The sequence below is a fragment of the Natator depressus genome, chromosome 1 (assembly GCF_965152275.1).
Source record: "Natator depressus isolate rNatDep1 chromosome 1, rNatDep2.hap1, whole genome shotgun sequence".
In the NCBI taxonomy this organism is placed as follows: Eukaryota; Metazoa; Chordata; order Testudines; family Cheloniidae; genus Natator; species Natator depressus.
The window spans coordinates 255,466,673-255,521,095 of NC_134234.1; the positions used below are offsets into that span (position 1 = coordinate 255,466,673).

The 54,423-nt window shown below is 48.7% G+C and overlaps 2 protein-coding genes across 3 annotated transcripts; one reads left to right on the forward strand and one right to left on the reverse strand.

Moving 5' to 3' along the window:
* Positions 1–364: 364 nt before the first annotated feature.
* On the forward strand, positions 365–23,234 carry GTPBP1 (GTP binding protein 1). 2 transcript variants are annotated; one of them, XM_074941579.1, is made up of 13 exons: positions 365–623; positions 1,359–1,470; positions 3,428–3,608; positions 4,401–4,749; positions 5,647–5,770; positions 16,338–16,452; positions 16,913–17,057; positions 17,201–17,383; positions 18,305–18,440; positions 19,320–19,498; positions 20,006–20,206; positions 20,808–20,849; positions 21,264–23,234. In XM_074941579.1, exons 1-13 carry the CDS (start codon positions 384–386, stop codon positions 21,354–21,356), a joined length of 2,100 nt encoding a protein of 699 aa, XP_074797680.1. In that variant the 5' UTR covers positions 365–383; the 3' UTR covers positions 21,357–23,234. The 2 variants fall into 2 exon arrangements, with proteins under 2 accessions (XP_074797680.1, XP_074797681.1); XM_074941580.1 differs by lacking the exon at positions 20,808–20,849.
* Positions 23,235–27,479: 4,245 nt separating this feature from the next.
* SUN2 (Sad1 and UNC84 domain containing 2) lies at positions 27,480–51,456 on the reverse strand. Its single transcript, XM_074941581.1, has 18 exons — positions 51,310–51,456; positions 49,311–49,470; positions 48,084–48,274; positions 47,310–47,444; positions 46,824–46,919; positions 45,770–45,863; positions 45,312–45,382; positions 43,282–43,418; positions 42,462–42,671; positions 41,931–42,008; positions 40,691–40,734; positions 39,278–39,443; positions 38,672–38,899; positions 36,434–36,518; positions 35,837–35,952; positions 34,445–34,612; positions 33,407–33,499; positions 27,480–31,053 (listed from the first exon to the last, which is right to left on the reverse strand). Exons 2-18 carry the CDS (start codon positions 49,433–49,435, stop codon positions 30,940–30,942), a joined length of 2,151 nt encoding a protein of 716 aa, XP_074797682.1. The 5' UTR covers positions 49,436–49,470; positions 51,310–51,456; the 3' UTR covers positions 27,480–30,939.
* Positions 51,457–54,423: the final 2,967 nt, after the last annotated feature.

A 54,423-nucleotide genomic window follows, 5' to 3' on the forward strand; every position in this document is an offset into this window, starting at 1 on the left:
GCAGAGATTCAGGGCCCACCCCTCTTTCTAAATCTCTTGTTTGATTGGCGCAGGGTTTTGCTCGTAATGCTGTTCTCCTCTTCCATTGGTCACAGGGCAGTTACCACGTAGCGCGGACTCTCAGCTTGTGAGGATATAAGGAGTCGACCTGGCAACACCGCTTCTACTTTCCAGTCTGCAGTAGGAAGCGTTGGCTTGGGGGCGTGGCTTATGAATAATTATGAGCACGGCCGTAGTTGTTATGGTTATGCTTAATTATTCATAAAGCTGCCTGGTGATTGGCTGGAGGGGTCTGCTTAATTATTAACAAGCCTATTGGCGGGCTTTCGAGGGAGTACTACGCATAGGCCAGGCTGAAGGAAGGGGGGGTAGAGGGCGGGGCTATGCTGATGAGGCGGGTGCAGGAGGCTGGGGCAGCAGGGAAGATGGCGACGGAGCGGAGCCGCTCGCCCATTGAGGGCTTCCCGGTACCGGCCTGTATATTCGCGCCGGAGCCCAGCTCCCCTGGCGGGGCGGCCGAGCCGACCGCCTCCTCCCGGCCCCACCGCGCCGCCTTCGGCTCCGACTGCAGCGAGGACGGGGAGGTGCTCAACGGGGAGCCCGAGCTCGACCTCACCAGCAAGGTAGGCCCGGGCGGGGGAGACGTGTGGCTGCTGGGGAGCGAGAGCCGGTTCTCCCAGCGGCGGGGGTTGGGGCGTGTCCCTGGCGGGGGCAGCGCCACACCTGTGGGGGCGTCCCGCTGAGAAAACGGCCGGTGTTGTCGAGCGCGGGGAGCTGGGCCGGTGCCCGCCCCCTGTCCGAGGCGGTGGGGCTGAGGAGCCGCGGGGGGCCGGGGTCAGATGCTGCCGGGAGCAGCAGGTCGCCGGCAGGGCGGGAAGCGTCGCGCGGCAGGTGTCTCTGGAGCTCGCTGCTCCTAATGCCCGGAGAGCGCCTGGCCCGGCTCCTGGATGTGGCCCGGCGGGGATTGTGAGCTGGCAGCTTCTTTATTTTATTTTTATTTTTAAATGTACCGCACGTTGCTGTCCTTCCCCCTAAATTGGCGCCTTCTGGGATCTTTCACTGGGCAACTCCAGAGGCTGATCTCCCCCCGCTCCCCCTCCCCGCTACTTCGTAGTGTTTAAAAGCCGCTCAAGGCTCAAACCGGTGAGTGTCTCTCTCCAATACCTCTGTGCAGTGTGGGGAGGAGACCTGCGCTGTAACTGACCAGCGTGTCCAAACTGACTGAAAGGGGGCTTTGAAAGAGCCCCCTTCCCACGTAGAGCACGTTGGGCTGGACTATTATGTCGCGCTGTTTTGGGAATTGTCCCCCCCCCCCCCCGGGTAGTGCGTTTAAACTGGGTGTCTGATCTTCCCTCTAGTTGGTGATGGTGAGTCCGACATCGGAACAGTATGACAGCCTGCTCCAGCAGATGTGGGAGAGAATGGATGAGGGCTGTGGGGAGACCATCTATGTAATTGGACAAGGATCAGGTGAGTACAGCTTTCTTGTAAAGTTAGTGTTTGCTCTTGCTTCAAAAGGAAGTGTTGGTTCATCTAATTTGATGCTTCAGAGGAAAGTAGAATTCCCTCCACCCCATTCCCCAATATAATACCACATGCAGGGCATGCTCTGCTGGTGACTATGCTTGGAAACATAATTTGGTTACCCTGTTACTATTATATCTGGCATAACTATAAGTATTATTGATAAAATGTGTTTGGAAATAAGAGCGGTTAAGGTATCTGAATACAGCACTGGGTGATAGGAGCTCTGGAGTTATAATCTCAGTCTTGAGACTTCCTTCATGTTCCGAGGTGTCTGCTTTACCTCTGTCATTGCTTTTTTTCCCATTTGTAAATTGGGAATACTTCACAGGAGTGTATTAGAAGCACTTTATATTTAACTATCAACTTTAACCAAAATAGCTGCTTCTTACTCCCCTGTAGGCTGTCTGTAGTACATAAAGCAGTTCCTTATTGTTGTTTCTAAATGTAATGCCTTTAATGTCATATATATTCTAGGTGTGGCAGCAGCCACCTGCCTTTGCATATTTGTGGTTTGCTGTTTTCGCACCTGATCCTCTAACATGGCTTTCATATATCTGCCCCTTGTTCGTTCTCTTTTGCAAATCACATTTTTGAATGTTGTTGTGCTAAAGAAAAATACTGAATTTGACACCCCTAGAGCATGAAATTCTTCCTTTCATATAAAGTACAATTAGCTCATGGATGTCACTAAGGTCAGGAGCATGGTGGGTTTCAAAATAGTTGGACGTGTACATGGATATTAAGACTATCCAGAGTAATAAGTGGTTTTTTTAATATTTACTATGTTTTGGAAGGGATATAAATCTCCTATTTCAGTGCCTAAGCCAACCCTCAAGCTATGGAACAGTTAACCTGCCCCCTTGCAAGGTTACCCCATAACTGCTTACTGCAGATTTTCTTACACCTCCTCTGAAGCATCTGGAAGTGGCCACTGTCTGTCAGGACAATGGATTAGGTAGACCACTAGTCTGATTTATTACAATTGCTATGCCTGCAGTACAGGGATAACATTGACAATGTTCAGTCAAGCTTCCCATGTATATCAGTCCTATCTATTTTCTGTATCCCTGTTGCAGGGAATAATGACGGCTAGGGAGGGAAGTTCAGTTAGTCAATTCAGTCCTTGTGCTTTCTGCTGATATTGCCCATAAGGAGGATAGGCACTCGCTTGCTAAGACCTTGATTATGACTCCCGAAGGGGGAAATATGCATTTTTGTATACAAACCTGGGGTTGTATTGGAACCAGTAACCTAGAGGAGAAAGACTTCATATCACAGCCACAATCCCCCAAACCCACGTAGACTCCTTTGAATTTCTTTAGTTTTAATAATGTAAAGAAAAACTAGACTTGAGATCTAGTCAGTCTTACAAAACATGTTAATAGTGCTTTTCAAAAGCTACCCTCTCCACTGCATCCCCTTGGTAGCTTTTTTTTTTAAAACACTTTCTCTCCCCTGTTGTAGTGTGAAAGACAAATAGAGGAAATACAATATCTGGCTGTAGATGGGGAAACTGACTAAATACCCAGAGTGCTGTTAAATGCACAAAGTAAGCAGAATGAGAAATATTTGAATTTTTTATGCTAATCCTTCAGTGATTTTAGGTGTTGCTTGTAACTCGAGTAGGTAAAGCACTTTCAGATAGTAGGATTTATTTATTATTTTGCTTTTTTGCTGTTAGTGACGCTTTAATTCCTTTGAGTCTTAAAATTAAGCCTAAAGTTTCCTTCAGGAATAGGCCATTCTTCCTGTGTTTCTGTAGGCTGACTGGTGTCTTTCCCATGTGTATAATCAGTGCTACAGGCAGCTCATGTGAAGAGAGAATAAAATTACCCTTTACTCCAGGCTGTTGGGAAGTGTTGCTAATCTTATTTCCTTCCCCCTCACAACTTCTCATTAGATGGGACTGAATATGGTCTGAGTGAGGCAGATATGGAAGCATCCTATGCCACAGTGAAGAGCATGGCAGAGCAGCTTGAGGCAGATGTGATACTTCTGCGGGAGCACCAGGAGGCAGGGGGCAAGGTGCGCGACTACCTTGTTCGGAAACGTGTGGGTGACAACGACTTCCTGGAGGTCAGGTGAGGAGACGGGTGGAGGCAGGATTAGGCAGCAACACAGCCACATCTCTTTGATCTGAGCAAGTGGTGGTTTGAATTTGGGTGTTGTATGAACCCAGAAAAGACAGCTGTCTGAACACTCCTTGCTAATTACATCTTTTTCCTCCTCCTTTTTTATACAAGCTGTCTGTCATGATCTTTAGTTTGCACTCCTGTTCTTGGCTCAAAAGTTTCAGTGTCTGAGTGACAGCCTCTGTTTTGAGCTCTCCCTGGGCTGGGAGCACTTCAGGGATTCTCTGCTGATCCATCAAGGAGTTATCTGGGGACTCAGTCATTCTGTGATTGCAGGGGATTCTGGGGACCTTGCAAGGAGTGGACTCTTTAAAATAAGTCAGATATTGAAATATGGAACCTTTCACTTATCAGTCACCATTTCAATTCCAGCCTAATACTTAAGTGATCTCTTGATGGGTGTCTGATACCTTGTATAAAAATGACTTGGGAGTCTCAGACAAGTTCCAGGTGGATTGGGTTTTCGCATCACTCATGCTGCCACAATGGCCACCCTCACCAGCATCAATAAAGATATTAATATTAATACATGAATGAGCCTTGGACAGTGAATTTCCCCAAAAGTGTTCCTCTAAGTTGGATTATGTTGCTTATATTGTGCAAACTCTAAAAACAGATTTCAGGTTCTGGTGACAGCACTCATCGCTAGCTTATATTAACATGAAAAACTTTTCTAAGGGACGACCAAGCGGACATTAACTCTTCTCCAGGTGTTTGATTACTTTATTCTTTCCCCGGTAGGGTAGCAGTGGTTGGCAATGTGGATGCAGGAAAGAGCACGTTGCTGGGTGTCCTGACGCATGGTGAGCTAGACAATGGTCGGGGCTTTGCCCGGCAAAAGCTCTTCCGCCACAAGCATGAGATCGAGTCAGGTCGTACCAGCAGTGTGGGCAATGACATCTTGGGCTTTGACAGTGAGGGCAATGTGGTGAACAAGCCTGACAGCCATGGTGGCAGCCTGGAGTGGACCAAAATCTGTGAGAAATCTACCAAGGTCATCACTTTCATTGACTTGGCTGGGCATGAGAAGTACCTGAAGACCACAGTCTTTGGCATGACTGGTCACCTACCAGATTTCTGCATGCTTATGGTAAGTGGCAGTAAAGCAGTGCAATATGCCACTGTTCAAACCTGTAAAATACCAATACAGAGGAGAAGTGGATGACTTTATTTGGGGCAGAAACTTTGTTCTGTGTTTTGTTACAGCACCTAGCACAGTGAATACCTGGTCCATGATGGGGTGGGGTGTCCTAGGTACTGTGCTAATATATTCTGCCTACTGAAGCTATTATATATAATTCCCAATATGATGGCATGGCCAGGACTCCATGGCTGTGTCCCTGCTCTTGAGAAGTGCCATGGGATCTTCAATACCCATAAGTGGTCAGGATATCTGTTTTCTTTGTCATCAGAAAGATTTCTGAACTTGGGAATACAATACTGTACTCACTAGTTATGAGTTGAATTCTTTTCCTCACTGCTCTCTCTCCTACTGATGTGTTTTAAAATTCTTGGGGTGGGGTGGAATGTTGAGGGGATGGGACCTGGAATTGCCTCCTTCCTCCCCACACACAACAGGTCTACAATCTGATCATACTCTACTGCAGAAGTTCTCAAACTTCATTGCACTGTTACCCCCTTCTGACAACAAAAATTACTACATGACCCCAGGAGCGGGGACCGAAGCCTGAGCCTGCCCAGGCCCTGCCATCCTGGGCTGGGGGCCAAAGCCTGAGCTCCACCACCCTAGGCAGGTGGGGGGAAAAGCTGAAGCTCAAGGGCTTCAGCCCCAGGCAGGGGAGCTTGTAACCTGAGCCCCGCTGCTGAGGGCTGAAGCCCTTGGGCTTCGGCCTCAGGCCCCAGCAAGTGTAAGCCAGCCCTGGAGACCCCATTAAAACTAGGTCCTGAACTGCTGGTCTACTGCATGCTCTGGCCAAACTATCCTATGTGATCCAGCTACCTGCAGTTGTATGACTTTCTGATGCAGGTTGGCAGCAATGCTGGGATTGTTGGGATGACCAAGGAGCACCTGGGCCTAGCGCTGGCACTCAATGTTCCAGTCTTTGTCGTGGTGACAAAAATCGACATGTGTCCTGCCAACATCCTGCAAGGTAAATGTGGATCTTTGCCAGCAACTGCTGCTCTGTCCTCAGAACGCTCGGTATCCACAGGCTTGCTAGTGTCCCCTCAACTGGGATGGTGAATCAGGGCTAATGGAAGTCGCCTCATACTTAATATGGCTTAGGCTATAGCCCAAATACATTCTAGAAATAGTCCTCTTTTTTTCCCAAGACACTCCCCTCACTTGTGTTACAGCTCTCACTTCTATTGTTTGGATTGCTTAGTTGTGCAGCAGTAAAGTGTTTGCTGTGGGGTTTTGCCTAATTAGGCTGTCGGTGTCAGGGTTAACTAAACCTTTGGCCCTTATCCTGGTCTTCCTCGATGGCACCCACTTAGGTGATGGCCAGGATTCTGAACACTTTTCTTGGGCAGACACTTGTCTCACCCCCACCCCCAATTGGGGATTTATGCTTGCTTTCACTTTGTGCCTTACTGTGATTTCCCCAGCAGATCTGACTGGGGTCCAGCACCTGTGGTTAACTCTTTCTCCAGGGACTACAACAGTGTACACCAGTTCCAAGCAGACTTCATAAAGCAAAATAAATTTATTCTCAGGGTAAAAGCATTACAGAGGAAACCATATTAACACCAGTTAATACAAACTTTTTTAAAAGCTTGGTAGAGGTCACCCATCACACTTATGGGATCCTAGTAAGCCAAAGTCCTTCCAGCCCTTCCATAAGGGTTAGGGGATCCCTTGGCCAGAGGGTCCTGTCCACTTGCTGAGTCAAAAGAAGGCCCCATGTCCGTTTAAACTTGGGGCTTTTGGCATAAAAAAATTCTTTGATCCTTGGAAAACCCAGTTGGAACCAGTATATATAAGCCTCCCCAGGGAGGCGTTGTATGATTCATCTTAATCACCCACCCAGTTTTTAGTTCCTGGAAGAGCTGTGGTAACCCTTGCTCTTGGAGTTCTATGCAATCCCTTGTGCACAGTGATACATAAATCATTCATAAACTTAATATAATGGTCCCCAAAGAGATTGTAACTGCAGGCAGTCTCATAGACTTTCTGGGGAGAGGCAGCCAAGTGCTTCAGCTGGAGTTGGGGGTTTATCTTTCTCTCCCTGGTATCTAAATTTGAAGGGGGGGGGGGGAAGCCTGCAGTTGGGATGTAGGGGATGGATATTAATTTAAAAGGTCTTGCTCTGCTTCCTACCTGAAGGTCAAGTGACCTGCTTAGGCACTTCCCTTTGTTCTGATGCACACCACTGGATGTGGGCCAGCTCTTTTCCTGAATTTATACTCCTACTTTGATTTCATTCCTAGCCCATAAGGATTTGGCTCTAGTTACTTGGAACAGTGACATGTTTTTGGTCAGAAGTTTTGAGAACCAGGAAGACTAGCAATCTGCCTGTTGTATAAATTCTGTCAGAAGATGCTTTCAGTAAACGGGACGCTGAGCAGTACCTTTTAGAAATCCTAGGAAATGGAGGTGTAAAAGATGTTTGGCAAACTAATGGAAGCCCAGTCATTAAGCGAGTAACTGGGGAGGGAGGAGCATATTTGGTTTAGGGTAAAAGAGCAGACCTTTTGAGGAGAATTTTTTTTATCTCTGAGCCCACTACAGTGCCAAAAGAAGGATGTAGATGTTTAATTTGAATAGAAGATGGAAGATGTGGCCCCTTTACCTTGAGCTCTGTATGAGGAACAGATGACATGGTCAGATGTCAGCATCTCCTTAGCCAAAACACTAGTCTCCTACAGTTGCCTTTTCTTAATAACCATAACCAGGCTGTAATCTGATCAGCTGACAATTGTGGGATATAAACTAATTGCCACTTAAGTCCTTAACATCATCCCCCTTGTTTTCCCCCACGCATAGCATTGTACAGTTACATTGTAGGAGATCACCTTTCATTAATGCACTGGGTCTTGGCCACTGCTGGAAGCAAGAAACTGGACTAAAAGAACTGGCTCCATCATGGCAGGAGAAGAGGGAGGGCAGGAATCGGATCTGAAAGCCAAATCCTCTGCCCTGGAACACTGATTCCTGCGTGTCCCCTATCTGGACTTCATTTTGCTCTTAGCTCTTATGCTCATCTCTGCTCCCCTCTTGCTTCTGTGGAACTGTGGTAATACTCAGGAGTAAGACTGTCCTGTCCTATCATGGCAAAAGCAAGTAGTAATTCAAACACTTTCTAGTCCTGACCACTAATTAGCATTCAGCTCATCATGGAAAACTAAGGAAGGTCAAATCCTTTATGATAAGAGAATATCAGGTTTGGAAGGGACCTGAGGAGGTAGCCTAGTCCAATCCCCTGCTCAAAGCAGGACCAACCCCCAACTAAATCATCCCAGCCAGGGCTTTGTCAAGCCTGACCTTAAAAACCTTCTAAGGAAGGAGATTCCACCTCCTTCCTAGGTAACGCATTCCAGTGCTTCACCACCCTCCTAGTGAAAATTTTTCCTAATATCCAACCTAAACTGTCCCCACTGCAACTTGAGACCATTATTCCTTGTTCTGTCATCTGCTACCACTGAGAATAGTTTAGATCCTTCCTCTTTGGAACCCCCTTTCAGGTAGTTGAAAGCAGCTATCAAATTCCCCCCTCGTTCTTCTAAGTCATGTGCTCCAGCCCCCTAATCATTTTTGCTGCCCTCTGCTGGACTCTTTCCAATTTTTCCATGTCCTTCTTGTAGTGTGGGGCCTAAAACTGGATACAGTACTCCAGATGAGGCCTCACCAATGCTGAATAGAGGGGAATGATCACATCCCTCAATCTGCTGGCAATGCCCCTACTTATACAGCCCAAAACACCATTAGCCTTCCTGGCAACAAGGGCACACTGACTCATATCCAGCTTCTCGTCCACTATAACCCCTAGGTCCTTTTCTGCAGAATTGCTGCCTAGCCACTTGGTCCCTAGTCTGTAGCAGTGCATGGGATTCTTCCATTCTAAGTGCAGGACTCTGCACTTGTTCTTGTTGAACCTCATCAGATTTCTTTTGGCCTAATCCTCTAATTTGTCTAGGTCCCTCTGTATCCTATCCCTACCTTCCAGCTTATCTACCACTCCTCCCTGTTTAGTGTCATGTGCAAACTTGCTGAGGGTGCAATCCAGGCCATCCTCCAGATCATTAATGAAGACATTGAACAAAACCAGCCCCAGGACCAAGCCTTGGGGCACTCCACTTGATACCAGCTGCCAACTAGACATGGAGCCATTGATCACTATCCAATGATCTATCCAGCTTTCTATCCACCTTATAGTCCATTCATCCAGCCCATACTTCTTTAACTTGCGGGCAAGGATACTGTGGGAGACCGTATCAAAAGCTTTGCTAAAGTCAAGGAATAACACGTCCGCTGCTTTCCCCTCATCCATAGAGCCAGTTATCTCGTCATAAAAAGCAATTAGGTTAGTCAGGCATGACTTGCCCTTGGTGAATCCATTCTGACTGTTCCTGATCACTTTCCTGTCCTCTGAATGCTTCAAAATTGATTCCGTGAGGACCTGCTCCATGATTTTTCCAGGGACTGAGGTGAGCCTGACTGGCCTGTAGTTCCCTAGATTCTCCTCCTTCCCTTTTTTAAAGATGGGCACTATATTAGCCTTTCTCCAGTCATCCGGGACCTCCCCCGCTCGCCATGAGTTTTCAAAGATAATGGCCAATGGCTCTGCAATCACATTATGATTGTTAAAACTAGAGTGCATAAAGATCACTGACTTGTTTGAAAAAATAAATTCATATTTAAATTTTCTTTTAAAAATAAACCTGTTTAAAATGAAATCTGAATTTAATACAGATATGTGAAGGCCTAAACTTACTTCTTAAATCATTTTAAATAAAACAGTATGCTGAATCTGTGAGCCTCTCTCAAAAACTTTAAGTTGAAGGTTGGAGATTAGTTTTATAAAGATGCCACAAGAGATCATGCTCCCTGTTAAGGGCTTGATCCTGTGGGGGATGCGGGGGCTGTGCAAGACACTGGCAAAATAGGGTTACCAACTTCCTAATTGCACAAAACCGAACACCCTTGCCCTGCCCCCTTCCCTGACGCTCTGCTTCCCACTCACTTTCACTGGGCTGGGGCAAGGGATGTGAGAGGGGGTGTGGGCTCTGGGGTGGAGCTGGGCATGAGGGGTTTGGGGTGCAGGAGGGGGCTCTGAGCTGGCCCTGAGGGGTTCAGAGTGCAGGAGGGGGCTTGGGGTTGGGGTGCAGGCTCTGGGAAGGGAATTGGGGGTGTGTGTGGGGGGGGGGGGGGGTTGGGGTGCAGGCTCTGGCAGGGTGGCGCTTACTTCCAGCACTCCAAGTCAGCAGGCTCCCTGGTTCCATGCAGCTCCTGGAAGCAGTGGCATGTCCCTGCAGCTCCTAGGCAGAGGGGTCAGGGGCCTCTGCGCACTGCTCATGCCTGCAGGCACTGACTCCGCAGTTCCCATTGGCCGGGACTGTGGCCAAGTCGGCACTCTGGCAGCGCGTGGAGCCTCCCTGGCTGCCCCTGCACCTAAGAGCCGGATATGTTGGCCGCTTCTGGGAGCCATGAGAGAGCCTTCCTTAGTCCTGCTGTGCTGCAGACCGGACTTTTGACAGCCTGGTCAGCTGTGCTGACTGGAGCTGCCAAAGTCCCTTTTTGACTGGGTGTTCCAGTCGAAAACCTGACACCTAGCAACCCTATGGCAGTCATCCCACCCGTTGGACCTGGCCTCTGACTTCAGGAGACAGTAACATGTATCTCATCAGCAGGGATTCTAGTTTTCTGTGATTTTAAAAAATAAATAAAATCCATGTTTTTCCACAATTAAAATGAGATGCTGAACTTTAGTTTCCCTAGCCGTAATATAGGTATCAGTTGAACAATGTATTATTGATATATTTACAATTTTTAAGCAAGTTTGAAGCCTACCTGTACCAATCATTATAATAAAATTAATAGAATGGTCCCGTCACAGTGCATTGTTTCTTTAGTGTTGTGGATGGCCCTGCTGTTTCAGCCTCTTGTTTTTAGCTTCTTTTTATTCAGTTTGGCGCTTTCCATGTGTTCTGCCATTGTCTGCCTTCGAACGTAATCTGCACCCTTGCTGCATACAGTACAGAACAGCACATTGCTATCAACGTGAAATTTGTCCTTTCCAAACTCAGTGATGGGGTCATTGGGGTGATTTTTAAAGTTTTCAGCATCTTTTCATAACTTTAATTACTTGTGGAGGCCGAAATGAGATGCACTGAAACACAAACCTCTATATGCTGTTGAGTAACCTCTATGCACCAGAAGCAGTTTACTGGAATATGTAAATTTAAAGCGCATTCAAAAATCAACCACAAGTGAGGGAGGTTGCAAGCAGTAAAATGTAGTTAATGTTTTTATTTTTTCACAAAATGTAAAAACTAAAGATTCTCTGTAAAAATACAAATTCTGCATTTTTTTCCCATGGCAAACTGATTTCTAGGATCCCTGGGGTACAACCTGGAACTAGAGTACCACTGTGTCCCCTTAACTCTCCAACCTGGGCTGTCTCTCCTAACACTTTGCTAGTGACAAGCAGCAAACCCCTCTAGGCACTGTTATCACTCAGTATAACAGCATGTGGAGCCCTACACCCTGCTAGATTGCATGAATTCTACCTGAGCCACTCACAAATCAGACAGAGAAAGGCACCAGCAAATATCCCAACCCCCCAGCGTTGTACCCAGAACTGTACCATCTTGTCCTAGTCAGAAGCCTGACCCATGTAAGTTTATTATCCAGTCTACCACTCCTTGATGTGGAGAGCAGACACACTAGCCTTTGTAAACTGAGCTGCGGTTTCCCAAGCACTTCAACCAAAACACACTGTTTTAGGTAAAATATAAAACAGATTTATTAACTTTAGAAAGGTAGATTTTTAGTGATTATAAGTGGTAGGCACAAAAAGTTAGAGATAGTTACCAAAGAAAAATAAGTACATAGTCTAAACCTTAACCTTTATTAGACTAGGCAGTATTTGGATCAAGCCGTTTTCTCACCCCACTAGATGTTACAGTTCTTAATACACAGGCTTCCCCTTTAAGCCTGGGACCAGTCTCCTCAGTTCAAGACTTTGTTTTCCCACCATTCTTGTTGTTTCTGGTGTAGGTGCGGGAGGAAAAAAGTCAAAGAATGATGCCACTATCCCCTATTTTAGATCAGTAACAACCATACAGCAAAATCTCATAACTTCATATACATGATATACATATTTTGACAGACCAACGGGTTTCAGCAGACTATGATCTTTCATATGGTATCTTACGTGGCATGCTTTGTATGAAATATATCATCATTGTATGATGGGTGAATATGGGAGTTCTAGGGTGCTGCTTTGAGGTACAGAGTGCCACACCCTGCTCATCAGGATCTTCTGCTGAGCCTACCTCTGTGGCCTCATACTTTGGGCCCTACCAAATTCATGGACCATTTTGGTCAATTTTGCCATCGTAGGATTTTAAAAATCATAAATTTCATGGTTTCAGATATTTAAATCTGAAATTTCATGGTGTTGTAACTGTAAGGGTCCTGACCCAACTCTGAAGGCAGGAGTGCAGAAGTAAGGGTGGCTTGCTATGGTATTGCCACCTTTACTTCTGTGCTGCTGCTGGCAGGCCGCTGCCTTCGGAGCTGGGTGCCTGGCCAACAATGCAGTTCTCCGTCCACCCTGCTCTGAAGGCAGTGCCAAAATAAGGGTGGCAATACTGCGACCCTCATAAAATAACCTTGCAACTCCCCTTCCCCATGATCCTCTTTTGGGTCAGGACCCCCAGTTTGAGAAATGCTGGTCTCCTCCATGAAATCTCTATAGTATAGTGTAAAAGTACGTACACACAAGACCAGATTTCACAGTCCGTGACGCATTTTTCATGACCATGAATTTGGTAGGGCCCTACTCATACTCCTGTTTTATAACTTTTCTCTCTACCTGAGCTCTAATTGGCTTAGGTCTCAAATTGTGAATATTTGACAACACTCATCATGCAAACTTACTTTCCAGCTCATGGGAATACACTGATATGCCCAGTATCTGCCCACCCTTGCTTCTGAGTGGTTCTGGACGCTTAAAGTAAATGGCCTCGCTCTGTCTCCTTGCATGTGTTCATAGACAGATACAAACAGAAATCCATTAACTTCTCAACTGCCTCCCTCCCTCTCTCTCTCTCTCTAAACAAGTAAAATAGTGCAGTGCAAAAGGCATGTGGGTTACATGAACAGAAGTCTTGGACTGTTGTTAGTTCTTTCATTTTTCTTGGGGTAGGAGAGGGCGGGTGAGTTATGTAACACGGCAGAAGGAAGAGTGTACGCAACCAGAAAGGAGCAACAATGGTGTCAAAGTAGGATACTGTGAAGAAGAGACAATGTTCTTCAGAGTGCAACTTCTAGTGTTGACTTCAACACCTGGGAACTGGAAAATAATCGGCCATGGCTGCAGGTCATAAAACCGTATTTGGGAATATTTTCAAGAAACTCCTGTACCCCTGGGTACAAAAGGAATGTGCCAAATACAGTAATGCAACAAAGAGATGCAAGGCCTGGCTGTAAGAATGAAACAGCATTATGAAAAATGCTCCTCAGAAGGTAATGGCTTTGAAGATGATGATGTGGACACATCTGAACAATCTGGATCAATTGGTTAGTAAACATAAGTTTGCATCTTTCTTATGCATTGCCTGCCATGCCTTAAATAACTTATATTGTCATAAATTTGTGTTTTGGGTGGATTACTTATGAATTTCAAAATGTGTTCAAAATATAATCGGTATGTTAGTTTGTGGGAGTATTTATCAATTACACTTTTACTGTCACTGCTGGACTTCTGAAATTCTTTATTCCTTAGTATAATCAAACATCCTAAGTGATGACTTTCTGTTTAAAGTTTGATTGGGCATTTATGAATTTTAGCACTTAACCTTTTTTTAAAATTTGTTTGGTATGTTGTTAAAGATAAGGGTTTAAATAGATTTAGATAATCCTTTGATTTATTTTCTCTATAAAACTGGGTTTAAAATAAACTCATTTAAACAGTGGTACAAATACTAGTAGGCAGAATCGTTCATTTACAATTTTTTTTTTAAAGCAGTGCACTCAGCAGTAATCCGTGAGCGAGTGACCCCCCCTTTTTTTAACCATTTTGTTTCAGGATCCAGTTTAGGTATAAGGGATTATGAATATCCACCTGCAATGTCTACAACTTCAGAGTCACCTGCTGATACCACCAGGAGTGCTGCAACTAAACATGTCAGATAGTAAATTAACTGTGTTAAGAAATGCATGGATGAGTTCATAAGCAGGACCAGCAAATTCCAGCAAGATAAAACGACTCCATAGATTAAAGATTGCTTGGTTCATTTATGCAACAAATTCTTCATTTCAGCTTGTTCAAAACAAACACTTCATTGGACGTAGTTCAGTCATTACGACCAGGCTGCACTGCATCTGGCCGAGCAGACATTGTTGAAAGGTTGTTGAATACAGTATAAGAAAAGGAAATCTGAAGAGTGTGCAAAAAAACATTGACCAGGAAACTTGGTAATGTGTGTCTTGATCAGTGGAGCACTGTATACAATGATCCAGTAATTTGTTCTTGTGTGACACACAACAACCCCAGCTTATGTTATTTTACAGAAATTGACACATCAGGAAATGCCTTTTCAGCAGAATACTTAAAGCTGTAACAAACAGAACAAAAATTAAACAATTGAGCACATAGCTTTGGTGCAGACAATGCTGCAAATGTAGCAAAGATGAGAAGTCTAGAAGAAGATAATAAAGGGAACCTCAAACTTATAACATATGGGTGTGCAGTGCTCCTTGATTGCGTCTTTTAGCAAAGACTTAAGTACAACTTTTGGAATAAAGGAAAACATTTTTGACATTGCGGAATACTTCATAACAACCACTGTGCTTCAGCTTCACTGAACAAAGCATGAGGATCCAAACTAATTCTCCCCCAAAATGTGTGATGGAATTCAGTGGTTGACTGTTTTGAGCTATTAATTAAAAATTGGCCTCTTCTGATGACAATTTTGTGAAGAAAATCATAACACAATAGATGGAACTCTCACAGCCAGTGTAGTTAACATTTGGACTAAAGAGAACTGTAGAAGATATGCTGAATATGGAAATAGGTTTCAGTATAGCCTTGAGCAAACTGCAGAAAGATTGCCGCTGTATTGCTGATGCTGTTGAAATTTGGAAAGAACCTCAAGAGACATTGAAGAAAGAAATACCCAGCAACAAAGTTAAATTTTCAGCAGTAAAGAAGTGGATGGATCAAGCACCTACTCCACCTCTTTCTTTCCAGTATTTTCAATTCAGAGTTCCAGGTCAGATGCCCAACTGCTGAAGAAGATGCTGCTATGACTTGGGCATCCAGTAATCACCCTTCAATCATGCCAACCATAATAAATTTCAGGGCTGGAAGTGAACCATTCAAGCAGTACATGCTGGCTGATCTTTAAGAGTCCCACCTCTGAATTGGTAGAAGTCACTAGCTCAGCACCAGGAACCAGAGTGTATTGAAGTGCTAAACCAGCTTTTGACACTAGTAGCTTCTTCTGCAATCAGGAAATAATATTTTCTTCATTTGACTAATTCATTCAAAGTGGAGAAGTCAATTGGAAGTTGAAAGAGTATGAAAACTTGTCTTCCTCTTCCAGTCTATGAATAAAAATGAGGAGGGAGGGGATGAGATCTAGCTTTAAAAGTTTGAAGGACAGAGTAAGTAATTTAGGAGACTGTCTTATTTTCAAAAGACTTAAGTGAGTAGAAACTTAAGCTCCAGTCACTTTCACTTGTGCATATTTGAAAATTTCACAGGCTGACTTGAAATCAGTTTAATTCACAGGCTACAGTTGAGCCCTCTGTTCCTTTAATAAATCATTTGGTTGTAAATAGGAAACACCTTTTAAGTTCATGTATCCAAAACATTTACCTTTTTTTGTTTTAATGCGAATAAATTTTATATGCTGTTTTGTGTTTTAATTAATTCCAGTTGCCATCCTGATGCAGCTTGACACAAATCATGAGCTAAAGTTAATTTTGTAGTAAATAAGCAATATATTACTGACCTTTTTTCTAACATACTGAAAATGTACAATTAAGAATATGAAAATACTGAGCTATATAATTGCTTGAATAAGTGTATATAGTTATAGTGTACCTTCCTGCATCACAAAAACATGTACCCAATCTAGTATAAAGGGTCTATTTAGTTGTAAATCAACATTGGTTGATTATAAAACAATGAGAAGTCATCTTTCGTTAGAAGATAACTGCTTGAAATCTAATTTAAATTGACGTTTTCCATTTAGTGATTTAAATCGCTAATTTAAATGGTCTCAGATTAAATTAATCCACTCCCATTTAAAACAGACCTCTAATAAGCAACCTTAAAACTTAAACTCAACTCTAATAGATGTATATAGAGGCAAATTCATACTTTTTTGGAACAGTTCTGGCTTGGCAGCAGGCTATCTGATATGGAAGATGTGACCCGCAAGTCAATTTTTTGGAAATGTGCCTGTCTTCCTTAGGAAATCTGACCAAGGCAATTTTTAAAGAGGGGGGATACTGCCCTAACTATGTTCATTTCACCCTTTAAGAAACTCTGAAGCTGTTACAGCGACTTCTGAAGTCCCCAGGGTGCAGGAAGATCCCGGTGCTGGTTCAGAGCAAAGATGATGTCATTGTAACAGCCTCCAACTTCAGCTCAGAGAGGTAATGGGAGTGGAGAGAGTGGTCTGTATTAGTCCTGTTTGGGGGTGGAGCGTGTCTGCGTGAGACGATAGGGAGCAGAATCCCCACAGCTTAGATGTACTAACGTTTCATCTACTGCATAATACATCGGTTCCATAAAGGGAAAACTCAGACTGATCATCCATGTTTTCCTCTCCCAGATGGAAGTGAGGGGCTTCTGATGAGCTATCCACATAAGATGGAAGCACAGTGCCCAGACCTCAGTGGAGGAATCTAAAGCCCCTTTTCTGAATCTCACAAGGAAGTTTAGATGCAGTGTTCCAGAATTTTAATTACGAGGTGTTCTGCAACTAACTGCCTGCCAAGCTTTCCCCTGCCAGTGCTGAGTATTTATCTCAATCCAAGATGTTGATGTCTCCTTGAACTTTAATCAAGGTGAGGGGACTAATTTCCCGCTGTCTGTTGTCTGTCCCCCTTATAGGATGTGCCCAATATTCCAGATTTCCAATGTCACTGGTGAGAATCTGGAGTTGCTTAAGATGTTTCTCAATCTCCTGTCTCCCCGAACAAGTTACAGGGAGGAAGAGCCAGCAGAATTTCAGATAGACGACACTTACTCTGTACCGGTAAGGGGACTGGTGCTGGGAAGGGCTCTCTGCCACATTTGAGACTGGACCGGAGGTGGGCCTGCTGGAAGGGGGAATTCCATTACTGCTCTAACAGCATGGTTGAGTGACTCCAGTTACCGGTGGTTCTCTCTCTTGTGCAGGGTGTGGGAACAGTTGTGTCTGGAACAACCTTGAGAGGCCTGATCAAGCTAAATGACACTTTGCTTCTGGGTCCAGACCCCTTGGGCAACTTCCTAGCCATTGCTGTCAAGTCCATCCACCGCAAACGCATGCCTGTGAAGGAGGTGCGTGGTGGCCAGACTGCCTCCTTTGCTTTGAAAAAGGTGAGTGTGTGTATGGGGAGGGGGACTGCCCTAGTTCCTGATATCAAGAGCCTTGCTTCTTCAGGATACTTTCTAATCCTGGTTAAAATGAGACTGCTTCCACCAACGCTGAAGGGCAGGGGGAGAGTTCATCTACCAGCACCATAAAGTCCCATACTAATTTAGTGGATCATATTCCACATACCACTCCCTTTTCAAGTGTTGTCACCAGTCTAATAATTCTGTGCCTTTATCCTGAGCTGTGTTCTCACTAGATAGTCTAATGTAGTAGGTGTGGCTTGTAGGAGATCGCTCATTAAATACAAGTGTTGCAAGGAATCACTCTTGTCAGAACTAAGCTAATGTCCTAGGCCTGGTCTATATGTAGTGTTTGCACCAATTTAACTTTCCCTTAGGAGTCTGACTTTAGGTTTTTTTACCAAAAGAGTTATGTTGGTACAAGCCCTAGTACCTAGGGATAATGGTGCTTCATACCAGTATAACTGCATCCATGCTAGTGGTGTTGCACGGGTTTCAAATCCATATCGTAAAAGCTGTACAAAAACTGTGTAAACAAGCCTTTAGCATAGTGCTAGTGGGCATTGTGTTGTTGGATGGAGTGTCTGTCTGAATGACAGGTAAAAAGGACTCTTAGCTATATTAACCCTAGCGTCCTGCCCAAAATTCAATTTTGGGTAATCACATTCTTCTATTTACAACTTCTTCAAAAGTTTCAGCTGCAGTCATTCTTTGGAACCCCTGCATAACATTGTTGTATGTTGCTGAACAGCGATCACATTGCATCCCAGAGGTGGCTGGAGTAATCATTGATCTGTAAAATGCCTTGAGATCCCTCTGGATGAAAGGAGCAAAAGAAATTAACTTATTCTTGTAGTAAGCATGATTCTTAACTCTTTGTCTTTTTTCCTGTTTCCTCCCTAGATCAAGCGTTCCTCCATCCGGAAAGGCATGGTGATGGTGTCCCCCCGGCTGAATCCACAAGCATCCTGGGAATTTGAAGCAGAGATTCTGGTGCTGCATCATCCCACCACCATCAGCCCACGCTATCAGGCCATGGGTAGGTGTAGCAGCTTTCTCTGACCCTTAGATCCCAGTTGCACAGCTCACAGTTGTAGACTTTTGCTTTAGCCTTAGGCTGCTTAATCCACCTGTGATTTCTGCTTTATCCAGGATGTAGGGCATAGTTCCTTGTATTAACTTCCCCAATTCCATTATGGGTGAGAGAACAGATCTAGAAGAGCAAGGATTGCTGCCGGTAAGAACCAGTGTGCTTGGGAAGAGGAAAGCCTACACAGTGGCTACCAAGAGTCAGCATTGGCTGTAGCCCAGTGGTTCTCTAGCTTCATCATTTGCACAACAAACTGCCTGAGACACTGAGGGGAAAGAAAAAGGCCCAGCTGGCCTGTGCCAATCAACTCTGGCTCGTGGGGCTCAGGCTGAGGAGCTGTTCCCTTGCTGTGTAGACTTCTGGGCTTGGGCTGGCTCTGGGATTCTCTCACCCCACAGGGTCCCAAATCTTGGGCTCCAGCTGGAGCCTGGAAGTCTACACAGTGATGGAACAGCCCTGCAAGTCCGAGTCGACTGGCACGGGCCTGCTGCGGGTTTTTCTTGTCTGTGTAGACATACCCTGTTCTTCTCAATACCACGGTCCCCCACTGCTTGGTTCTTAATGCTTCAGGGCGTGGTCACTAGGAAAGTCAGTGCAGAACAGTTTGAGACCCACTGCTGTATCCAGTACTTAGCTTCTTTTCTGAGCAACAAACAAATGCATCTGTAGTGTCAACTTTGCACTGATTAGAATACAATAGGTTTCTTTCCTTCTGAACTCAAATGTGCTGTGGATAGATTAGCAGTAATGACCTTGGACTCTAATCTGAGGCTTGTTCCACTAGTGGCCTTTACTACTTGAGAGCCTCTGGTACATTATCATTTGCAGTGCATTGTGGCAGTATCCGCCAGACAGCCACTATCCTCAGCATGGACAAGGACTGCCTACGGACAGGGGACAAGGCTACAGTGCACTTCCGCTTCATCAAGACCCCCGAATACTTGCATATAGACCAGCGGCTGGTCTTTCGTGAGGGCCGTACGAAAGCAGTGGGTACTATCACCAAGGTAAAGGCCGAGGAGCCAGACCCTTGCCATTTTGCTTTCCCAGTAAACCTTTACTCCTACAATGAGGAGACAAGTAGGGGAATCAGGGAATGGGAGGATATAATTTCACTATCTTGGTTGCCAATTTCAAGCAAAACTCAGGCTAGTGGCGACCAGCATGTATTGCAGTCTGATGGCCATCTGGCCTGTGTGAAACTGACTGCGTGGGGAGGCTGCGGGTGTCTTTGTCTTCCAGAGACAGGTGTCCCCCTGACATGAAGGACTGGCTGTGCTATAGAGACTGAACACCCCTCTCAGCCCTACATAGCTTCTTCGGGGCAGCTCTGAGGCATGGTGATGGGCCAGTGTGGGCAACTGTGCGCTGATGCTAGCTATATAGTTCACTTTATGGCTAGTGGAAGTAATTCTCTAAGCACTCCTCACTTTCAAGAAACCCTGAAGTTTTGAACCTTGCCTGGCTGGCCCTGCCATTTTAATGCTGCGTATTCTTCCATCTGTACCCGGCAGTTACTCCAGACCACCAACAACTCTCCAATGAACTCCAAGCCCCAGCAGATCAAGATGCAGTCAACAAAAAAAGGACCCCTTACGAAACGAGAGGATGGTGTGCCCCAGGGTGGGACAGCAGCCGGGGGGGCCCTGGTGGGGGATGATGCCACCTCATCAGGACCAACACCATCAGTACCTTCTAGTACCCTGCAACCACAGGTTAGCAAAAGACATTGAAGTATCTTCTGGCTAGTCACATCCTCCTTCCTGCCAGCTGTTTGTCTCAGCCCCATAAAACGTCAGCATTGCTCCCCCTTCTTGGGACTGTTGCCTTGGCAATAACAAATTATATGGGTATAGCAGCAGTGCCCCAGCAAGGAACTAGACCCCCTGATAACCGAGAAAATCCTGACAGCTCATTGATGTCAGCTTGTCCTCTCAATGGAAGATTTGTATTCAGACAGTGCCGAGGAGCCCTTGTTGTGGGCCAGAGCCCCATTGTGCTAGGTGCTGTGCAAACACATAGCACCTGCCACAATGAACTCACAGTCCAAGTAAGGGCACTAGGCCAGCTGTCTCACTTCCCTTTGGTCAAATCACACTTAGACCACAGAGCCTGGCTTGGAAGGAGACAGCATTCTTTCCTTCAGTTCATGTCTCTGTATGCCTTTCTGTCTCCTCTTTGCTGCGGTGTCATTGGATAAAGGGCTGCACTCCCAGCCTGTTACGCTTGCTCTGTATTTTTGCCCTGTCCCTTGGGTGTGTTTGTGGCTGTGCTCTTGCTCATCTCTGCTTCTCTCTTCCTGCTGCTTTCCTTCAGACTGCACTGGATGAAGAGCCCCACAACCGAGAGGGCAATAAGGTATTTTTGCACCCTGACAGCTGATTTGAGATAAGTGGGCTTGCTGGCCTGAGTCTGGGAACAGAGTCGTGTTAGCAAAACAATCCTGGAGGCTTTCTGCTTCCATCACCCACAATATGGAAACCCAGGTCCTGGATTTCTGAGATCCTGAGCACCTTCAGCTTCCATTGACTTCATAGGAGTTAAGTGTTCAGAGCTTCTGTAAATTGGGTCCCCAAAAGACTAGAACTAAAGTTTACTAGCTTCTGCTTGTCTCCTTGCTACCTGCGATAGTAGGAAACTGATCCTGTGAGAGGTGCTCCCCCAATGCCCTAGCAGTGAGAGTGGAGGTAGAACACTTGCCTCAGTTCTGTGTTTGTCACTTTTGATTTTTTGGGGTCATCACAAACTAACATTCCCTTTCTTGTTTTCCAGTCGAAGGTTGGAGGAGGGGGCCGGCGACGTGGGGGCCAGCGCCATAAAGTGAAGTCTCAGGGGGCTTGTGTGACTCCCGCCAGTGGCTGCTGAATATCCCTTTTTCCCCACCCTCTGAGGAATTCTCCCCCTCCCTCCATTTCTTAGCCAAGAGATCCAGAGCAGCTTAAACCAAACCCCATCCAGCTGATCTGCTGCAGAAGAACCTTCCCTCCCAAGGAATGACAGAGGGGTTGTAACTTATAATAAGCTAACGAAGGTGACAAGACACGCGGAACTGATCGACTGACACCTTCCTTCTCCTCCTACCCCAACACACTTTTGTACAACCTGGGCTCTTAGTCTTTATTATATTATGTGTGCATGAAGATGAGGAAAATCCAGATATATTGGAGAAGAGCCATTTGGCTGCTTCCCTTTCCCCCATCTGGTCCTGTCTGTTTAACCTTCTACACTGTCCCCAGTCCCTTGGCAGTAGAAGACCTGAAATTCCAGGGTTAAAATGTGCTGAATGGTGGGTGGTTGTGGGGGGCAGCAATTCCTCACTCTCCGGTAAGGTGCCAAATGAGTTCTGGACTCTCCCTGTCTTAAACTGTTTTTTAAATGGGTTAATTTTAATATGGCAGTGACTGCAATTTGGAGGGGGATGCAGAAAACTGAACAGATGGACCTTAAAGAGGAAGGTGGATTCAAGAGAGATCCTTGACCTTAAGTAGGTATGTTTAAATTTTTTTTCTTAACACTTCTTCCTCTCCTCCCCAAATATAAGGCCAATAGCGGTTACAACTTTAATCAGAGGTAGGATTAAGTATAGAGGTTACTTGCCCATCTCATCCTCCTTCCTCTTCTAACCTGTGTTCAATGCATGCTGGAACAACTCTTACCTACCCCTCAAGGTCCTGGCAGCAGTGACATAGGGAGAATGTTTCCAGACTGCTCTGTGGTGCAGGAACACTGTGCGGCCTGCGACCAGCATAAGTCTCCCCTATGACTAGACAATGATCACAAGTGGACTAGTCCTTTTGGGCCTGGAGACTGAAAACAAATGCCACCCTCATTTGACTTTGCCTGCTCCAAGTGCTCCCTTCTCTCCTGGAACTTGCAGGCCAAGCTTTGCCATGGCAGTGGTAAGAGTGGTCAGTCCCACTCTTTGCAGAAGGGGGAAGTGATTAGTTGGTACCAACCTGAGGGAAGCACTTTCAGCCTGGGGAGCCCATGGAGATTTTATTTTATTTTATTTTTAAATGAAGTTCTAGCTTCTTGGACAGGCCCTCCAGGACACTCCTTCTGAAGTGACTTATTTTATCAGTATCATGTCCTTTTACCTCAGGCTTTGTAGCTGGTCACCTCCCAACTTGTTCTTCTCTCCTCTCCCATCCCTGCCTCTTCAAAAGAAGAGCTTCCTCGAGGATAATGCTTATCCTCCACTGACTAATGGGAAGCTTAATATCTTGAGGCAGAGCTATCACTTTCTACTCAGAATGAAGTGAGTCACTGTTCGTTGTTTCAGGGAGCCTCCACCTTGGGAAGCTGTTAACTAGAGAGACCTAAAGCCATCTTTGAGGGCAAACCAAATGGAAGTGAGGAGGTAGAGCATGGTCCTTCCTGAGCCAGGTGCCTAACTGCCAGAGCTCTCTGAGGAGAAACCATAAGTAGCTAGACTATTAATGGCACCCCAATTGTGAAGGAGTGTGAAGTGTTGCTAGCAAAATATGGGGGCCGGCTTCATTCATGCCCAGGCCCTGTAGTAGCATTAAAACTGCTCTTCAGGGAGGCAGAGAACTCTGGGCGTTCTTCATTCCTGAGCCCATTTTCCTCTTTCTTCATTCCTTGTGCCCCAACTGAAAGAGGGAAGCCTAGGGCCTGAAGAGGATTTACATCAATTCATGCTAAGGAGGTGGTGTGATCTCCTTTTTGTTGTGACCAGCATACAAAGATCACTGAGACTGGTGTGATGTATAAAATAAAAAGTTTGTTCTAAGTTAAGTAGTGTCTTGTTGCTTTAAGTGCTCTTAAAGGTTAATCATGGGAACGGCCATCCCTTACCCCTGAATCCCTGTGCCTTCACAAAGTCCTGCCCCTTACTCTACTCTAATCTAGATGTGAGAGCAGCCTCTGTATATGTAGGGGGATAGGTTCCAGAAGAGTACTGGTGAAGTTAGGCTGCTTTCCCATACAAGGGGAAGCTGTAGGGATGGTATAAAGGGGACAGGGTTGAGAACCATGGCACACCATGAGCTGTAGGTGAAAGACATGCTTTCAGTTTGAAGGGGTGGAGATGTTGGAGCAGCTCAATCTGAGCCCCACTTCTCTTCTACAGGTTGACTAAACCAGGAGCTCTCAACCTTTCCAGACTACTCTACCAGGAGTCTGATTTGTCTGGTATATCCCCAAATTTCACCTCATTTAAAAACTACAAAATCAGACATAAAAATACAAAAGCGTCACAGCCACACTATTACTGACAAATTGCTGACTCTCTCATTTTTACCATGTAATTATAAATCAATTGGAATATAAATACTGTACTTACATTTCAGTGTGATACTGGAGTCCGTTTTTCACTTGTGAGCCTTCTCATTCTGGGAAGCAGTGAAGTGACAGTAACAGTTAAGTTTCTCTCTACATTGAGTCTTCCTACTCTCAGGGCTGGCTTGAGGGAATGGCAACCATAGCAGTTGCCTGGGGCCCCAAGCCACAGGGAGTCCCTGCAAAGCTAAGTTGTTCAGGCTTGGGCCTTCTGCCCTGTGCCCCAGTGCGTCTAATGCCAGCCCTGGCAACCCCATTAAAACAAACTCGTGACCTACTTTGTGGTCATGACCCAGTTTGAGAACTGCTGATATAGTACGTAGAGCAGTATAAACAAGTCTTTGTCAGTATGAATTTTAGTTTGTACTGACTTTGCTAGTGCTCTTTATGTAGCTTCTTGTAAAACCAGGCAAATATCTAGATGAGTTGACATGCCCCCTGGAAGACCTCTGCGTACCCCTGGTTGAGAACCACTGGACTAAACCCTGTATCTCTGGCCCTTTTGCAATGGAGGATAGAACCTAATCAAATCTTTAGTGCCTATTCAAACTTCAAAAAGTGCCATTCTCTACACCTAGCTTCTTGTATGAACACTTGGATCTGCTGCCCGGGGCAGCTGAACTGTGTCCTTTTATCTGCTGCCCAAGCAGTTCAGAGCTGTTTAGGGTTTTACTTTTTCCTGCTATGAAGGCACTGCCTCTCTATTGCTGAAGTTAAGTGTGGACTGGGACCTGCTGTAGCGTAATATGGTATCTCTACATCTGGCCTCAATTTTTCTTTGCCAAAGAGCCATGCAGCTGTGATCACATGCAGCATCCTTGTCTTCATCCCTCACACTAGCTGGGAAATAAACGAGTACCCAAGCCCCAGTATGCCAGAGTCCAAACTCATCCACTTAATATCTTCAGTTGCTCCCCAGCCAGCCAGAAAAGTGGGAACGCCTCAGAATCTCAGAATCCTGCTTCCAATGCAAATAGCGGGCAGGGGCAGCTTTGCAGAGCAAGGAATCCACCCACTGGGGGGAGCTGAGCAGCCTTCCTAAGCATAGGCTCCATTTACTATATAAAATGTTTATAGCCTGTGTTGCCAAACTTCATTTGAGGCAGCTGTTCAGTTACACAGCAGTTGTTCCAGACCTGTGAGTGGATCCTCCTGCAAATTGCCTCTATGCTGACAGGCTACTTCCAGCTCAGCTAGGTTATTTGAGGCCCTGTGGTGCGAAGCAGAGCTAGGCTGTTCTTTGGAGTGGGGGAAAACAAGATAACTCAAGGGGGTTAGCCAGGGGGAAAAAACTACTTGAATCAGTTTTCTAAAATGCTTAGGGAGGGGATTTTGCAAGCTGGGTATTAGAGAAAGTAGGGAGTATGCATAAGGCAGGAGATAAAATAGTGCCAAAGTCAGATGGTGGCTGGATATGAGGAATTGTAAAACACTTAAATTAGGCTGGACTAATGCATTTGTAAGAACAATTCTGCAGTGCTCTGAGGATGGAAGGGGTTTGGGTAAGACATGGGCTAGATTCACAAGGGAGACTGCCACCTCACTGCCACTTTAGGAGACAAAGTCCAACATTTAGGCAACGCTAAGATTTTTAAAACCACCTAACCCTCTAGGTACCTAAAGGCCCCCTGCCACTTACATTTTTGTCACCACCAACCAGTTGAGAGCCTAAACTAGGTGTTTCCCTACCTAAATTGCCTGTAGAGCCCAATCTGGTCGACATGCACAAAGGCTGCCTAAGAGTGTGCCCACTGGATCTGTCCTCCCCACCACCAATAAAAAAAAAAAACCAGGAATGAAGGTGTTGCACTCTCCCCCCCTCCCTTCCCTTTATGCCCTGCAGCCCAGGAGTTAGAGCACTCAGCTGGTATGTGAAGCAGGGACTGGAACCTAGAGCACTCCAGGGGAACAAGTTAACTGCTAAGCTAGAATCACACTCTGGCCCGGTGACTATTTAGACTTTGTAAGAGTTCTAAGGGACCACAAGGGTCATCTAATTTAACCCTGGCCACGATGCAGGATTTGTTGCTTTTAACCATCCAGATGACTGATGGTGATCCAGCCTCCTTTTGAAAGCCTCCACAACCTCCCTAGGCAGTCTGTTCCATTGTCCTACTGTTCTTACAGTTAGGAAGTGTTACCTGAGATTTAATCTAAATCTGCTATGCTGTAGTTTGAACCGATTGCCTCTTGTCCCACTCTATGTGGCAAGAGAACTACTTTTCTCTGTCTTTTTTATGGCAGCCTTTCAAGTATTTGAAGACCACTATCATGTCTCCCCTTCATCGCCTCTTTTCCAAACTAACCATACCCAGTTCCTCCAGCCTTTGCTCAGATGGCTTGCCTTCCATCCCTTTGATCATATTTGCAGCTCACCTCTGGGTCCTTTCTAACGTCTCTATATCCTTTCTATACATTGGTGACCAAAATTGGACACAATACTCCAGCCAAGGCCTAACCAGACCAAATAGAACAGTACTGTCACCTGTGACTTGATTGCCATGCCACTATTAATGCAACCTAAAATTGCATTCACTTTTTTTGCAGCAGCATCACATTGCTGGATCACGTTGAGGCTGTGATCCACCACAACTCCCAGTGCTGCCGCTGCCAAGCCAGTTATCCCCCATCTGTATTTGGTTTTTCTTCCAGAAGCGTAGCACCTTACATTTGTCTTTGCTGAATTTCATTCTTGTCTATAGCCCAGCTCTCCAATTTATCAAGATTCCTCTGAATTTTAGCTCCATCCGTCAAAGTGTTAGCAACCCCCCCAGTTTTGCATCATCTGCAAATTTGATCAGTATGCTCTCTATTCCTACATCCAGGTAATTAATAAAGATGTTAAACATCAGACCCAGAACAGACCCCTGTGGAACCCCCTTTGAGACCTCCCTCCAATCCGACATCATTCCATTAATAGTTACTCTTTGCTTGTGGTTAAGTATGTATCCACTTAATGGTAGTTCTGCCAAGCTTGCATTTCTCCAGTTTACTTATCAGACTGTCATGTGGGACTATGTCAAAAGCTTTGCTGAAGTCTAAGTATATTATGTCCACTGCATTCCCCCCCAGCCAACAAATCGGTTACCCTGTCAAAGAAGGAAATGAAGCTGGTGTGGCAAATTTAAGTATTTTACACAGGGGGACAGCTTCAACAAGAGATTGAGACAACCCAGAATCCCCTCCTGGTTAGAGCACTCACCTGGTTCAAGTCCCTTGACATCAGGCAGAGTGGGGAACTTGAACCCAGACCTGCCACATGCTGGGTGAGTGCTCTAACCACTAGGTTGTAAGATAAGGGTATTTCCTCCTGGTTTTTATAGAGGAGGGCTGCCATGGGTTAGGTGGCCAACTCCCAGGTAGGGTTCATAGCTGTGAATCCTGAGCAGAGTTAGGTGCCTAACTCCCTTGGAGGGTCAGAGCTTAGGCCACACCCCTTTCCTGCATTTCCTACTGGCTCTCTTAGGCCACTCCCTACTCATCCTGCTGGAGTTTTTCAAGAGAGCCTGAATACGTAGCTGGCAGGGCCCCAAAAGTCAGGTGCGGCAAGGCTTTCGTCCCCCTTGTGAATCTCGCTCTGTGTCTCTCCCCCTCTGCTCCCGCTGGAAAATGAGTTCTGTCCAAGCTCTGCCCCCCACCTTCACCACTGCAAACACATCCGAGGACTGTCTACAAATCTCAACTGTTTTGACACAATTTATTGTCTTGGATTTTTTTTGCATAGGCATAAATTACAGTCTGTAGATAAACAAACAAAACAGTGCAGCATTTGCAATAGGCTACAGAATTAAACACAGATTAATCTGGCTGTACCCAGCTTGGTTTGTGCAAGGTTAAATTTATAACACTTTCCTGGTACACACACACAGAAAGAGAGGGGGAAAAGTGAGGCAGCTCAAGGGGAGTAAACAGAGAAGCTCTGCCTTAGCAGATCTTTCCCATGTATTACCACCTTGCTGTACTCACCTTCTGTATCTAGTACCATGATTACCCAGCATGTTGATAAGAAGTGGGGCTGCAGCTGAAGCAGCGATTTGACAGCTGGTGCTGGAGCACAGGAAAAGTTAATGAACCTTTTCTCCTTTCCTCACTGTTCCAGCATGCCTAGATGTTGGGGGAGGGTTGGGTCAGTAGTCAGATTTTAAAGACTCACCAGAGGGTAGGTCCACTGCTCCTAGGGGGTTGTAAAGCCCTGGACAACCCATCTTCAATTGCCGGTCTGAGTCCCCTGCAGGTGGGACTCTGAGTTCTAGGGACCGGGGCCATGCTCTTCCATAAAGGAGCCTGCGGTTTGATTCCCAATCTCTTGGTGCCTAGGGCAATCAGCATCTGGTGTAGAAGCCATTCTTCACCCAGTCACCACCCCCTGCAGCCTATTTAGGTGTAGTGGTGATTGATCCCAAAGGGAGGTGCCGTCCCCCCGCTCATCCCTATGGGCACATGGATCACAGCCAAATGCTTGATGAGGCAGTGGAGGAGCAGACCAAGAGGACGTGCGCTGCTTGACTTCTCCAGCTGATTTAAGGCCAGAAAAAGCCCATTGCCAGCTGTGGAAGGGAGTACCCCACTCACTTCCCCTTCACACCATCCCAGCCCTACTGGACTTCAACAGGTTTTTGGAGACAACCTGGCAAAAATCAGTGCTCAGTACCCCCCACAGCTCACAGCCCCAATTTGACTTGGGGGGTGCCAGCCTCAAATGGGGCTGAAACAAAGTGAGCCCTTGGCTTTTCTTTCAGATAAAGAGAAGACAATATGGATAAGTAAAAAACAATTCAAAACATAAGCTCAACTAAGAGCAGAGCATGCTGGCCAAAACCTAGAGAGACAAAACTCTTCTCTGAGCAGCCACATGTTACCTTCTCAAGGCCACTGATACGAGCTTCTACTCTGTCCTGCAGCTCAAAGCTGATATTCTCACAACCACAACCACACCCACTAGAAGGCCCTGCCAGCCTGTTCACAATTCCCCCCTCACCCCACTTCTTTTGCCAGCTGAGAACAACACGAACAGGCTGGGGGAGGTCCTTGTGACTCAAATCTGGCAGGGAGGGGCCTTTCCCACTTTGGTGCTGTCTCCCTGCTCCCAGATAAATCCATGGGAAGAGGTAGCTGTCAGCCTCTCCCTGCCCACATGTGCCCTGTCCAACCGCCCCCATACACTGCCTCAGCCCAGGACAGCAGCTGTGAATGGGGGAGGGCTGTGACACAGACCTGCCCACCCCTCCCCTGAGGGGACAGGCCAGGCCCAGCTTCCGCCACAAGCCCCCTCCTGGAACCATTGCTGCCACCATTACTACTCTCCCTTGCAGGCCCGGTAGCAGGGTCCTTACTGATCTGAACCAAGCGGCACTGGCTTGCCTCACCGCCCCTATTTACAGTAAGTGCCACGAGCTGTGTCACAGAACCCTTCAGCCAGCCTTGGCACCATACCCTCTGCTCAGCCTGCTGTCTTTCCCCACCCTCGCCCCAGATCAGAGCCGTTAGGGTCGTCGTCCCCTTATCCCCAAAGCCTGTATAATATTGTCTCATTTCCCCCGTTATCCTACAGGGTTTGTGCCACTTCCAGCGATCACACTGATACCCCATGTCTGCCCTGTGTCCCCATCAACAAACCCCATGTGTCTGGATAACTACAGCCTAGACTCTACCCCACTATGTACAGTTGTCTATATACAGATGTACATAAACCAGTGGGGGTGTAATTATATATTTTTACACCCACCACAGACGGTTATAATTTTGACTAGGGTTTTCCAAAAGCAAAGCAGGCAGGCACTACCAGACCACTGGCCCATCGAGCCTAGTACCCTGTCTCCAATTCCTGGGCCATGGCATCTGATCATGCAGCAGCTATGGAGGGAAATTTTCTCCTGAATATAGCTACTGATCAGTTCACATCTCAAAGCCTGAGGATTAAACAGTCCTGGCCATTTCACTCTAGTTAGTGCTACTACAAATGCTACTCTAAAGGTCTAATCTAAGCGATTTGCCTCAGTGGTATCCCTTGTGGTATGAACTTCTACACGTTAATTATACGTTGCATGGAAAAGTACATCCATTATTACTAAAAACAGTGTCGGGGGAAGAGTTTTAAAGGACATCAAACACAGACATTTTGACTTGTGAATGTTTAGCACTATTTTGGGGATTTACATGCGAGAACGACACACACATACGTGTGTGGGAATAATACAGGACCCTCTCCCACTCTGGGCCACAGCCTCGCATATTGGTGAAATCCAATAGCACTCAGCTGCAGTGGAAGGGAAGGTGTATCTTGGTGACTATATAAGACACTGACCCAAGTGGAAGGTTTCCATTGTTGAGGCTGGCTTACAATCCCAGGGAGACTAGATTATCTTCTCCCCCAAGGACTAAAACCCCAGTCTTTTGCTTATATATTATCTCTTTAATACAAGTCTGTGTCCTCATTATTTCCCTCTGCTAACATGCCTGCTAGGTACTTTGCAGGGTCATGAGTTGCAAATTCAACCCATGGCTAGCTAGCCACTGGGTCTAACTAAAACAAACCACTGATCCAATAATGGAAGGAAACGGGCGATAGTGCAAAATTATTTGGTCATGTGCCTACCCTCCCTCCAACCTCTATGACATTCAGATGCTGCTTACCTAGCCAACGATGCCATAAATATATCACCTCCACCCCACTGTATAATAATAATAACTACATGTTCGTTCATAAAACTTGGGACACTATGCTATAGTCTTCTTTAACATCTGGAAGGGATGGGGCTGGGAAAAGGGAGGTGCGGAAAGGTCTGGACTGCATAGACTCATTTAAAAATAAAATTTTTAAAAAGTTAAAATGTCTGGTCTGACCTGGATCGGAGCCTCGTTTCCCATCACACCACCTTTTGAACACTAAAATCCTTTCCCGCCCCCAATACAAACTCTTCCCTCTGGAAGCGGCAGCACAGAAAAGCATATGGGGACTAGGTTTGCCAAGGGTGGTCATTCCCGCACATCTCCCACCCTGGGACTTGAGAGAAGCAGCAAAAAGAAGAATTTCCTTAACCGGCTTGCCATTCTCTCTGGAGACAACCTCTCTCTGTCATGGTTGTTGCTTGCGGCCAGCGCAGAACCTGAGGTAGCCAGCTGGGGGCAGGGGAGAGGCAGGGCGGGGTTAGTGGACCGGCTCCCCGTGCACACGGAAGCGATAGATGCAGGTGTACTCCGGGTGGCCCCAGTTGCTCAGAATCCGTAGCTCCACCACCTGGAACGTGCCCACATCTTCACCCTGGGCAAGGAAGAGAGGAGACATTTCATAGTCTGGGTCGTTCTCTGCAGAAAGCAGCACCATTTCTAGGCAAGAGTCAGCCCCTGTTTCCCACAGATTCCTCACTGATTTCAGGAGGGGTCTTCACTCACACCTATCCTGGAGAGTTCCTATTCACCCTCAGGATTTAATAGGGACAGAATGAATAGGGTCCTATGCAAAGTACTCTACAAACTTAAATGGGCCCAATCCTCTGGTCTGGCAAAGCTGTGCTTGGCACAAGACCAGAGGGGAAAGGGTGGGGGAAGAAGTGGCTTTAAGCCATCTCTGTGGCCCCTGGATCCTGGTTCTGCATTAGTCCTATCCAGTGGTCTCCCCAGGCTGCCCCAGCAACCAGGGATCATCTAAATGTGCCCCAGCCATGCATGGGTCCGCCAGATACAGAAGTGGTACCACCAGGACCCTTCTCCCAGGCCACACCCCCTATGCCAGGGAGACCAAAAATGGGGTGGGGCATAGGAGCCACAATAGTGACTCTACACCAGCCAAGGGGTCCCCTATGCAGGGGGAATCCCCAGGCGTGGTTAAGCCAGCTTTAGAACTGCCTTGTGCCACCAGAGCAGTGCAAACAGACTGGAGTGGGGCAGAGGGGCTGGCCCTTGGTATCGATCAGAGAACGAGAACCTCTCTGTAGGCTTTGGAGCCTTCCTGTAGGATTCTACAGCAGGAGGAGAAGTTGCTATTCAGTTCTACAGGATGGCTCAGAAAGAACCCTATCGAGAGATTACAGCATTATCCACTCCAGTCCAGAGGACCTTCCCAAAAGGAAAGTCACCTCTCTAACTAAGCCACAGCCCAGCCAGGGGTCTGGGTCACTGTGATCCTCAGACCCCCTCCATGCCAACTGGCGAAGGGGTCACTGTTCTGTGACAGCAAGGCCTGACAAACTCCCTATACCCAACGCACTGCCTTCGTGGTATTTATTTATCCATAAATAGTGTCTTGTAAGATATCAAAAGAAAGCTGGTAACTTACTGGTCATTAATATCATAGTGAAATGTATGTACTGATGATATCCAAGAAGTTACATATGCCCACTGAAATTAGGTTTTAAAAAGTTTGTAACCAGGCAGAGCGGACAAACAGGTTTTCTGCTAGACAAAGCAGGTCTATTCACCTATTCTTGCCTCTGACGGAAATCAAGCACTGTAAAGCCAATGCAGTGGAAACCCTATTTACTTACATATGAACGTCAACAAGAAAAATGGGGGGGGGGGAGATGGCGGGGGGGAAATGTGAATCGAACAGGAGTATGGGAAGACACCTTGGAGCCAGCACCCCAGGAAGGGAACCACAGGAGTTACCCTGTCTTTGGGGGAGAAAACAATGAGTTCGGGGAAATAGAAGAAGCAAAAAAACATTTTGCCATACTTCACTGACAAAGCAGAAAGGACAGCGCTCTTTGCATTCAAGACAGTTGGATTGTGGGCTAGTGATGCTGGGAGGTTGCTTTAGGTGAAGAATCGACAAGGATTTTAGCCCGTCAGAGTTCAGGTAAGACTAAGAAGCGTGTTATACCTTTTGTTTTACATGGAACCTGTTCTTAATGTCCTTGCTCACACTCTCTTCAATCTTAATCTTTGTAAATAAACCCATTTGTTTTCACTGTAAGATTCCAGTGCTGTGTTTTATCATCAAGGACCTGGGCCAGTCAAGCTGTGTGTACACGGTCTCTTTGGGGACAGCAAACCTGGGTAGTACTGTGCGTGTCCAGTGACAGGGCCTGGATACGGCAGGGAACGCACCCAGCACTTGGGGGTGGGGGCCGTACCTAGCACTAGCCGGCACAGAGAGGGGGAGGTCTGTGGAGACCCGAGTCCATGCTTGTGAGCCCAAGGCTGTGGGTGTCAGGGAGCCGATGTGCAGCAGGCACAGATAGGACAGCTTCTCACAAAGGACAGGTCGTGGCCAGGAACCTCGGAACCCCTGGGGAGCATCACAGTGGGGGCTTCCTCCAGAGTCAGTCGAGTAGTAGCCGAAACATCCTGTAGTTCACATGCAAGCGCATGCTGCACTGGATCAGACCATTAACTTGTCTACTCCAGTCTCCCTGCTCCTGTTGCACTGGATCAGGCCATTAGCCCACCTATCCTTGCATCCTACTGTACCTCTGACAGTGGGCAGCAACGGGCCCATCTTGGGAAGGCACTGGGCCAAACCACCCTGTCCAAAGAGCTCCAGGCAGAGACCCTGGCGCAGCAGAGGTAACGGCATTGGCAGGGGCACAGCCTGTGTGATGACACCTTCAACTGGCTTCTAAATACTAGAGGTACGGGGCTCTTCTCCCTCGTGCCCTACCACTCCTCCTCCGTACCTCCAAGTGGAACGTCTGGATGGGATCCCCATCCTGGTTGTAGGTGAACTGTCCGAGAACGATGCCCTCTTGCTGTCCTTCTTCGTCCAGACCCTGTGAGACCAAGTGAAGGTGGGGAAGAAAGGGAGGGCGGAGTGATGAGGAAGCAGAGAGGGAGAGGGAGAGGGAGAGGGAGGAGGAATGTGGGGTGATCAGAGCACCCAGAGGGGCAGAGGGAGACAGAGACAAGCGCAGTTAAACTCCACTCCTGCTTTCCCATGCCAAAGTAAACAAACAGGGAACATGCAGGAGCAGTGGCGGGACAAGGCTGTGAGCAGGGGCACTGGAACAATTTGTAGAGTGGGAGGGTGCTGAGAGCCATTGAACCAAACTGTAAACCCTGGATAGGATGGAAACCACTTTACAGCAGGGGGTGCAGCAGCACCCTTAGTTCCAGCACCTATGGCTGAGAGTTACACGTCCTCAGCCCTTCCCTCCCCTTGTACCCCCAACCTCCTCCCCAACCAAATACCCACCCCACCCGTCTCCCCACAAACCATCCCCTTCCTGTGTACCCCCAGCCATTGCCTCCCTTCCCTCCCCCCTAAAATGTCCCCACATCATATGGATCCCCAGTCAACCTCTCCCTTCCCTCCTCCCCCACTTTCCCGTCCCATGTACTCCATTCCCTCTCCCCTCAGACCTCATCTCCTCCCTCAGGTACTCAGTCTCTGTCCTCCTCTCCCAAACACGTTTCCCCCCCCCATGTACTGAACCCCTAGCTCATCTCGACTCCTTCTGCAGGATAGTCCCTCCCCATGTTCCCCATCTCACCCTGCTCCCCAACACCCCGTCCCTTGGCTTAACACACCAGCCCTCTGCAGCCCCTCTTAGGGAGACAGCAGTTTACCATCTCTGAGGCAAGGAAACATCCCCATCCCCAATACTGGAGGGCGATTATGAATGGCAAGAGATCCCAAGACCACCCGTGCCCCCTTCCCCAAACACAGACTTTTCCTCCTCTACCCCCGATTTCCGTGCGCAGAGAAAGACACTCACAAAGACGGCAAAGTCCTTGGGCGCACTGGGGATGGTGTCCAGGGGCAAGAGGGCTTTTGGGACGTGCTCCAGAGTCACAGCAGTGGGGCGAATGTGGCTGGACAGACGGATAACAGCAAAGCCCTGCGATCCACGGAAAGCCCAGCAATTCCCAGGGTTAACGTCCGGCTACATCCAAAACACAAAACCAAGCCAGCTTTCGGTAACAGTAATAATCATCACCTCATGCAATTCTCTAGGCCCTCTCGACTCGACTCAGACTTTACAGGCTGCTATACTGGGATCCCTCACCCTCCCAGGAAGTGCAGCCACCTCTGGAATTCAACGTGGTAGCTGTTAACAACACACCACAGTTCAAGACATGAAGAAAACATTGGGTCTGACCTTCAACCCGCCCCACTGGAGTGGCACAAAGTTACCTTTCAGATGTTGTGAAGGAGTCACCCTAAGCCTGGGCTGGCGTGAAACCCACTGTTATTGTGGGCGTTGGGGAGGAAGACACAGATGTGCCCCTGGGGCTGGTTCTGGATCAGGGGCAGGAGTGGGTTTGGCCTATCCTCAGCTGGCAGAAGGACTCAAAGGAGCCGACCCAGAACCTGACTGCCACAGAGAAAGTTGTGCAACATCTGCAGTGACACCAGCTAGCTTCATTAACAATGACAAGCGCGGTCAGCCCTCAGGCTCCATGACAAAGAGCTCACTAGCTGGGATGAGGAAGAAAGGTCTCCCCTTGGTTACAGCATTGCATTCAGACATGGGGCTTCTTACACCTTTCTCTGGAGGATCTCGCATTGGGCACTGTCAGGGCCAGGACATGGGGCTGGAAGGAGCATGGACCTGGTCTGCTATGGAAATTCCTAGGACATTTGCAGCCTGGTTTTTGAACTGAAGTCACAAATGAGGTCAGTGCGCACATACCCATGACCAGAGTTTGAGGACCCAGCTGTGATCACAGCTAAGGTAAGATCAGGTGACAAACAGCACACCTAACTCCCGCGTTCACACCTAACTCCCGTGTTCCCCCTCCCTCGCCCCAGGACAGGCCTTTTGTGTAGCACAAGGTGTCAGGGAGGCATCCCTATCCCCACATTCAGATCTGATCGTTACACTGTGAGAACCCAGAGAAAGGGAATGAAAATGGTGGAAGTGTGATTTCAGAGGACGGGAGGCCTGACTTGGTAGCAACAGGAGAGGAGATGACTCAAGGGTGATGTGATGGCACTCTCAGCACCAATGAGGAATTAGCTAAATCAGGGGAGGTGTTATGAGAACTATCCAGCTGGGCTTATGTTGGGGCAATAGGCAGGGAATAGTCCACGGACAGTGGCAGGAAGTTCCAGCTCAGTTCACAGGGGGAAATATGGACACCTCTCTACTCAGCTTGGTCCCTACCTGCAGGATAACTCGTGGAGACTGAGAATGGTACCACAGGGGGATCCCAAACAGACTAATCAGTGCCGTCTTTGTCTCGTAGGTTTCTGAGCACCGGGTGCTAATAACACTGGCCCCTGGGATTGAAAGGGAAACAAAGACATGTGAGACCACAGCATCCTCACCAGGTGACAGATATACAGAGATAGCATAACTTCCAACTATGGTCTCGCATGGGGAGCGAGAGGTATCAGACAGAGCATAAACGTACAGGGCAGGGAGGAGATATTCCAGCTCAGCTCACAGGGCGATAGACAAGAATCCTCCTACAGGCAGGGCTGAACTCCCCTTCTAACCATAGTGTGCTGTGCCGTACACGGACTCTTGCCCAGTGAGGCTGGGCTGGCCAGCTGAGCCCCACTGTAATGCTCTGCCTGAGTGAGAGACAGTCCAATACCCTCCCTCTTCACATGCCCAGGTGGCCGGCTATGCGCTAAGCTGTCAGAAGTCTCCTAGCAAGTCCTTCCTCTGAAGGAAAAGCGTCTTCAGTCTGACACCCCCTTTCTGTATTTTGAGGCCATTGGAGGAGGGAAGCGAGGTGGCTACCGATTCACCTACCCCCTGACTCAAGGGCGTAATCAACCATTCCAGTGCGATCCTCACTGTAGCGCTTCAAGGCTTGGTTCACAATGAGGTGCACTTGCTGCAACAAGGAGTAAAAGACACAACAGAGCTGAATGCAAAGGTTGGAGACATACAGATCACACACGCACGCACACACACAATCCCAACACACACCTGCATGCACATCCGTATATGAAGCCTCTGCGTACACACACCAACACGTGCAATGGTCAGCACATGCAACAGTGAGGTACAAAACATGCAGCCCACCACACACATCTGTCCCTAAGGGCACACTCATCTGCACACACATTGTATACAGCCATTCATGCACGGACACACACACACACACACACACACACAGAGCAAGCGAGCGAGCACTGGGTTGAACTCTGCCATTGGTTAAAATGCCGACTTGTCCAAAGCGGGTGAAAGGTAGCAGGGCAGCCATTTGCACTCCAAACATGTTGTCTAAAACCACTGACAGAAGTCACAGAACAGAAGTGATGTGAACCATGTTTGCTGGAACGAAAGGAACTGCTGATTACGGGCTTCAGATTTAGTTGGGGCTTGGTCCTGCTTTGAGCAGGGGGTTGGACTAGATACCTCCTGAGGTCCCTTCCAACCCTGATATTCTATGATTCTATGATTCAGGTGAGGCCACTGAATTGTTACAGCCACAGACCAGAACCTTCTTAGAATGAGAGGCAGCATTTAAAACAGAGGTGGGCAAACTACGGCTCGCGGGCCACATCCAGCCCGCAGGACCGTCCTGCCCTCCTGGCCAGGGAGGCTAGCCCCCGGCCCCTTCTCCGCAGGGTGCTGCGCTTGTGGCCAGTGCACTGAGACAAGCTGTCCCCCTCCCTCCAGGGGCGCACAGAGATGTGCCAGCAGTCAGCCACTTCCGGGAGCGGCGTGGGGCCACAGTAGGCAGGCAGCCTGCCTGAGCCCTGCTGCACCGCCAGCCAGGAGACACCTGTGGTAAGAGCCTCCCAGCCAGAGCCTGCACCTCGCACCCCCTCCTGCATCCCACCCCCTGCCCCAGGTCAGAACTCCCTCCCAGAAAGCAACTAATATAACAGCTGTTCTAAGGTAAGAAGTAGGCTATTTTGAACTAACTTAACTATATTCTACGTGTTTTAAGACTGAAATGTGACCACAGAATGGCTTTATGTTAATTAAAAGGCAAGTTTAGTATAGTGTTAATAGCCTTGATGCCATAATTAATTGTTTTAAATTAGGAAAAAGACTTGTAATACAGGGGCCCCACAAAATCTAATAGCCCTGGGCCCACAGGAGTTACTCCGGCCCTGATAGCAAGACAGTGCCTGCCCAAAAGACTTTACAGCATAAATGGACAAGACAGAAAAAGGGTGTGGGAAAGGGAATATCATCTGCATGTTTCAGAGGGGGAACCGAGGCACAAAGAGATGAAACAATTAAAAGGTCACAGGGGGAGTTGGTAGCAGAGCTAGGAACTGAGTCCAGATCTCCCAAGTCCCAATCCACTGCCTGAGCCACAAGCTCATCCTTCCTCCTATGTAAAGGTATATTTAGTGCTTTGCGTTTTAATTGCCTGATTATCGAAGGTGGCAAGCCCCTGCTACTCAATGACTTCACTGCAGGGTTTGCAAACTCAGCACTTCTGGAAAAAAAAAAAAAAACCAACAAAAACAAAAACAAAACCTCAGGCTGTAAGTGACTTGACTCCCCACCCTGCCTCCTCCTTTTCTCCATGAGGGTTTAATAAAATGTGTAAATCACAAAACTGATTCTTTTAAAAACAACCACAGCAAGTCCCTGGCAACTGCAACCCAATTTACTGTCAGGGTTCTGGGAGTAAGAAAAAAAAGCAATAAATAGGTCATAGAAAACATATGAAGCCCTAAGCCCCTGATCTTCACAGCCCAACCTGCTCCAGCACATAGCCACACATGCAGGCTTGGCATACACACACCTTTGTGCGTGCTAGGGACAGCAGTTCAGCCACACACACTGCACTCATCACACCACGAGCACACACACGTGGACCCCGGCCTGCCACACACATGCCCCATGTATGCAAGTGTGTGAGGGTTTCAGGGCTGGCCTGCCCCACGTCTGCACACTTGCGCAGACAGCCCTGACACACTGAAAGCAACATCAGCCTGTTTGACAGTCAATAGTGCCATGCCACAACCCCCAAGCCACGTAAGTTACTCAGGGGAAGCTGCTAAGCAGACAGGGCCTCACCTCTTCAGTCACACCTGTGACTCCCTCCTGCTGCAGCGCTACCCCAATGCTAGCCTTGGCATCCCGCGCAGACATCCTCTGGTCCTCAGAGACTCTGGCGAGGATTTTGCGCTCCAGCTTCCGGAGCTGATCCTGTAGCTCCTCACGCTGGAGAACCAGGCTGCCCACTCCATCCTCCCTGGGCTGCGACAGGAACTGGCTGATCCACTGGGGGAACTGTGCTTCCACCTGAAACCACCAAGGGAAAGAGCTCAGCCCAGGAGAGGGAGTCTGCACTGCAGAGCACGACAAACAATGGAGAGTAAATGGGCAGAGCAACACCACACAAGGACCCTGGCCTACAGATTCTTACGTGCGGGGAAGCCTCTATCCCTGGATAACACCTGATGCGTGAGGACCACCCCTAACAGTGCCCAGGTTGTGGCAGAAGGAAGGTCACCCCTCCTGGAAGTGTCCAGCTTCGGGGGGGGGGGGGGGGGGAGGAAATTGTCAACCCAGAGGTGCCTAGCACATGGTGGGACCACAAAGTCCTGCATCACCCAGACATTCCCACGTCACCCTTTAGCAGAGAGTGGGTAAAATGGGACTTCCGTTAAGGGGACTCACGTCCTCCCGCACTCCCTTGATTTGTCCCGGGAGTGACTCCATGTGCTTCACCACTGCCTGTTGGTCAGATGCCAGGAGTGCGAGCTCCTTCCTCAGGCCTGCCAGCTGTGCCTCCAGCCTGCCCATCTCCTGCCGGAAGCTCCCCTGCAGGCCCTCTTGTGTCGAGCTACAGAGGAAAAAAAAAAAAGGGGGGGTGGGGTGATGGTGGGGGAATAAAGCAAACGAACAGAACACAGCTGAGTTGCAATGGAGGCAGTGAGCTACCCCATGGCGCCTCCAGCCATGGTCCCAGAGGACGACGCTGAGGAGCGGGTGTACTGAGGAACCCAGCCAGAAAGTTACAGCCATAAATACCAGAGCGTATATTCCTGTTGGATTTACACCCCACCCCAGGGCTCAAAGTAATCTGTTGGTGAGAGACTTGGTAGGTCACATCATCTCTTTCACCCAACATCCCCTCTCTCCTGTTGTCACCCCTCCCACAAACCAACGGAAGATTGTCCCCATCCAGGTTACATTCTCCAGGGCTCTGACCAACTGGATTTAAACATCCCCAGCTCATCTGTTGGTTCCCATGGGAGGTTACTCCAAGGCCTAATAGCCCTTGCTCCCAAGAGACGGTTTCGATCTCCAGCTGCAATTCCCTTTGCTCAGTTCCATTCCCTAGCTCTGAGACACATGTCCCTTTAAACAATCCCCCACCCCTTCCTCCCCGGTGCAAGCACCCTTCCAGGGCTTGTGGATTACCATGTTTCCTTTACTCTAGTGATACGTCCTTGGCTCTTCTCATCTGCCCTTAGCCAGTCCAGCCCCCTTGGTTATTTCTGGAGGAGCTGAGAGAAGAGCAGCAATGTATTGATGTCTTCCTGGGGTTGCTGTGCCAGACCTGAGCACAGTGTTCTAGGTGCCATCTTGGCAGTCACAGAGAGAGGGACTGCAGGCTACCTGCTCCAGGACGCACCGCCTCTGCACATGTAGCCAAAGAGCACACTGGCTTTCTCTGCCACCATCTCAAAACTGCAAGAGCACATTCACCAGGCTGCCGAGTCTTGCTGCCACCTCCCTTTCGGCATCACTGCTTTCCAGGTTTCGCTCTCTCCCGCCCACTAGCTGTGTGCTGGGTCCTTTCCCCTCCACATATTGTCTGGCTTGTCTCCAAGTCAAATCTCATCTTGGTTCCTGCCCACGTTTGTTGATATTTTCCAGGCTGCATCAGAATCTGAAACCCTTCCCAGTTTGGTATCGTAGATGTGCCATGAGCCCCGGGTTCCACAAGAGGCTTAAGAGTGATCCCTGCGGGATTCCAACAGATGCCTCCCGCTATCTGCTCCTTTAGAAATCTCATCACCCCAAGCAAGTTGAGGACATGTTATGGCTACACTTGAATAGTTCCCGAGAGACTGGCAGGATTACCTTTGCCATTCCGAATTCAGCTGGAGCATCCGGGCCTCCACCTCCTGTGAAAGCAGCAGTATAAAGGAAACAAACATGACAGGATGAGATCCGCCACATGGGTGTTTAACAACTTCGCGTAGGAACACAGGAATTGCCAGAGTGGATTAAACCCCAGGTCAGTACCAGGTTTACAGTGGTGCCAATTGCGCTGTGCTCACACTCAGAAGGCCCCCCAACCCCTATGTGCCACCCTGAGGCCCTGGCCCCGCTCGCTTCTCTCCACCACTCTGTCTCCAGGCAAGTGGCTCTGGGGAAAGAGCCCACGCAAGGCTGGGGCCTCGGGTTGGAGCATGGGCAGAGGTGGTGACCAGGCCATAGTCCAGACACTGGGCCCACAAAAGGTTAATCTGGCTCTGCCCATGTCCATCTAGCCCAGTATCCTGTCTGTGACCAAGGCCAGCACCAGATGCTTCAGAGGAAGGTATAAGAATCCCATAGTAGGTATGCGTGGGATAATCTGCCCCCCTCATTAGGTCTCATCCTGGTCTCTAATACTCAGAGACCGGCTGAAACCCTGAAACATGAGATTAGTATCCCCTACAACATTTTTGTTCCTAATTATGCTAACTCCAGATGTTCTTGTTATGAATATGTAAGCGTCCAATCTCTTTCTGAGTCTTGTTAAGTTCTTGGCTTCAACAACTTCCTGTGGCGGTGCGTTCCGCAGTCTAGTTAGACATTGTGTGAAAAAGTATTTCCTTGTATGTTTTGAATTTGCCACCTTTGAGGAAGGGCGTTGTTGTGCGTCTCTCTGCAGGCACAGTTAATGTATGACTGTACCTAGAACATGCAAGCTCTTCAGAGCCAATGCCTCATCACTTGTGAAAAGTGGTATGAGATCCTGACTCACACAAGCGGTCAGGGCCTGGGTTTTAGGTTTCCATCAGCTGCACAGGACACCTGCTAATTCAAGGGAAGAGCAAACCCTGCTGTGTCACCAGCAGCACTTCCTGCAGCACCTGGGTTCTCCTTGGTGATCTCCTTATTCAAGAATTGATCCAGTCCAACTGCATTTAGCTTACAGGACCCAATGAGCTTGCAGTCCCACAGCTGCAGGCACTGAAGTGAAATGCACCTCCTTCCCTAAGCGTGGCTGGTCCCTGTAGTGACACCTCTTGTTGGACAGGAGCAAAGTCCCTGGACTGTACCATCCCCAGTTTTTGATACTTGCATGCTTTAAAGAGGGAGGTTAGTTTACCTGAGATGCCTGAGTAATCTTCTCCAGGCGCCCGTTTAAATCCTTCTGCAGCTGGCCTTGGATGGTATCTAGCTCGCTCTGCAGGGAGATAGGTGAGGGAGAGAGATCAGCACATATACCATCTCACCCACAATACATCCTCTCCCCCACACCTGCTGCCCACCCACCTTCATGGCACACCTGCCATACTCCAGCTGCCCCAACCCTATCCCACTACACAACACCCACCCCAGATCATACTCCCTGTACCCACCACCCTCCCCGCACACACCCAACCCCACCCCCACTCACCACACTTATGCCACCCTCATCCACCCACTTTGACCCCAATCCTACCACTTAAACCACCATCAACCCTTCCCACCACGCACCCACCTTGACCCCCAGACCCACATCAGCCTTATGCACCCCCGTCTCCCACCCCCACAGCAACAGGCCCGGGGGACGGGAAGGAAAAAGGTGGCTGTGACTTTAAGGAGAAGTAGGCGGAGCAGGCCAGGTTTCCCCAGGAGAAGCCCCCACTTCCCCTACCTGGACGCGCAGGGCCAAGTCCTCCCTCAGTGCGGCCTCTCGACGGCTCACCAGCCCCTCCAGGAGCGTCAGGGTGTCCTCGTGTGTCAGGCCTCCCCCAGCCGCCACCCCTCTCTGGAGCTCCAGCTTCTCCAGCCGGGCTGCCTCAGCCTCTAGGGTCTGGAAGCGTTTCTCCAGACTTTGAAACCGAGACAGGATTTGCTGCTCTGCCTTTTACCCCAAGGGTGGCAAAAAGAAAAAACAAAGAAACAAATACAGACAGTGGCAAATGTAGGACCAGCAGCCTTACCCAGCTGTCCCGGCAGCTCTGTACCAAACCGTGACCCGCCAGTACAGGCTGCAGAGGGAGTGGATATATACAAGCATGTCCTCCATTCTCCACTAGGGGGCAGTGGTGTGTGCACAAATTCAGGCAGGGTTGGACGGCTGAGGTATATGACAGGCAGCCGACCAAAGGAACTTATATAAGCGAGCACGTCTGTCACCCGCCAGCAGGGGGCAGTGGTGCGCATGGAGGCACACACATCCATCTCGGACTAAAAGGGCATGCACCCTCTGCTCAGCTAGCAGAGAGGGCTGTATGCACACAGGTTGGAAATGATCCAAGCCCAGATGCTAAAGACATCTCCCTTGTTCCCGCATCTTTCATTTTCAGGGTATGAAAAGGGAGCTGCTCTCAGATTAGAGACTGAGTCCCTCAGCCACATTCAGTCTGCCTAACCCTGCTACTGGAGATTTTAAGGGGTAGGTGCATTAGCAGGAGGGATGAGAAGAAATGCTGGAGCTCCACTCCCACACCCCAGATCCGTCTGGCACTCACCCGAAAGAACGCAGACGAATCCCCGGCTCTAAGCATCTCCTCTTTCCCAGCAACAGGGGGAGAAAGCTTTGCTGTGCCCCAAGAAAACATGGCAGGGTAGAGCATCGGGAATCCAAAGGGGTAGAAATACCAAGCACCTGGCAACACAAAAAGGGGACTGGTTGGTTAAGGGGGGGGAGGGGGAGGGGGGGGAAGAGGCGTGTACAATAGACCACAAATGGAGGTGCATTAGAAATGCCCAGACAGGCTTCAGAAACGGTTTGCTCACAGATGTGAACAGAAAGCAAACAGGCTTTGTGACTTCACCATAGTGACCGGAAGATGGGTTCCTCTCATTCAGGTACACATTTTTGATGCAGTTTACAGCAATGACCACCACCACCACACAAGGCAGCAGAGAACCCCCTTGCAGTGTTGTATATGTTGAAGCTAGGACAAAGCAATAGAATTCGGCTCCTGACCCAGAGGCTATAGGGCAGTGGTCCCCAAACTATGGGGTATCCTGGAGGTGCGGGCAGGGCCCAGGCCAGCCCTGACAGGAGGCAGGAAGGGATCGCCACCCAGCCATGCGCTGACCTAGGCTCTGCTCAGGTCCCAGCTCGGTTCCCGGCCCCGGCTCCCAGGGGGGCACAAGTAGAGTCCATTACAGGTAAGGGGAGGCGGGGGGTGACATAAAAAGTTTGGGGACTGCTGCTATAGGGTGTAGCCCACAGAGAGAGTTTGCTTATGTTATACAGAAATGTGCTGAAACATAAGTAGGCTCAAAAATCTACCTCCTAAAAATAGGCTTGACAATAGCCAAGCGAGGCCTGGTAAAATCTGAGTGAAGTAAAATGAGGCAGCTCAGAGACAAGTTAGGCCAGTGGTTTTCAACTTTTTTTCATTTGCTGACCCTTAAAAAATTTCTAATGGAGGTGCAGACCCCTTTGGAAATCTTAGGCATAGTGTGCAGACCCTCAGGGGTCTGCTGACCCCGGGTTGAAAAGCACTGAGTTAGGACATAGCCCCTGCCCCCCATCATGTTGCAAACAGGTTTTGGTCCTGTTTTTCAAAAAGAGTTTTAGATAAAACGTTATTGTTTTGGAAAACGTTATCTAGATGGATAGAGTCATTGGTATGGCATTTACGCAGATATTAATTAAAGGCAAGTCTAATATTAACTAGCCAGTGAGGGAGTAGAAGGTATTTTCATTATGGTGGTGGAAATATAGATATATATTAATAGGCAGGCTTAATGCTAATTAATTATGGAGTGTTGTTATAAGTGATTACAACAAGGACAGCATGCTAATTTTAGATTGATGCGCCCAACTACCATCCAGGTACGGAGAAAGGATTACACCCATTCTTCTCATCCAGGACTGATCACCACGGGATGCATCATTTCATCTTAGAACATGGGCATAAATGCAGAGCATGCCTGTTTTCTTTAACTAACTATTTGATATTAAATAAAGTCTTTAATTTTAGCAACTTGTGTCATTCACAGTCCTCCACAAAATTAAATTACCTGAACCACCTTGGAGGCTCCAACCTTAAAGAATTCAGTTTGGTTTTATTCCTGATCATTAAACTACAAATTGGGAACACAAAGTCAAGGGCTACAGGGGGAGGCTGGATGGAAGGGTTTGGTTTCGCTCATTCTGGAGATAAGGGTCAGCTGTAGCGTTTGGAACTGGAGCTGGATTCCCTCACAGTCCAGGGGATTGGGACCCAGGGGATGGGTTCAGAATATCAGACAGTGGTTACCAAGCACAGCGCTAATGCTGGATTTACACGGGCCAAGGCCAAACTCACAACATCCTGGCCCTGTGTGAAAGCATTCCCCGCCCGCTGGAACCTGCCTTAGGGAGCGTGCCTTTGGGTACAGACACATGTAGAGCACAGAGGGAAGCAGGCTCTCCTGTGACCTCACAGGAGCATCGCATTGTCGCAGAAAGCTCAGGATGTCTTCTTGAGCTTAGAGCCACGCTGTCCAGGGCATAAGGGAGGGGGCAGGGAGAACAGCTTGGGAGCCTGGGATGACTCACCATAAGCAATGGAAGCCAGGAGTAGCAGTAGCAGGAGGAGCAGAAGGAGTTTCTTCAGAGCCGAATAGCGCCTGGAGAGCAGAAGGGACGAGGAACAGACATTAGTGCAGCTGCCCAGAACCTGTCGCCCAGGGAGTTTCTGCATCCACTTGGACAGTACTAGGCAGTGGAGAAGGGGAAGTTCTGGAAGCAAGTTACACCCTGAATCTCAACTCACACAGCCCAGCTTGGGTCCATGGTCAGTTTTGGCCACAAGAAAAAAAAACAAAACAAATAAAAAAAGAAACCCTGACCGTTTTCCTCACAGATTTACTGGGGTCCTTCACATATATATCTCACTGGGTTCCTCCCCTTTGGGGACATTGTATTCCTCGCCCCACACCTTCCACCTGTCCATTGCCCTGTCCGGATCCACACCAACCTGCTTCCCCATGTCTCTGGTTCCAATCTGCACTGACCTTGTTAAGACAAAGACATCCAGCAGAGAGGCTGCAGTGGTGAGGCGGTACCACGTGGTTCCAATCCACCAGTACAACAGTCCGAAGATCCGGCCTGCAAAGACCCACACATGGCATCAGAACATTCAGATGCCCCTTTCGTATCTTCCTCGCACTTGGGCCAGCATCCCTGCTTCCTTTCTCCGGAGTTCTTGCCCTCTCCTGCTCTTTAGAAAGGCTACTCACCCTTTGTTATTATTATGGCTACCATAGCACCTAGGAGCCCAAGGTCATGCACCAAGACCCCATTGTGCTAGGTGCTGCACAAACAGAAGAGCCCATCCCTCCTTAAAAGCACTTCTTCCCTGAGGCATTAATTCCCTGAAGAAAGAAATCCATTATATTGAATGAGATCTGTTCTTCTAGGAGTTCTGACAATCCCTGCTCACCTATTGCATTATCTATCCTAGCAGCACCATCTAATTTAGACTGTACAGCACCTAGTGTGTTGGGCAATGATTCTTTGGAGCAGGGACCATCTGTTAGTGGTGTGTTTGTACCGTGCCTAGCACAATGGGCCCTGATCCCTGACTTGGTCCTTTAGGTACAACCACAATACAAATAAATAGTATGAATGGGACCCCTGAGCTGTACCACAATAGAAATAAATGTCATTATAATGTCATTTGTGGTACATAAAGGCTTTTTCTCTCTTGGGTTTTCAAAGACCAAGCACACCAATGGTGCTAAACAAACGATAAGTACGAATAATCCATCTCAAAGACACACACACACACACACACACAGAGCAGACTTGCCCTCAGTACTCCGGCTATTCCAGCCCTGGGACCTGTGACAATGCCCTCATTCCTGCCCTGGTACCGGGTTCCCTCTTTCCTAACTTTCACAGTGCTTTAGTGAACATGGTTTTTACTTCCTTTTTTTTTAAAAACCAGCACATGAGAAAATACCCTTCTGACGCATGACTACTGCACGTGTGCGCATGGAGGGTGGTTGGTGTCAGTGTGCATGGGAGAATGCTGCCTACAGAGAACGCTGACAGCCCCACACTTACCTGGTGAAGTGACCACCAGCCAGAGAAAAGAGCCTGCTCGTGAGATGGCATTCCTGAACCCAGAACCAGCACTGTTCTGGTCCAAGGAAGAGCGACCTGGTGCGAAGGAAGGAAGGAAGAGGCCGTAAGTCACAAAAGTGAGTCTCATGTCTTCACTCACTCGCTTTGGAATGGGGGGTGGGACTTCCAGCATCCAGTGCTGGGGGGCCCTGATGCCTTAGTTAGTGAATGTTCACTATTCTTCCCCCAGCTGCAGAGCCAGGCCTGAGGTGAGGTGAGGACTGGAGATCACTCCAATCTCACTGCGGTCACAGAGGCAGGTCTGAGGTGATCCTGAAATGATGATCGCCAGCCCTGGTTGTGAGGTTATACTCTCCCCATGCAATGGAGCCAGGACCTAAGTGGGTCTCTATTGAGAGGCCTCTATCCCAGGAAATCTTGCTACCCATGCTGCTGCCACCTTCAGGGTGTCAGAGCCATCCCTACCTGCATAGTCATCCTCAGAGGAGTAGCCAGATGAAGAGGCATAGGTGTCATAAGTCTTGCTCTCTGCCAGCCCATTGATTTTACTGGACTCCGTACCGCCTGTGCCTCTTCTTCTCCTCGCGGAGAGCTCCCCACCTGTCCAGGAAACAGAGTCCCCTTGAGAAACTACCCAACAGCCTCTGTGCGCCTCCTCCCCAGGCACACACTGGGGCCGGTGGAGGGGACAAAATTCTGTAGGGTAGCAGGCTTGCTGCTAGTGACTCAGGGTGTGCCCAATTACCCTCGCAGCACTAGGGAGGCCTATCCCTACACACCTATCGGGGTCTTCAGCAATCCCAATACCTCCCGCCCTGATAATTCCCCTGGACTGATCTTGGTGCCCCATCAGTACTGGCTGAGGGGGGCAACAATCTTTCCCTGTTGGGCTGTATTCCTTCACTCAGGGCTGCTCCATTGGGGGGGGGGGGGGTCGGTGGGTGTGTGTGTGTGTTCACTACTCAAGTCATTGGCAACCCATGCAGCCCAGGGGAGAGGAGCTGAGAAGACTCAATTCCCCTCTCAAGTGTCCCCTGCTCCCAGCAAAGGGGGCACATTCTAAGGCAGGCCTGGGATCCCATTGCTGAGGCAGTTTGGAGATGAAGCCCAGGACTCAGTTCATATGTTCTTCTTTCACATCAAAGAGGAGAGGAGCAGTGTCGCTGCAGGGAGAGGGGCAGGGGTCCCACTGGGTGATAGGACACGGTACAGCTGGCACCGAAGGGAGACAGCACTCACCCCAGTAGGAGTCGCTGTCCTGTGGGTCATCAAAGGCAGTGCTGCCCCCACCAGCAAGTCCCCTGCTGCTGCCCAGGTAGGACTCACTGATCACAGACTCGCTGTAGTAGGAGGTCTGGGTGGCAGGGGGAGGTCCCAGGTGCGGGGCTGGAGAGAGGCGCTTCATGCTGCTCGGTTTCCTCCGTAGGGTCCTGCCCGAAGCAAGGAAATGAGAGAGAGTTCATACGCTGCGTGTACACGTGCAGGTTGACAAGGGGGAAGTGGGGAGAGGCGAGCTAGAGCCAGCCTTGCTTCTGGTCAGGTTTTACATTGCCTGGGGCCCTGCCTGCCCTCCTCTCACTCACACTGCTGCTGAAGTCATTGGAGTGAAACCAACCTGAGCGAGGAGAGAACCAGAGCAGGCAGCACATTTTAAACAGTGTAAACTGCTGTCATCTGTCCTTGCAAAATAAGAGTCCCGCTGGGGGCAGTCCCCTGCCATCTCCCTCCACACACACACACCTCTGGCCTATCACAGGCACGGTCCTGCCACCCTCAAGAGAACACCCTGCCCTCTGCTTCCTGTCTGCTTCCTCTGTAGCTGCTGTGGTTTTCCTGGAAGGTGTCTGTGATCAGGAGAGGTTGCTGGGTTGGGGGAAGATGGTTTGATAACAACCCCTAACCTCTACCGGGGGCCTCCCAGGACAGGCTTGACGACTCAGCTCTTTGTGTTACTGTGCACAGCTGGCCCCCACACCCCAGTTTTGATCACTGCAGCCCCCCTCAGTGATACAAGAGTGAGGGCAATGGCCAGGAAATGCCAAAATATGCATGACAAGCAAGAGTGCTGTGCTCCTGCTGGGGAGGAATAAGGGAAGATGATTGTGGGGCACACAGGGGGTTACCCAGAGCCAGCCATGGGAGGGTTCGGCAAGGAAATCCAGCTGGTAAAGTCATGAAAGTAGCAGTAGGTTTTCTCTTATGCTCCTTTCACCACCAGTGGGTGAACTACCCTGCCCCTCTAAGGATAAGCGCAGAGCGCTCAGGGACAGACCCTCACCTCCCACAGAACGGGGTAAGGAGCTCTGGACAGACTCTCAGTGACCCCTGACCTGGGGTTCAGAAGCGGAAATTCACACTATGGCAAACTGACTCCTCACCTTTTTCAAGTTGGGATACGGACAAACCTCGCAACACCACTGCAGGTGGGGGTGAGGTATACAGGCCCCCCACCCTGTACTCACTTACCTGTTAGGACTGTCCCTAAAGGGGGGCTCCTGGCCACCCAATAGCAAACTGCCACCACTGCTGCTGCCATCATCATCACCCTGGTAATAGCGGGTGGCCCCGAGGCGCTGGCTGCGTCTGGACATGACAGAGGAGGCTCAATCACCCCTCAACAAGGTACCTGGGACAGCAACGGAAAGAGATGGGGTAGCGTGAGAACTCGAAGGTACTGCCTGGCGCTGGCAATGGGCTGAGCAAGGGGTAGGCCCATGAACGTGCACTCAGTTGTGGGGGAGAGGAAGGGATGTCCTGCAGTGGGGCAGACAGGGAAAAGGGCTGTGGAAATGCTCTGAATGCACAGACGCTATCCTCACTCCCCCAGCCTCACTCCCTGAGATGTCACCGGAATTTGGGGTCTCAGGGGTTGCATCACCTGAGAGTCGTGGGGACGGGCAAAGCCTGAAAGGCAGAAGCTCAGAACAGACTGGGTTGGCAGTCTCCTATCCTCGAGGTGGGGTGGGGCGAGTATTGCAGCAGGGTTATTGCATCGGCCGCTCACCCCTGCAGATATGGTTTCAAATCCTGCCTCGTGCCAAAAGCGAGAGGAGTTCAGTGGATCTCAGCCAGACTCTTTTCACCACCACCCAACAGCTCAGCATGACTGAGCAATCTCTGCTCAGCCAAGGCCAAGCTAAATTAGCAACGGACGCCACGGGTCAGGAACCGAGATGCCCTGGCAGCGGTAGGGGGCCAGGTGGGCATCAGCACTAGTCCAGTAACTGGCCTGACGCATCATATGCACCCTTCCCCATGACCTCCATTTCCAGTGCCCCAGGCTGCCCCAACAAGTTAGCTCAGCTTCTCCACAAGCCAGCAGGCAGACACTAGCCTATTTCTTCCAGCATGTCACAAGGCAAACAGCTTGGCTCTGACTGGGACTAGGGGTCTTGTGGACAGAAAAAGAACACATGTCCTGCAGAAAGAAGCCCACTTGAGCAAAGCTTCGTCCATGTTAGTGCCTGCCTGGCACCTCTTTCTATAAAGCAGCCTCCCCGCAGCACACCAGCCAAAACATGAAACAGCCGCAGAGGCAGATACTTGGCCCAAATCCACCACTATGTTCCACTGCTTATAGGGTTGTAAATTCCCCCTCCCTTTATTCCCCCCTTTAAGAGCCCACCCACATGGGTACAAACTCCTCACATTAACTGCTGTCTTGCTGGACAGAGACTGCACCAAAAACTGGGTTCAGCTGAACAAAGTAACAACTTTCAATCCCACCTTGTTAGCTGACACAATTCCAGAGATGCTTCCATATCTGGCTCCTTCCCACCCACACCCTGGCAACTCCCGCTCTGTGGTCGCATCCTGCCCAGACTCTTTCCACACCTTGCTAGAGCTCAGACATTTCTGTGCGTGCGTGCCTCCCCCCCCTTGACATCCTGCCTCTAAACTCCTCCCTTCTAGGTGCTTTGGGGGAAAGGGAGGGGCGGGGGGAAACTACTTGCATCTCACCAGCAGTAGCACAAGGCATCCTTCAAATGCAGCTAGGGAGCCACATTCAGCCCTGGGCTACCGCCACTGAGATCAACAGAGTTACCCCGCCGCATGGGATAAACCTGGCCCCTAGTCAAAGCAAACACTTTGCAGAAATGGCCCCTCTTAACTCCTGCTTCCTGGGTGCCCTCACGCCCCACGGGCGGGCCAGGCCTGCGGGGGCCATGGCCAGCGAGGGGGACAGGGAGCCGGAGTCTAGCCCGGCTCAGACAGGAGCTGCAACTTCCCCGGAGGGGATGGCAGAGCGAGGCTCGGGGGAGGGAGCCTGTCACTTGCAAACTGGGAACCCCCCCGCCCCGCCCGGGCTGCTGTTTCCACTGCGCCTCCCCGCCTTGGGGCATCCCCTCCGGCCGCCCGCTCCTGCAGCGGTGCGTTCCCCGGCCGGCCGCCCAGGCGCCGCGCTGAGGGGCAGAGAACAGCGCGGCGGGCCCCCGAGCCTGGCCGGGGGGGGGCTCACGGTCACCTGGCTGCGGCGCGCTCCAGGCCGCTGGGTGGCTCGGGCGGGAGGCTCCGCTCCCCGCCCCGCTGCTCTCGCCAGCCGCCGCGATGTCGGACGCCTTTTGTGTCTCAGGCGGGGCGGCGCTGAGCCCCGCGGGCAGCGCCCCGGCTCGGCCCCTCGGCTCCCCGCGGAGAGCGGCTGGCTCCGGGCGCGGCGCGCGGCACGGCCTGGGGCGGGCGCCTGTCACTGCCACACGCCGCTGCTGCTGCTGCTGCTGCCGCTGCCGCCCGGGCTGCCACTCACCCGCCGCCGGCCGCCCCCATTGGGCGGTTCGAACACAAAGGCCCCGGCTGGGCCCCGCCTTCCCGCCACTTGGCTCCGTCATTGGCCCAGGCGGCGGCCATTAACCCGTGAGCTCCCCGGGGGGGGTCCCGCGCCGGCCAGAGCCGGAGGCTGCAGGGTGCCCGGCGCTGTACAAACAGGAGAGCCCCTGCCCCAAGGAGCGGGCACGCTGGGCGATCGCTAATCAGCCCCAGAGACCGGGAAGACAATGGCGCCCTAGCTTTAATCCACATTCCCGTTACTATTTACCAAAGTATCTGTATTGCAGTAACAATGGACCATCTCTCCCCACATCCCCAGCCTAATAGTGGCTTCTTGGCTTTCCTGTTCAATCCGGATTGGAACACAGGGGAGTGTAACCCCAGCTCTCCCTCTATTACAAAAAACTACAAAGCCAAAGCAGCAACACATTCCTCCCCCAAAGTAACAATACCGAGCTGTGTTACCAGCTCTTGAGATTTCATTAGGAGTCTTGTGCTATTACATGTGTTTTCTTAAAGCCCTAGCTCCTCGAGTCCTGTGATAATGTGAGACTGTCAGCTTTTTTTTTTTTTTTTAAGTATGTGTCTGGTCCTTGGAAGTGCTTATAAGCTTGAAAATGTGACCGCTCAAAAGCAAGCAAGCAAATACTTAGATTGCAAGTTCTTTGGGGGCAAGGACAATGTTTTTGTTCTGTTTGTACAGCGCTTAGCACATTGGGGTCCAGGTCTAAGTCTAAGTGCCGCAGTCAATCTATCTAAGGTACTTATATGGCTCCATTGCCATTGTATCTGAGGTCTCACAGTCATTTTAATTGCTGTCTCATCACAATAACCCTGGGAGGTAGGGAATTACTATTATCCACTTTGTACAGATGGGAAACAGGCACACAGAGGCTAAGTTACATGCCCATGGTCACATGGGAAGTCTGTGGCAAAGACTGGCGGTGTTATGGCAATGCAAAAATAAAATAAAAAGACTCACAATTTATTATTTTTAAACCCCATGATTTGTAAGTTATCTAATGATTTTTGGGGCCTGACTCATGATTTCTGAACGTGCAGGGTTGGCCACATTGCACCAGTTGGTACACATATTACAGAGCTGAAGCTTCCACCTCTCACATAAATTCCCACCAAATAAAGCACAACTTCAGCCCTGCTTCCCTACAACAGTAGCTGTAGTCAGTGGATACCAACCCCTGTCATGTAACAGGGGTATTAACCTTTTGTCATTATAATTCTGACCTACATCAGGTGATGGAGACAGGAAATAAAGATCAAGTGCTTAAGGTCCCAGCACTTGTGTGTTACGTCTTTATTACAATACATGTCTGACTTTGCCAACCCTCAGTTTTACTAGGGTTTGGGGATCACAAAGACTTCACCAGAGCAAGATTCTACAGCATCCTATAGCACTAAAAGAACCACAACACTGAGGATGGAGTGGAGGTTAAGGATAATCTAGGCATGGCCCAATATCTAAACAAATACTTTGCCTCAGTCTTTAATAAGGCTAATGAGGATCTTAGGGATAATGGTAGCATGACAAATGGGAATGAGGATATGGAGGTAGATATTACCATATCTGAGGTAGAAGCGAAACTCGAACAGCTTAATGGGACTAAATTGGGGGGTCCAGATAATCTTCATCCAAGAATATTAAAGTAATTGGCACATGAAATTGCAAGCCCATTAGCAAGAATTTTTAATGAATCTATAAACTTAGGGGTTGTAGCATATGACTGGAGAATTGCTAACATAGTTCCTATTTTTAAGAAAGGGGAAAAAAAGTGATCCGGGTAATTACAGGCCTGTTAGTTTGCATACTAAAGACATCAAGGTCTTGGAAAAAAATTTGAAGGAGAAAGTAGTTAAGAACATTGAGGTAAATGGGACAAAATACAACATGGTTTTACAAAAGGTAGATCATGCCAAACCAACCTGATCTCCTTCTTTGAGAAAGTAACAGAATTTTTAGACAAAGGAAACGCAGTGGATCTAATTTACCTAGATTTCAGTAAGGCGTGTGATACGGTGCCACATGGGGAATTATTAGTTAAATTGGAAAAGATGGGGATCAATATGAAAATTGAAAGGTGGATAAGGAATTGGTTAAAAGGGAGACTACAGCGGGTCATACTGAAATGTGAACTGTCAGGCTGGAGGAAGGTTACCAGTGGAGTTCCTCAGGGATAGGTTTTGGGACCGATCTTATTTAATCTTTTTATTACTGACCTCAGCACAAAAAGTGGGAGTGTGCTAATAAAGTCTGCGGATGATACAAAGCTGGGAGGTATTGCCAATTTAGAGAAGGACCGGGATATCATACAGCAGGATCTGGATAACCTTGTAAACTGGGTAATAGTAATAGGATGAAATTTAATAGTGAAAAGTGTAAGGTCATGCATTTAGGGATTAATAACAAGAATTTTAGTTATAAGCTGGGGACGCATCAATTAGAAGTAACGGAGGAGGAGAAGGACCTTGGAGTATTGGCTGACCACAGGATGACTATGAGCCGCGCATGTGATATGGCCGTGAAAAAAGCTAATGCGGTCTTGGGATGCATCAAGCGAGGTATTTCCAGTAGAGATAAGGAGGTGTTAGTACCCTTATACAAGGCACTGGTAAGACCTCACTTGGAATACTGCATGCAGTTCTGGTCTCCCATGTTCAAGAAGGATGAATTCAAACTGGAAGAGGTACAAAGAAGGACTACTAGGACAATCCGAGGAATGGAAAACCTGTCTTATGAAGGGAGACTCAAAGAGCTTGGCTTGTTTAGCCTAACCAAAAGAAGGTTGAGGGGAGATAT

Bases quoted from the DNA above. Each gene is read 5' to 3' on its own strand.
- GTPBP1 (XM_074941579.1), top strand. From the start codon at position 384: ATGCTGATGAGGCGGGTGCAGGAGGCTGGGGCAGCAGGGAAGATGGCG. The intron at 624-1,358 runs GTAGGCCCGGGC...TCTTCCCTCTAG, and splicing joins AGCTCGACCTCACCAGCAAG to TTGGTGATGGTGAGTCCGAC. The intron at 5,771-16,337 runs GTAAATGTGGAT...TCACCCTTTAAG, and splicing joins TCCTGCCAACATCCTGCAAG to AAACTCTGAAGCTGTTACAG.
- SUN2 (XM_074941581.1), bottom strand. From the start codon at position 49,435: ATGTCCAGACGCAGCCAGCGCCTCGGGGCCACCCGCTATTACCAGGGT. The intron at 43,419-45,311 runs GTGAGTCATCCC...TTGTGTTGCCAG, and splicing joins CCTGGCTTCCATTGCTTATG to GTGCTTGGTATTTCTACCCC. The intron at 36,519-38,671 runs GTGAGGCCCTGT...TCCTTGTTGCAG, and splicing joins TCACAGGTGTGACTGAAGAG to CAAGTGCACCTCATTGTGAA.